Source organism: Ascaphus truei, chromosome 4 (assembly GCF_040206685.1).
Source record: "Ascaphus truei isolate aAscTru1 chromosome 4, aAscTru1.hap1, whole genome shotgun sequence".
NCBI classification, from domain to species: domain Eukaryota; kingdom Metazoa; phylum Chordata; class Amphibia; order Anura; family Ascaphidae; genus Ascaphus; species Ascaphus truei.
The window spans coordinates 104,972,453-105,023,935 of record NC_134486.1 but is presented as its reverse complement, the minus strand read 5'-3'; the positions used below and the strand labels follow the sequence as shown (position 1 = coordinate 105,023,935).

Here is a 51,483-nt window from a genome sequence, read left to right as displayed (position 1 = left end):
TGAATGTCTTTATCTTTGTTTTTTTCCACCTCTCTTTTATATCTCTATTATTTAACAGTTTATCTGTACACATGTCAAAATATTTGAAAAATAAGCAGTTGCTGTCATGTTATTCACTCTGAAGTAGGTGATTTGAATGGTGTATCGTGATTATATACACCACATACAGTATCTCTATCTCCCAGCTTCAACAGTCTGTAAACCATTAAAGTAATTTAAAAAGAACAGGTCAGCTTGTCTTGACCTCTTAAATTGTCATCGGCTGGGTGACGAGTTGCTTGGTTACAATGGTAGGAGCAAACTCCCGGTGTAAAAAAAAACTTTTATAAAGGCAGACCCCCCCCTTCGGACTCAGTTAAACCTTTTATGTTGTAATCAACATGGCATATAGGAACATACTGTGCCCAGCATGAATTCTTCAGCAGAGCCACTTGCTGTGGCAACAACTCCTCTACAATCCGGTAGTATTTACTATGGAGGCACCATTGACAAGGTCGCAGACCAGTGGCAGCCCATTGGTAATGTGGCTATCGTGCATTTAAATGGAATCTCGAGCCACCGGTGCCCCAGTGGGCAGGAGTCTGTGGAGCAACGTGTGGGACAAAATGGCGCAAAAGTAACCAGAGGAAATCTGAGCGGGACAATCCCACGCATGAACACTCCGCTGGCTGTCCTATGCCTGCTGTTAAACATCATTATCCCAGGACTAGGTGAGAGGTTCTTCCTGCTTTTCAATTATAAATAGTGTTGGGCTTGGATAAAACCTCTTTTGCTACCAGAGGGGTCTGCCACGAGTAGTATTACATTAATTTGCAAAGTAATTGGAGGTCTCACTCTTGGCAGTACATGAGGTTAAATATTTTTCAGATAATCATCAAGTCTCTGAAATATAGAAGTCATATAACCAGTGTTTGTTCCCAGAGACCCTAAAAGGAAATGGTCAAAGTCAGTAGAAAAGAGGTAGCGTCTTAAAAATAAAAAAAAAGACATGCGTTCCCAAATTATTATGATCCACTGAAAAGATCTGAATTATTTAATAACCTAAAAGGTAACAACCTACTCCATCTATAATCGAGGGATCTGCTTTGCCAAAATTGTTTAGACCTACCACTAAATTCAATTACATAAAATGGTGGAAGAGCTTAAAGCAGGACCTGGTGGATCCGAGAAGGTCACTTCTCAAACCATTAAAGTCTTGTTGAGAGAGGAAATATAAAATAAAGTGCAACTGCAAAGGACTGTTTCAAAGTGTAGTGTCCCTCCTCCTCTGCACTGTTCCAAATACAGCGCCCAGGAGTTGCAGACAGCACGGGGCAAAAAAAAACCCAATGCCAACTGAAGTGCTTTCCAGATTCCTCAGTGGAATACACATGCATATCAATTCTATTCTGCTTTTCCCAGTGCAGAACAAAGTGATGAAATGTGCAGGTATATTCTACTATACTACTAGAAGTAACTAAACAGCTATATTATATAGTACATTCTTCGAAGGATCAGGCAAACTTTGAAAAGTCCATATTGTTCCATATAATACACTTGTTAAGGGATGTAGTAGGGGGTAAAGAGATTTCGCCTTTAAATGTTGTTATACCGTAATTCCTCCAATTTGCCACCCAAAACCGTTCTTGCAAAATGACAGCACAGTATTAGATAGGGCCACTGTCCATGTGTAAGCATTCTTGCTAGTTCAGTGTTGTAATAGCTCTTCTGTCTTGGAAAAATCAATGCACATTTTTGGTTCAGAAGGTCTTCTTAGTATTTTCCCTCCGTGTGATCTGTACGCAGTGCTTCCTCCATTTTGTCCTCTATGATGCCATTTTCTTTTAATCTGTAATTTGACAGATGAAACCACAGCTATTATTTATAAAACCATAATATACTTGCTGTTTACGTTCCAATACATCGCTGGTTCCTCTGGCTGGGAAAGACAAAGATAAAAAGGTTGTGGTGAGTCAAAAGTTATAAAAACACTCCAATGTATCTGTATCTCTATGTCTTCCACAGGTACCCGACACTAGCTTCATTCATGTCACTGTCACATTCATACAGTGGTTAAATGGTCCCTGACCAAGCTCCGCTAGGGAGTGAAACGTATGTCGGACGTAATGAGGCCACAGACAGGACACAGAGCGCAATGATATTATAGGCGTGACCTAGTACAGGTAGAGAAGAGGAAGGAAGAGCGAAATGATACCGGACTGAGATAGCGAGGAATGGTTGTTAGTAGCCGCAACTATAATACACAAAAAAACAAATACAAACCGGCGCCTAAAAATGTCCAAAGATAGTCTTTTGGGGATCCAATTGGACCGGAACACACAGATCCACCTCCAGTCTTGTACTTCCAAAGTTGTGACCACGACCAGATGTGACATAAATATAATATTGCAAATGGGAAATGATTTTTGATAACTGTGATTATACAATTGAAGATAGACACCCTAGGAGGCATCACTTTAGTTATCAGTGAATCCTGATCTTAGACGGGGTTAACACAGATATTAACTATGAAGTGATCGTGTACTGTTGTCTCATGGGGATATGTTCTACAAACCTCGAGATTGCAAATACAGAGGGGGTTTTCTATCTGCCCCCCATTGTTTACATACATGTTCTTCCTTTTTCCCATCTGCTTCATTGTTTTTATACTATATTTTATTTTTTAGCTATATATTTTTTAGACCCAATAATTTTATTTTATATGTTCTATATTATAAGTTACATTTTACACTTATTAATCCACTAGAGTGCTCTCAAAGTGAAAGCTGTGGTCTCTGTCTCCATTTAATTACTAATTCAAATGTTGTTCACTGTGTTGCACCACCTATGTGATTTACATAGGTTTAACGTGGATATTACCAGACATACAAAGTTATTAAAAAGTCAAGCTTGAGCGGCACACTGTTTATACAACATGTGACCTCTCTAGAGAATTATCCACATATAAAATGGAGTAGGAAGTTAAAAGTTACATGCGCAGTAAGTTTTGCTTGTTGTCACGTACGGTGAACCTGTGAGCACGTGACCTGCATACAGGACAAATGTTAATACACAGGTTGCAAGCTGGCCCACTTGTCACCTTCGGAAAGGTCCCTCAAATGAACAATATATCCTATCTGTCCCCATATACCACCTGTCACAAACAGCACTCAAGTGAGCAAGTAACTTAGATATGTAACCAGGGTTAATACACACGGCTACTCTATCCTACTCACCTTTCTCCTGCGCAAGGAACTTTCAATGAGTTAATATTAACCCCTTACTCAATTGTAATCATATCTATACGCTTCCACCACCTGATGTAAAATATGTAAATCAATATATCTGCCAGGGTCTCAGGTCCCTGTTTATTAGAAAAAACTATGCACCTAATACACAAAAATCTGTTGTAGCAAAATGTGTCAGAGAATGTAAATACTCGCTCCAGAGCGTGCAACAGTTCACACAGAGTCCAAACGCTTTACTTATTAAAGAAACTGATGTTCATAATATCTTGCTAAGACATGTTCAGTACTATTTTTTCCCCATTGAAAAAAACATAAGCCCACCTTTGTCGTAAATCAGCTGCTAGGTTTATTGTTTTACGACATAGAAAAAACCTTGCTCTAAAAAGATGGTTAAAAGGTGCCTAGATATATAAACACACTCATAACGTCCTTTCTCTAATGCAGCGATGCGCAAACTGTGGGGAGTGGCCAGCAGGGGGGGTCGGGAGATTTGTCTGGGGGGCACGGGTGGTTGTAGAGGTCCCACGCTCTTCCCCCAGGCATTTCAATTAAATGCCGGGGGATCGCGTGAGGCCTCTGCAACAATAAAACTTACATTCAGATGCTGTGACGCATCTCCATGGCAACACAGCGTCAAATGACACTGTGGGGTCATGTGACATGACATCACAGGCGTCAAATGACGCCACGGGTCATGTGACCTGACGTAACGTGACCCCGGAGCGTCATTTGATGCAGCTGTCAGGTAGGGGGAGGTGGCGCGAGCTCCAGAGCAGGCAGACGGGGGCGCAACAGAAAAAGTTTGCGCTCCCCTGTTCTAACACACTTGACACATGTGAGTCATATCAATAAATTCAGATGATTATGATGGATGTAACGCAACTAATTATGACCGTCTTGCTCCAAAATTTGAGTGACAAATGGATATCTATCCTTGGCACCTCTTACTCATGTACTGTAGTGTGTGGTATGGTTAGATTTGTCTTTTTGCTATAATACTGAATATGTACCTCCTAGTATGCAGAGTAGATTACGTCACATGATAGTTTCTCGACTGTATTAAAAATTAGACTAAGTCATGACCTGTGTGTCATCTCTCTCTGGGGTGCACAAGTGATCATTCAAGAATGTTTTGTTTTCTTTGAGGCTGACAGAGTAGTTTCTGGCTATCGTTTATTACCATCTAAACAACATATATGTCACTTTTAGTGGGCCCTCAGTAATAGCCCCCCCCCCCCTCCCAATTAAGCCATCTTTGAAGATCAGCACAGACCCAGGAAAAGTCTTCACCTGTCATAAAATCAAAGTGTAGCTACATTAACCCCTGAAGCACCTGATTAAAACACTTAATATCTGATGCTATTATTATGACACAAGTCATTACCCAGAAATAATGAACAATAATTAAACCACTGGTGCAGTTTTAATCCATCTTGGATCCAAGAGTAATTCTGGATGACCTTGGACAAGTCACTTTATCTGAGTGTCAAGCATAAGAAAGTAGATTCTCACAGGCATGTGCTTGTAAAACACTATATAATGCATGAGCGGTTTAATACCAGTGCAAGGCGGCCAGCATTGCTCATCGGTTTGGCACTCAAGGTGTTATTGGGAAGTAATAATATTCGGTGGTACTTAGCCACTCTTTGATATGACGTGATTGCACCTGGATTTAAGTGTTTTTGCTCATTCTCGAAATAGCTGTCTGTGAGTAGGATTACTGGCTTTGCTCTTCTTTAACCCAGGCTGTGCTGAAAAGCTGGGTAATACAGCAGGCATAAGGTTATAGTGATCAAAGTTAAAATGCTTAAGAAGTACAGAGTGACTCACTGAGTGCTCATTTGCATGTCATTACCCAGGATTCCCTGGCTGCACTATTTTCTAGGAGATAATGGTGAAAAGAAGGGTTGCAGACCTGTCTGAGACTCGTGAATATGCTCACAAGTGATATTTTTATTTACTGCACACTGTACGGTGCAGGTTTTTTTTAATGTCTGGTGGGCTCATTCTGTAACTTTCCTCACTAGGTACAATGGTCTCTGGCTTGTCAGTTCTTTGCTGCGCTGAGTCCCACACAATGAGAGGCAACCAGTACAATGTCCTCCCTCTGGCTTGTGTCAACATCTTAGTTGGGGTTTCTCAGCTCTTCACGGTGACCTTTCTATGCATTGGATGGGTTTGGAGTATAACCTGGGGAATCATGATGGTGACCAGTGCATGTAAGTAACAAAAAAGTGTATTTTCTATCTTTTAAAAGCAATACTTAAGCATTATGTGCAACATGTGTTTAAAATGATGTATAGATACACTAGTACAGTTGAAATTGGGATTTTAAAAAAAAGAAGCAGAAATATGCATTCAATCTACAGCAACTGTCGACGTTTTAGATAATGTATTCAGACGCAGGTTCAGGCAGAGATCAAATTTGGAAAGAAAAGGCTGCTAATATCTTAAAATAAATAAAATCTGCAGATATGAGAAATTATATCAGCCTAGAAGGAAGTGAATGGGCTATAAATTGTCTTCTGGCAGAGCACTGCTTAGTAAACATGGGCCCTTTTCGACTCTTTTTACTCATCATAACCTTATTGTGTCTAATACAAATAAAATATACAGTACAAGATATGAAAGAACACATAGAAAAAAATGAAGCTTGTGCATGGTAAAAATATATAGAATCGTGCATGCATGAATAAATATCAGATGCTCGGTGGGCATATACCAAACTCTAATGATAACTTGTATCCAGGCACTTTTATTATTACGCTATTTGAGGATTCCTGCTAGAGGTAAACTCTTGAGAACAATCATTTTCTGAGGAAGACAAATTAGTTTGCTTCAATGGTCCTCTTCCCTCCAAATATGCTCCTAGGTTTAATCTGCCTCATTATGATAATATGAATTTACTGCCAAAGCATGCCGTACGTGTAGCTGGTCCTGTTGCATATGCCTACTGTAGCTAAACATCACACACAATGTAATCCAACAGCCAAATGCAGTTTAAACCCTAAATAGATTCAGTTTTAACCAATTGCTTCTAAGGCCAGGTCCCCAGTGGCTGCTGCGTGCTACACACCACAGCACAGCCCTCTATGGGGCAGACCCCAGTGGCCGCTATTGCGTGCCACACACCACTGCACAGCCCTCTATGGGGCAGGCCCCAGTGGCCGCTGCGGCGCACGCTATGGCATGCCACACACCACTGCACAGCCCTCTATGGGGCAGGCCCCAATGGCCGCTGCGGCGCACGCTATGGCATGCCACACACCACAGCACAGCCCACTATGGGGCCGGCCCCAGTGGAAATGTGTGTGTGGGCGCGCAAAGCGCTGTGACGCGTACACTGGCAGGGTAGACAAGAATTTTGTCTTCCCGTGCCTCGATGCGGTCACGTTGTCGGCGCGCACCAATGGAAGGGCAGATATGCCCCGTCATGGCTGCACCTCCCCCCTCCTCGAGCTCCCCTACCGACCGCCGATAGCGGCTGCAGTCTGTGCACGCGCCACCGTGCCGCCAGGCGCGCGTGCAGCAGGGAGGACTGCGGTCGTACCCTTAAGAGGCATACAGAGCATTGCATGCTTCTCTGGAAGCAAATATATTAGGGAAAGAGTTACTTGATTAGCATTGAAACAGGTTTCCTTTGAAGCGTCTGCCCTATATACTGTATTAATGTGTATATGTGGGACTGACCAATTAACAAGGCAATCCCTTGTAGGACCAGTGACATGTTTTATTTGTTATTTTTTTTATATATTTCTTTATTACAAGTGAACATAATATAAAAAAGATGTTGACAGTTATTCACAGTTATATCGCATGAATATTAAAGATAAACACCTAACAAGCAAAATAAAACCTATACATGGCCAATGCAAATTCCAAATGTGGAATAAATGTCACAGCAGCATTCCTTCTTTAATAGAAAATGAACTATATATCTTGGGCAGACATCTTGGTTTACTCATTTTTAAAATGTTTTTAAACCAACCTACTATTCTAACCAGATTGTATACAACTGTTTGATAGAAACACTTCAAGTCCACCTCCTCTCCATTTAAGGGAAACAAAGAACAAATTCATCAAATAAAAAGTGTGGAGTGTGAGAGCAACGGAAGACTACAATCTCTTTATGTCCATCGAGACCTGTCCAGTTACCAGCAAACCTCCATCTCAATCCCTATAACCAAGGCCGCCAACAGGGTGGGAGAGCTGGGGCAATTGTCCCGGGCCTGGAGGCTGCGGGCGGCCCGGCTGATGCTGCTAGTTGGGCTCAAGCTGCCCCCGGGGGCAGCAGCAGCTCCGCGTCCAGCAGCCAGCCCCCATCTTTCCCCCCCTGCAGCAGGCCTCTCTCCACTGCTATTGCGGCCTCCTGTGTGATGTGCAGGGGAGGGGGTAATGTGTGTGATGTGCAGAAGAGGGGTGATGTGTGTGTAACGTATTTTCTGACCTGCCTGACCCACCCAATCTCACATTGGCCCCTGTGGTCTAACCAGTCCCCATTACATGGTGGTGTCTGGTGGTGCACCTGCTGGCAACAGGACTCCTGAGTCTCCCGCATGATGTTGTGTGGGGAATGCCAACCCAGACAGGCAGCTGAGGTAGTGTACTTGAGTCCTACCTATATCCAGGGCAGCGCCTCCACCTCATCAGGATCCCTGCGTCCGCATGGGGATGATTCTGATGAGGAACTCCTCTGTGGTGCCATCATATGTAGAGTAAGTTCAGACTCACACATGAAGATGTCTTTGATCTAGGTTGCTTTATTGTGGCTTACGGTACGGGCCAACTGACCCTTACAGTGAGTTTCTCTTAGCCACACATCTTGCTGTGTTATCCTTTGAAAGGTACGCCCTCCCAATAGAGTGGGATCCCCTCTCCCCTCAGGGAGATCACCCCTGTGCCAGGACCCTGGACACAGTATGGCTTGGTCAGCTAGATGTTACTTAACATACCATAGGGCCACTAGTTAAAGCACTAGTGTGCCACCGATTCCCAAGTCTCAACGCAGACTTGCTCCTTACTCCAACACACTAACTTTTGAGCAGTGCTGTGCCTTATATCCCTCAGGGGGCAGGCACATCTCTGATGTCACTAACGGTGGACTCAGAGTATGTAGCCACTCCCATCCACACATAGGGCACCTCACCAGGGTGTGAGGGCAAACCTCCATGATTACTGCTGGCATCCCTGTAACTTACCAGGTTTACTGCCAGCAGGAGAGAAAACTGCAATCCATTTTACAGCATGGCAACATGTGTGATGTGCAGGGGTGTGATGTGTGTATAATGTGTGTGATGTGCTAGGGGTGTGTGTGATGTGCAGGGGGGGGGGTGATGTGTGGGATGTGCAGGGGGTGATGTGTGTGTGATGTGCTAGGGGTGTGTGTGATGTGGGGGGGGGGTGATGTGTGGGATGTGCAGGGGGTGATGTGTGTATGATGTGCTAGGGGTGAGTGTGATGTGCAGGGGGGGGGGTGTTGTGTGGGATGTGCAGGAGGTGATGTGTGTGTGATGTGCTGAGGGGGTAATGTGTGTGATGTGCTGAGGGGGTAATGTGTATGATGTGCAGAAGAGGGGTGATGTGTGTGATGTGCAGGGGTGTGATGTGTGTATAATGTGTGTGATTTGCTAGGGGTGTGTGTGATGTGCAGTGGGAGGTGATGTGTGGGATGTGCAGGGGGTGATGTGTGTGTGATGTGCTAGGGGTGTGTGTGATGTGCTAGGGGTGTGTGTGATGTGCAGGGGTGGGGTGATGTGTGGGATGTGCAGGGGGTGATGTGTGTGTGATGTGCTTGGGGTGTGTGATGTGCGGGGGGGTGATGTGTGGGATGTGCAGGAGGTGATGTGTGTGTGATGTGCTGAGGGGGTAATGTGTGTGATGTGCAGGGGTGTGATGTGTGTATAATGTGTGTGATGTGCTAGGGGTGTGTGTGATGTGCAGGGGGGGGGAGTGATGTGTGGGATGTGCAGGGGGTGATGTGTGTGTGATGTGCTAGGGGTGTGTGTGATGTGCAGGGGGGGGTGATGTGTGGGATGTGCAGGGGATGATGTGTGTGTGATGTGCTGAGGGGGTGATGGGTGTGATGTGCAGGGGGGGGTGTGATGTGCTGGGGGGGGGGGTGAGGTGGGGTGATGAGTGTGTTGTCCTATGTTCGATGGTAGTGGGGGCCCGGCGGCCAGACAAAGCAGACAGGCCCAACCTCTGTATTCAGCTTCCGGCACGCACCGGCCTCAGAGAGAGGCCCGGCGCATGCCAGTGTCAGAAGCTCGGTGTGTGACAGTGAAGGAGGCCCGCAGCTGAGGAGAGCTGGGCCCTGTGGCAAAGAGGGGACAGGCAGAGAAATTGGGGGAGAGTCGGGGCAGCAGACCATCCTCGAGGTAAGTAAGTCTGTATTTATTTGGTGGGGTTTTTTTTTTTTTAAATGTATTTGGGGCTGGGTGGAGTTTTTTAAATGTATTTGGGGGGGTATGGTTTTTTGTATGTATTTGGGGGGTGGGAGGGTTGGTATGTATTTGGAGGTGAGGTGGGTTTTGTTATGTATTTGGGGATTGGGGGGTTGGTATGTATCTGGGGGGTGTTGGTATGTATTTAGGGGATGGGGGAGTTTGGTATGTATTTTGAGGGTGGAAGGGTTTGGTATCTATTTGGGGGGTTTTATGTTTTGGGGTGTGGGTGGGTTGTATGTATTTGGGGGGGTTGTTTTTTTTAAATGTATCTGGGGAGTGGGGGGTTTGTATATATTTGGGAGGTGGGGATTTTTTAAATATGTTTTTGGGGGGTGGGAAAGTCTTTTGTATTGGGGGTGGTTTTTTTTGGTATCTATTTTGTGGGGTGATTGTGTATGTAAGGGGAGGGGGGAGGGAATTAGTGTGAAGAGGGGGGATTGAGTGCGAGTGGAGTAATTGATGGAGGGGGGGGAGAGGGAGAGGCGATAGGGGGTGAGTGAGGGAGTGAAATGGAGGGGAGAGAAATGCATGGAAAGAGGGGGGAATAGAGGGGGCTTTTGAGGTGTGAAATGGGCGGGGTTGCAAGATTGCCGACACAGGGGCGGGGGGCCCGGGTCATAACTCTAGTCCTTGGGGGGGTGATGTGAGTGATGTGCAGGGGGGGAATGACAGGGCCGCCAACAGGGGGGAGAGAGTCAGAACAAGTGTCTCGGGTCTGGTGGCTGCGGAGAGCCCTGCAGCCGGACAAAGCAGTTGGGCCCGACATCTGGCGGGATCCAACTTCTTTGCCCGGCTGCCGGTCATCTCATTGCCGCCAGCCCAGCTCTCCCCCAGCTTGGGGCTTCCCTCACTGAGTGTCCCACACCAATCTTCTCATGCTGGCACGTGCCGGGCCTCGCAGACGTTCGCGCATGCCGGAATCAAACTGGGCCCAACTTCCGGGGTGCAACGGCGTGAGAGGGAGGCCCGGTGTGCTCTGACGTCAGAGGCTCTGTGTGGGACACTCAGTGAGGGAGGCCCGCAGCTGGGGGAGAGCCGGTGGCAACGAGAGGACCAGCAGCCGGGCAAAGAAGATGGGGGAGAGCTGGGGCAACAGAGGCCTGAGATCATCCCCGAGGTAGGTAAGTCTGTATTTATTTTTTGGTGTTTTTATTTTTTTTATATATATATTTGGGGGGTGGGTTTTTTTTGTATGTATTTGGGGGTGGAGTTTTTTTCGTATGCATTTGGGGGTGAGGTTTTTTGTATGTATTTGGGGTGTGGGGTGGGGTTGTATGTATATCTGTGGGGGTTGGTATGTATTTTGTGTGTGTGTGTGTGTGGTGGGGAAGGGGGGGTTGTGTGTTGAGGTCTTGATCAGCCAACCACTGTGCAAATCTCGGGTATGATCCAGGACAGACCTTCTAAATGGTCAGGCTTTTCTGGACTGGAATTATTGGCGATCTAAACAAATACAAAAAAAAACTGAAAATAACTTGCCTATAAATACCACCCATGCATACGAATGATGTCAGCAAATTCTAAGTGTAATATGATGTAACGAACAGAAGCACATAACAGCTTCCTACATGTATAATTACATCTTGCTGAGTCTTAAACAGATTCCAGTTGGATAAGTTGTCCCTATTTTGAATTTGCTGAAGCAGGAGAAACGCCTCCAGAGACGTTTCTGAAATAGCGAGACGACACATTCAGGAGTAAAAATAGCATTTCTTCCCAACCTTCTTCAGGTTTTCAAGACAAGTTTTAGTGCTTGGCGTATCCAGGGAGACAAGTGCACAGCTACTGTAGCACAGAACATTCCAATCAGGGCTCCACCGTCAAACAGCATTAAAAGTTTATTTCTGCTCCAAGGACACGTTTCTGTGTGCCAGAAAGTAATGGTTGCCAATCACTTAAACGAGAGAAGGCTATTATGCATAATATCAGTGTGCACTGGGTAGGAAAAATCTCAAGAGGGTTTGTTTTATCAAGGATCCCGGCACAGGTTGATTGTAATGTATTTGCAGAAAACAAAGACCCATAGTATTCTTTTCATCTGGGTGTCAAAGGAAAGTTACAATTATAATTTGCCATACAGTTTCAATTACAATGCCCTTTGCATGGCATTTAAATGAGCAAGCCCCCATAGGACAAAAGTGATCTAATTTCAGTGACATGTTTAAGGCGTCTCATCAGGGTGATGGATCTTTTTTTTATTTACCTAAATCTGACACCTGTCAGTATTTGTTATGTATTTTGTAAAGTTAGACTTGGGAGCAGTTGGACTTCCTCTGGCTGCTCCCTATTCTGTGTGTCTGTGTGTTACTGTGTGTTCAGCAAGCGTTTGCACAGCCAGAGAACCTCCTCCCCACCTCCACTTATCTTTTTTGGTTCTCTAAGGCTAAGGTCCCGCTGCACGTGCGGCTGGCGTCCTGGCGGCGCGCGCACAGTGCTAAACCGCGATCTGCAGACTTCGTTCTGGGGGGTGAGGCCAAAATGGGCCAGGTGGGCGCGACCATGACGGGGCGGGTCCACGACGCCGGCTCAGCCAAATTTGATAGTCTCTTCTATTCCATATGTAACGGGTATTCCCCCACCCAATTGCATATAGAGTGCATGTGAGGGGGAACCTATATGTTACCAGGTGTGGTGCGTATACCTGCAGGTTCACAGGAGGCCTAAGCCTTCGCTGATGGGAACCTGGGGTGCTTCTCTGGAACGTTCTCTTGTCGGTCAGCGCCTCCACCTATGTAGGATTCTATAGGAATTTAGAATGGCCCAAGCATAGGAACCCACCCAGAAACCACATACACCAGGGTTATGGCTAAAAGGTTTACTGGACGAGCAACACAACACACAGTATCATATTATAACAGTGCAACAACATCAGCATACTGTACACAACAGTATATAGGCCACCTTCTGCCACTAGCTGGTGGCTATAACCTTGCCCCTACTAACTGGGCTGTAACCTTCTTAGTCCCTAACTGGGCTACCCTTACACCCCCTTCCCAACCCCGTGTCCAGAGAGTCCAAGCCCACCCAAGTGTGTGAACAGGCCTGTCACATGTGAGGAGCAAGGTAAAGTTGGTGCACGTGTGGAAGGGTGTAAATACCTGCCCAGGTGCCCCTGGGTTTCTTCACAAAGGGTCTAACGGATCCACTTGGTCCAGCGCTGATCTGTACCTCCACATGAGATGGGGTCCAGCTGGATGTCCCACCGTAAGGACAGTCTCTGGATTAGCAACACAGCATACAGGGACATGCAGCAGACACTATACTAGTTCCCTGCAGTAAAGAACTGAAGCAGGGTCTCTCTCTCTCCTTCCTTGCACTAAGGAACTGCAGCAGACACTATCACTAGGTCCCTACCTAGCACACCGCTGAAGGGGCACAGGTAGGGTGACCAGATTTTGAAAATTAAAAACCAGGACACATTTTTTTTTTTTTACATAACAGTTTATTTATTGTAGTACACTTATACTTTACTACCATTAGACCTTGTTACATAGTTACGTGTGTGTGTGTGTCGGATGACCTCACTAATCGAAGAAAAAAAAAGCCAGATCTGAATGATTCTGAACCCATTAACCAGTGTCAGGATGCCCCCTCTTCACAATTTCTAAAGCAGCAATCCCGCCGGGGATCTTACCTGATCCGCAGTCCCTCAAGGTACTATAAAAGGAGAGGAGGTGTTCCCTACCTGTCTTCCGATGTCTCCCGTGTGAAACTTGAGTCAGATCTGGAAGAAAGCAGGGTAGGTTACTTCGGTGTAGGTATACGGCAGTTAAGATAAGACATAGAGGGTGAGGGAGACGGGGAGGGTGAGGGAGACGGGGAGGGTGAGGGAAACGGGGAGGGTGAGGGAGACGGGGAGGGTGAGGGAGAGAGAGGGAGACCGAGAGGGTGAGGGAGAGAGAGGGAGACAGAGAGGGTGAGGGAGAGAGAGGGAGGGAGAGGGAGACAGGGAGGGAGAGAGAGTGTGACACACCCACTGATACATACACACACACACACACCCACTGATACACACAGCCACCCACCCATGATACACACACCCACCGATACACACACCCACCCACCCACTGATACACACACCCACCCACCCACTGACACCCACCCACCCACTGATACACACACCCACCCACTGATACACACACCCACCATCCTACTGACACACACCCACCCACTGACACACACACCCACCCACTGATACAAACACACACACACCCACTGATACACACACACCCACCCACCCACAGACACACACACACCCACCCACCCACAGACACACACACCCACCCACAGACACACACACCCACCCACCCACCCACAGACACACACACCCACCCACAGACACAGACACACACACACACACACACACACACAGACACACACACCCACAGACACACACACACACACACCCACAGACACACACACCCACACACTGATACACACACCCACTGATACACATACCCACTGATACACACACACACTGATACACACACACTGATACACACACACACACACACTGATACACACACACACACACACACTGATACACACACACACACACTGATACACACACACACACACACACACACACACACACTGATACACACACACACACACACACACACTGATACACACACACAGATACACACACATACACACACACACACACACATACACACACACATACTGATACACCCCGCCTCCCCCTTCACCGCCCGCCAGCGATGGAAGTCACTGCTCGCCGAGCCCGTGAACCGGATGGGGGGGAGAACCCGCCCGCCAGACCTGGCTCCGCTCTCTCCCACCTATTGGGGATAAGGCCGCGCCTGGGCAGAAGCAGGGAGTTCCCCAACAGCAACCCCGCAATGTCCCGATGCGCACGCGAGGGAGGGAAAGTACGCACGCCTCCAGCCATCCGCGCTCCCGCCAACCCTGCTCCCCCCCCACGCCTACCTCTCTACCTCGGGCAGCCACAGGGAACAGAGGCAGAGGGGGGGAAAGCACCAAACAGCCAACGGCTGTCACCGCTCCCACCTCCCTGCCCGCGGAGGCCGCGGGGATCGGGGGAGGAAGCGGAGAAAGCCCCACCCCCGGCATCCTCCAGCCAATCACCTGCAGCCCGGCATATTAAAAGTCCAACCCCCTGAAATTCAAAAAAATACTCACGGCCGGGCTGCCGCATCCTCGCTGCCACCGCGCACCGCCACCGCATCTACAGTACAAAACGGGACCAGGGAGAAAAAACGGGACATTGCCGCGACGGGCTGGCAGCCGGTACAGTACAGAATAAAACGGTACTGTCCCGGCAAAACCGGGACGCCTGGTCACCCTAGGCACAGGGTCCTTACCTAAGGGCCTGTCCCTATAAATACCCACCCTCACTAGTAGGGGAGCCAGGGCCTCAACTCTAGCCAGGGGTACTTCTGGCCTAGGACAGAAGCGCGCAGCTCTCTGCCCCCCTTCCTTCCCCCACTGTCTCCTCAGTCTGACTGACTTCCAGCACATTGCCCATACAATGTATCTACTCTCTGCAGGGGAAGCTGCAAACACTATTGGCTGCCTGCAATCATCTGACTCACCTGCCTCTAAGCCTGCTGGGAGTTGTAGTTCCCAGTGAGGCTTTTCCCTATGAGGATCGAATGGGCGCCTCTCTAATGGCCTCCTACCTGTCTCTATCTGCGCCTGCGCGAGACTAATGGCCACCCCGCCACTTTCCTGCACATGCGCAACATCTAGGGGGCCTTCCTGCCTCTCTACACTTTCCTGCGCTATGTGTATTGGCCGCCGCGACTGCAAACGCGCACCGCGCATGCGCGAACCTCGCACCAAATGCAACATGGCCGTTGGACACCTGCGCATGCGAGAACTCCCACACATGCGCGAACGCGCACAAGATGGCGGCGCCCTATCACTGATGTCGCCGGGAGCCCCCAGCAACGCACTCGCCCATGCAACTGCCCTCACGCTGTCGAAGGTAAGGGAGAGAGTAACAGATGTCTGGGGAGCCAGAGGGGACCTGGCAACACATATATCAATCTTTTGGTGTGGAGGGCAGGGGAACAAGAGCCATGAAAGGGCAGCTCAGCTAAACCTTGCAACCAGCAGTAAGAATGGTGTTAATGGAAAGCTGTTGTGTTGCCCTGCACACACCACCTGCAGTAGCAGTGTGTATCTATCAGAGGCTAGGGGCCCGCTGATCGGCACCCTGGCGCACCATGTGACACGTCGCCGCACGGGAACACAATCCAGTTGTATCCCCTGCTGGCTGACGAGTCACAGTATGCAGTGAGCCAGGAAGCAAGGAGTCACCGGGGACAGCTAGGGAGGAGGTAAGGGGCTACAGCAGGGGACCTAGCCTTATAAAGGACAGCGTGGGATAGGGGTAAATAAATCACTTGCATGATAACACTTCCCTATTCGGTGGCCACTAAGAAATTGAACTGGCACCTATGTGGGATTGCACCTTAAAGGCATTTAGACTTGAAGTGTAATTTGTGTAGAAAGAGAAACCACCTTTAATTGTTAAATACATTTATCTGATAGGGGCTGTAACATTCTTCAGTCATCTAAGGACTACATTCAGGGATCCCCATGGGAAAACAAATGATGTTGTGGTTTTAGTATATTGGTGATTTAAAATACTAGAATAGGAATATACATTGAGACTTTGAAGCACTGGCATTCTGTTTGTTTTATAGAAGCTTTAATGAATAAATCAGCAGCTTTCAACCACTTAAATCAGCAGTCCAAGATGCTGTTTTTTTTAATTATTATTCATTTCCCTGTGCATCAATACAATCCACACAATGATAAGTAGTTAGCTAAGTTTCCGATCAATCCGTTCTCCTGTGATCGATCAGTGAAGATTTGGCTCGGTGGTTCACTAACTGGCTGTCAGTAAAGCAGAAGAGGACCAAAGATGCAAAGTACTGTGGGGAAGATCATGTGACCAGGCGACTTTTACAATACAGTAGATACAATTGGTGCACTGCTAGAGAGAGGGCAGGGCCCAAAAATGGGTGCTTTTTGGCCTGTGGCCTGTTCCAGAAGAGGAAGGGGGTGGACTTTGTAAATGGTTGCTATAGAAACAAAAAATGATTGTTACATTATAATACATAAAAAATGTCATTCAGAGTTGTTGTTTTTTTTTAATGCTACAAGTATTTTCTCATAGGACAGAACTGATTTATTAAAAATAAAAAAAAATAAAAACCCACACATGTAAGATATTGCTTGTTCTGCAGCTTTAAAAACAGCAGAACCGTTTATATATGTATTTTGACTTCACTGAACCACTTAAAAACATACTATGACTTTGTGGATCCCAGGATTACATATCCTATGTAATATAACAATACTATTGCCATGATGAGACATTATCATTTTTAAATGATCTACCAACTTTCTATATTACAGTACATGTCACCATAAAAACATTCAATAATCATTTTTGAATGATCAAATTAAAAGTATAAAACAAATAAAACAAGTGGGTCTTGAAAAATGTCTGCTATTACCAATTAATTTTTTCAGGGGACCCTTGGTACACTCACATGGAAACCCCAGGGTTGATAAACTAATGAAGTGACTCAACCAGAGAAGATTGAGAAACCCTGCAGTAAAATGTGTACACACCTAGTCCTCGTTTTAACCCCTTCAGTGCCAGAAGCAATGCGTTGCTGGCCCCTCTGACGCTGAAGGGGGTACAAATCTTAAAGGAGCAATCCAAGAGTGCAATTTTTTGGTGTGAATTGTTTATCTTCGTGAGATTGAAGCATTCATTTCAGCACTGGGGACCTCATGCTTCAAACCAACCTCAAAAATACACAGAGAAAGTGTCGCCAGGAGTGCCTCTTTAAGTGAAAGTTAGAGGACAATCACATTCAGGGTCATATAATGTCCTGTCTTGCACAATGCAAAAATGGCGCATACACTGCTTGATTTCACCAGTGCTGTATCCTTATATTAAATGAACCCTTATATTCTTCCATCCAACAGCAGATGCAGCTGAAGTTAAAGTCAGATAGAGGCCATGGATGTACAAACAGCACACTGTTTGAAATCCTTTCCATCCTTCGCTCTCTCATTCACATGCCAGTGAGGCTTTCAGGGAACTAAGAGAAACTGAGGTCAATGTTATTGCTAGAGAGGATCTGCACGGGACAATATTGCATAGTGCCCAAAATAGATTGAATTGTTTCAGAGGTACACAAAGGAGTTATAGGGAGTAAAAAAAGTGCCAACAAATCTCCACTGTATGTAGTACAGTGATGATAAAGAACACTTATGAGCATATACACAGGTCTCAGGCAGGTCCCCTAACCCAGTGGTGTGCAAACGGGGGAGCGCAAGATTTTTCAGGGGGGGGAGGGGGAGAGATTGCGCACCCCTGCCCTAACCTGCCTAACCCCATAATCAACCAGCATACAGGGATTTCCCTAGAGCCAGGGATTCTGGGTAATGACATGCAAATGAGCACTTCACTTTTTGCTCCATATCTACTTTAACATGGATCCCTATAAGGTTATGCCCGTTTCGCACAGCAGTAGATTGAAATTATATTGCCAGCGTATTGACAACAACAGTATTTAGTTAAAGTCATTTAGTAAGATTATTGCAGGTGTATTACTGTTCTGCATTTATTTCTAAAATGTAATATGTGCTTTTTGTTCTTGTTTTAGATGCAAAACCCAACGTACAAAAGAAGTGACAGCACGTCTGTTGAAGATATGTTAAGAAGAAGAAGGTGTCCCATAAGGTGTTATGTCTGGCTTGTTAAGCAGTGTTAGCATATTAAGAGCGTCTGCCACCTCAAAGGTAGAACGTATCAAAACAATCTTGGAGCAGAGGATGGACCTCCATGTTGTAAGCTCTCCCGAGCAGGACACCCATTACCTTTGTACCATGTCTGTTTGTGCCTTGTTTGTCCTTATTTGGTATGTCATTCTGTTTATGTCCTTTATATCATTCTCTACCCCCATTGTACCGCACTGCGGCATATGTTGGCACTTTATAAATAAACAATAATAATAAATGCACAAGAAATATAGGCCTTCAAGTTCTATAGGTTAGCGAATAAAAATGGATCACTAAATGTTTCAACAAAACAATTTGCAATGGATCATAAGAAAATAACATATTTATTAGGTTGCTTCCTAGCAGGGCACCTGCCTCTCTGCCAAAAAAACAGCGCTCAGAAAAAGAGAGATTAGTTATAAATATATGCTTTACAGAAACAGCAAAACAGTAAAAACATCCTAATGTGTTTCACACCCAGTGACTTGAAGTTATTATTGGTGACCAAACGCCTGCTTGTAAACCTGCTAACCGTAAGAAGGAAACCAATTATATGAAGGGAAAACCTAATTTAGGGATATTTATTTAAAGCAACAAAGCTTTATCTGTTCGATTTATTTAGGCTATTGTAACCACCCTTTAGTTTGTAATATATTATACCACCTGTATTTGCCCTGTGCTTATCTGTATAGATATCTATATATAGTATCTATACGTTTTTCAATGTTTTAATAAAGCATGATGTTATAAGCTAATCTGTGTGTATTAGATACTTAAATCCACAGAAAGTGCACTTTCCCTGAACTATTTCCAATATGTCCTCAAGTCATTTTGATGGTGCTGTGTGGTCTTCTTGCAGACAGGATCCCCAGAAAACTGTCACAAGCACTATATCTCACAAACCAGTGGAGGTCATTGTAACACGGACTTATCAATGTTTAAGAAAAACTGTCTCTAAATCCAGCAAGGAGCTGGCTAATTGCAGCCAGGCAATTAACCGGACTCCACCTGGCTAATTAGAACTCTGAAAAAATGCCTCATGTGAGAAACAGAGGGGATATTTCCCTTAGCACACCACAGTGCTGACATGAGGAGAGAGTCTTGAAGCACACAGGAGGACTGTGTGCTGACAGCAAGACACAAGGGGACCAGACCTCTATGCCTGGACACAGAGATTTCCTTAGCACACAAGGGTGCTGACAGAGGAGAAAGAGGTCTGAGCAGAGAGATACTCCATATCACACAAGGAGAGCAGAGAGGCCTTCCCATACAACAACAGAAACAGATAAGAGACTTTCTTGTTGGGCTGTTATATACTTAATATACATGTTTGGGGTGGTAACCAGCTTAGCTAGCCACCCAGTTAGAAAGGGCTGGAGTTAATGTTTAGTTATTCTTCAAAGGAGAGTAGGCCTGTATTTTGTTTCTTTTTGTATGATTTGCCATGTTAAAGGAACAGGCTCAATAAAGCCAGGATTTCATTTCACCCTAATCGTTCTCCATTAAATTTACCTCTGCACACATCTCTTACAGTCATTTTTTATTATATATAAACAATACATGGGAGTGCACAATGTTTCGGGACGAAAAACAAAATACCTATCCCAGGTGCAATCTCAGGTACCAGATACCTGACAGAGATGCTGGTCCACCCTTGCATTCAGATTGTTGCACAGCTATGGCAGTCATGGGGTTATTTTACCGGAGGTGTGTTTTGTAATGTTGTGACAGGGCTAAGAGCCTAGGGACATAGAAAGTGATTGATATTTGTCACGTTAGACCAGACTTGTGCAGGGATCGCAAACACCAGTCAGAACAAGAGAGCTAAATAAATGAAGGTTTATTCTGGCTGGAGCCAACACGGAGCAACACAGGGCAACTACTCTCCAGAAACACGCGGTACCGGAAGCTCCTAGCTCACTAGGCGCTGGACACTGCTGGAGCTAGTTTACCAAGTATGCCACCTTGATCTATCCTTTCAAAATCCCAGTAACTAGGGATAACCGCCCCTGGTCTACAGTTCACTTTCTAGTCGGCCTCTAGTCACCAAGACGAATCATGAACAACTCTGGAGCCCTGATCGGCATCGGCTTGTATAGTTTCCTGGCTTCATTCTGAAATCATGGAGAACCGTGCTGACCAATTATGGGAGACCTGTCCTCCGACGGGGTGGACCAATGGGGGCCATAGGCGGTGACAACGCCGAAGGACAGCCCCTAGGGCGTGGCTTCGGGAGCATGGGAACTTGGAACTAACCAATGGAAATCAAGCCGAAGGGGCTAGGAACCAGGCCTGGGTTCCAATTACAGGTTCATATCTCCCGCATGGGTAGATGCCTGGCTGCCATGGAGTGAACAATGCTCCGCTTTTAGAGTATGTACCTCCTCAGCAGGAGGGATCGCCTTTCCCCACCTCACCATTCTCCAGAGAAACTCCACTTGGTCCCACACAAAGGCTAGTCCCTGACTCGTATGCTAGCCACTTGACTATGGTTAGTGATCCAAGCATACAGAAATACACAGAAACACAAATATACATATTAAAGACTACACACAGATAGCTAACCAGGGATAATGCATTTACAGGAAGGGCAGCCATATTGTAGCTCTTGGATAACTCATCTGTCCTTGTACCTGGGTCGCTACCTTGACTGGTAATGACAAAGATCGGGCATAGCCTTTAATATACTGTGCCCAGCTGCTCTTACCGTGATTGGCTTTTAGCCGATTATTGGCTATCCTGTCAAGCACTCTGCTAACTAAGGGACAATAAGAGAACTGTAGAGAAAAAGGAGAGGATAGCAGAAAAGAGGTGGGAAACAGCATATGTTATTCACAGGGCCAAAACAGTGACCCTCACATTCCACCAACAGTCTGAAAAGTTCCTTTATCTAAGTTACAAGAAAACACTTTATATTTGAGCTCCATTTTAATAGAATAGCTGTAAAACGTTGTCAATAGTGTGACCTTCACATTTGAATACAAAATAAACAGCAACAGTGCTGAAAGGGTCCACCAGTAAAGGGCTTAACTATTTTTATATAACCTAAATATGGCAATGAGCTGCCAGCCTGATGAAGTTCTGAGGCAGAGTCTCACTATAGGTGTGGAAGTATCTGTGTTTATATATGTGTATAATACAAAGTCCTCAATAGTCCTTCATCAGAATTATTTTACAAACACCATTCACCAAGGTAGCAGGCATGTTAGGCCGACATTGGGCTCTGACTGCCGTTTTCAACCAAATAAACAGATATTTATCAAATATTATAGGCTAAAGCAGTAAAATTCAGGGCATTATTGAAAACCCTGCTCTCTGATTGGTTAAAATTCCGGGCATTATCCAATCAGTAATGCCCGGAATTTAAGCAGTAGAATGTGTAGTTTTCAATGTGTTTATTTCCAGCCAATCAGCTTTCATAATAGCTGAGACAGGGCAGGGGATTCGTCTGATTGAAGTAACAGCTCTGAGACAGGGCAGGGGATTGGTCAGGACGTATCAGCCATGGGTTGACTCCTCCCCGCCCGAGCTGACTAAGATTTTTTGAGCAGATTTAGTTGAATTGGGGGAGGGGGGGAGTCTGCAAAGCAAATAAGTAAGTGGCTGTCTGCAGTTTGTGTGTGTGTGTCAGTAGCAGTGTGTGTGTGCTGTGCTGTTGTATATCTGTGTAGAGGTGCTGTGTGTGTGTATGTGTCAGTGTCAGCAGCAGTGTTTATGGGTGTAGCATGTGTGTGTAGCAGCAGAGTTTGTGTGTGTAGAGCTGCTTTGTTGTTTGTGTGTGTGTGTGTAGAGCTGCTGTGTGGTGTATGTAGAGCTGCTGTGTTGTGTGTGTAGGGCTGCTGTGTTGTGTGTGTGTAGAGCTGCTGTGTTGTGTGTGTGTAGAGCTGCTGTGTTGTGTGTGTAGAGCTGCTGTGTTGTGAGTGTAGAGGAAGTGCTGTGTTGTGTGTCTAGAGCTCCAGTGTGTGTGTGTGTGTGTGTAGAGCTGCTGTGTGTGTAGAGCTGTGTGTGTGTGTGTGTGTGTGTGTGTGTGTGTGTGTGTGTGTGTGTGTGTGTGTGTGTGTGTGTGTGTGTGTGTGTGTGTGTGTGTAGCAGCAGTTTGTGTGTATTGAGCTGGTGTGTGTGTGTGTGTGTGTGTGTGTGTGTGTGTGTGTGTGTGTGTACACAGAGGGGCCGCAGTGTGTGATATAGATATCTGCAGTGTAAGCGTATATAGTGGTGGTTTCATGTATTTACCATTTTATTTTAATAAAAAAATCTATTTAACTATACAAAAGTGTCTATTATTTATGAAAAAAAGTCTACATTTAGCCTATAATAGTAATAATCCCCTCAGAACAGGGCATTACTGGCCAATAATGCACTGGCTGGGTTAAAGTCCCTCGGCTTCGCCTCGGGCCTTCAACTCTTCCAGGCCAGTAATGGCCTGTTCTGAGGGGATTATTACTTAAATATGTGTGTTTGATAATCATGTTTTGTATATTTGTTTGGCACAGATTTTTAGACCAAGAATCCTACTTCACGTCACTCCTCGTGGGTTCTTTTATGGTCAGAATCATGACAGGTCACGGCAAAGAACTTAATACATTCATTTGTACATTTTTTCTAATTCATCCTATTGCTAGTCGACACATTGCAAGTGGAAAAAACAAGCGTCGGTGCTAAGAAGCGTGTTCAAAATGCATCTTGGTATCAGGTTAAAATGCCAACGTTTGAATCTTAAAGTTGCAGTTCAAGCTGTCGTTTAAAATTTTTTTCCCATTCAATACAGGTATGTGCATCAATACAATCTACACACTGACAAGTGATTAGCTAAGTTACTGATCGATCCGTTCTCCTGTAATCGATCGCTGAATATTCGGCTTGCGGTTCACTAAATGCATCTTGGGTCCTCTTCTGCTGCACTGACAGACAAAGTTCTGTGAGGAAGATCATGTGACCAGGCAGGCACTAGATTCAATTGGTTTACTGCTAGAGAGGGCAGGGTTCAAAAAGGTGATGCTGTTTCAGAAGGGGAAGGGGATGTGACGTTGTATATGGCTGCTATAGGAACAAAAATGCTTGCTACATTAGAATACATTAAAAATGTCTTTAAAGTATTTTTTTTATTTTTTTTTGTATGTATGTATGTCTTTATTTATATAGCTCCATTAATGTGCATAGCGCTTCACAGTAGTAATACACGTGACAATCATATATATGTAGCCCTCTTTCCTGCTTATCTAGAGCGACTACTCGTGCTGCATGTACCTGTTGGCGCAGCGAGGTCTCCGCTAACTGGGAGCCTGGGGTAATATTAGAGTCTTCGCAGCGCCTCCACTTACCCAGGATCCCCAATAAGTGAGATTCCCCTAGGCAAGAATAAGAATAACACACTTCAACATGGTAACCGTTTACTGATACGTAATGGCAGAACCTTATCTTATATCTATTAAAGATAACACACATAATGATGCATATAAATGGCCGACAGGCAATACATATATCTGTGGCTCGGCCACTCTCCTATAGAGTAATGTCACTTCCCACCACCGCGTGCACCCCACACCGTGTCCAGTATATATATATATATATGTTTATATACGCGCAGCCTTTTGGTCACTCAACCCAGTGTCCCCAAAAAGTCCTCCCCCAAGGCGGGATCAGCGCCTGATGGTACCGGTGTTGGTGCACTTATTAAATACCTTCCGGCTACTCCTGTAGCCGGTAACTGACTTCGAAAAGGATCCGCCGATCCAGCGCAGTCTCTCCCGAGTTGGTGATGTCCAGCTGCTTGAGCCCAAACCACTGTTCACACACACCGCAGCTCCGCGACACTGTGTCCCTATCTGTTGCTACAGTAAGGGAATAGGTGCCTCTCTCTCTATAGGGCGTCCCTGCAGCACCACAAGCTTATGGTGACTCAGGGTATACACTTGGGCCTGAGGGGACATCTGGCCTACGCAGGTGGGTCACTGACCCCATGCACACACAACCTCTCCCCTTGCTCCTCCGGTGCCCTGTGCTAGCTTGGTCTATCCCCCTCGCTTCCCTTTCCTGCCTGTCAGCAATTCCTGCACTCCTATTGGTTTCCTGGTGTCAGGTGGCTCTGCTGAGGCTCCTGGGAGTTGCAGTTTACTGCGGTGCCTCCTGGCGATTGGCCAGCCGTTCTCGCGCTTTGCACTGCGCATGCGCGACTCTCTCCGCTTCTAACAGTCGCACCTGACTATTGCGCAACAACATGGCGGCGCCCTGTGCTACCGGGCTGCCGCGGAACCTCCGAACGCTCCCTCAAGAGGCACCCTGCAGCGGAGGTAGAGAGTCAAACCAGGACACCCCTACATTCTCCCCCTCGTGGAATCCAATGGCCCCGCTTGGGAACATACCAATACACATATTTACACAATAAAAATGCATACATGAGACATACAACTTATCACTGTACACTCTACATGAGGTTATACATTTCATTGAACATTCCAATCACAGATCTCACTCTATTGCGAGCCCACTGCTGAGCCTCATAATGGGGTGCCCCGAATTGATCAAAGGGAGGTTGACCAGCTCTTTGGCTTCTGCGCAGGTGCTCTTCCGTTACTCCCTCTGGAGAGTAACAAATCTCACTTGGCAATTCAGTCTCTTCCCTTGAGGGGATCAATGTTTCTACACAGTCTCTTTGAGGCACAAAGCAGGGGCTCTGTGGGTCTAAAGGCTGGCTCATTGGAGTCAGCGTATCTGTTGTTGGACCAAGGGGCCCTTTACCCGTGGCTCCTTTGGGAGATGCCCCCGACGTCGGAAGGCCCCTTTGAGAGGTTCTCTCCATAGGATCCTCAGAGGTGGCATTTACTACAGTCTCTGAAATGGAAGTGGTGAAGAGGCGGTCACAGCGAAAAGTCAAGTTCAGGAACGGTTATGGTTAAAACAGCTTTATTGGTACATGCTGTACATCTCAGAAGGGGGCACTCTGACGCGTTTCGTCCTTCGTCGGGACTTTTTGAGATGTACAGCATGTACCAATAAAGCTGTTTTAACCATAACCGTTCCTGAACTTGACTTTTCGCTGTGACCGCCTCTTCACCACTTCCATTTCTACTACTACAAGGCTGGTGCACGCAGGCACATCACCGTGAGATTCGCCCGTCTAGAGGTCTGACGTCATCATTCCCTTCCCACCCACGTGGACACGCCGGAGTGCAGTGTTTGCAGTGTCGCAGAGCCGCACTAGGATCAGCACTCCTCCATTAACAGGAGACAGCGTGAGCGCGACCACCCAGCGGGATCCCACAATTATTTTGTGAAGCCGCCACGGAGAGAGGATACCCAGACTGCACGCGCAGGGATAGATCCGACGCCACCGACGGCACTCCAGCGGGTCACCCAGAGTTAATCACACGGAGATACCAGTGACACCAGGCGGGTAAGGGCAGCAGCTGTTGCACTAAGAGGTCTGCGAGTGGAGTGTCCCTGGATGCTTCATCCTTCGCACCCAGCCAGAGTCTGCACAACGGGCCCCCCGCCCAGGGTGAGTTCCTATACTGCATTTTATTTTTATTAAATGATGCTCACGGTGATCTGCCATATATACTCTTTAGTGGACTGTCGGTTTAATCCCATTTAAGTCATATCAGACTCTAGTAGCATCAGGTCCACTGGGCTCATTCCCCAAATACCCTATACTACAGTCTCTGGACCACCCTCTGGAATATCTGACTCTCCATCTAACGAAACAGTGGACACTTCCAATTCGTTATCCCACACTTGAGGTATGGGGAGAAGATGATTTCTATGCCATACCTTTACCCGGGCTTCTGAGTCTTTGATGCGGTATACCGGGAGGCCAGGCATCTGCGACTCCACCTCATACACGCCAACTCTCCAACGGTCGGCCAGTTTGTGCTTCCTGGGGACACCCAAATTGCGAAGGAGGACCGCATCCCCTGGGCGGATTTCCTTATGGTGCACTTTGTGATCATAGCGCCTCTTATTACTCGCATTTGGTTGCGCAGCCGCCTTCTCTGCCAGTTTATATGCCTGACGCAAGCTGTCTTGTAATCTTTGCACATACCGAAAATGCATCCTGTTGGATACCCCATCGGTAGATATCCGCAGACGCACATCCACTGGTAGCCGAGCTTCTCGTCCAAACATTAGGAAGTAAGGTGTATACCCTGTGGGCTCGTGGTGAGTACAATTATAAGCATGCACTAAAGTCTACGTGCTTACTCCATTCAGTCTTCTGTGAGCCCTTCAGGGTGCCCAGCATGTCGAGCAGCGTTCGATTGAAACATTCGGGCATAGCGTCCCCTTCCGGATGGTCAGTGTAGTTCGTGACTTAGTGATACTCAGTAGCTTAAGCAATTCTCATATGAGGTTACTTTCAAAGTTCCGGCCTTGGTCCGAATGCAATCGATTGGGCAGTCCATAATGAAGGAAGTATTTCTCCCACAGTACTTTAGCCACAGTCACAGCCCGTTGGTCTTTGGTAGGAAAAGCTTGAGCATATCTAGTATAGTGATCTGTGATCACCAGTACATTTCCGATACCCCGGGTGTCAGGTTCGATGCATAGAAAATCCATACACACCAGATCCATGGGTCCTGAACTCTTCAAATGGGCCATGGGTGCCGCCCGGGTGGGGAGTGTTTTCCTTTGTATACAACGGGTGTACTGTCTACAATGTATCTCCACAGATTCTCTCATTTTGGGCCAATAGAATCGATCACGAAGTAGGCCGAACGTTTTGTCAACGCCAAGATGACCATGATCATCATGTAATGCCCGGAGTACCATGGTTTGCAGAATCTTGGGCGGAAATAGCGGTCGCCTGTCGGGATGATTGTGATAGGGTATGATCCTGTACAATAGACAGTTGTCCAGTTCAAATTTTCCCATCTCCTTCATTAGTAGGGCCACCAGTTCTTTAGGAGCCTGTTTGAGTATGGAGGGGTTATCTTGTTGCAATGCTTGACGAACTAGTCCAACTACTGGGTCCTGAATTTGATATTGCACCAATTCCTTCCATGCAATAATCTTATCAGCAGTGATCTTCTGGATGTCGGTATGCCCTAGGAATCGCTCTTGACTGGCATCCTAATGAATCTGCTATCCTTAACTCAGAAAAGGCTACTCGATCATAGACCACTGCGGCTATGGAGCACAATGCCCGTATGCCAGGCCCCGGAATTTCCTCCCATACTTCCTCATCTGTAGTAGGGTTGAGCCCAGGTCTTCCAGACAGAGCGCCTGCCCCAATGTTGGTAGGCCCTGGTTTGTATTTAAGGTTGAATCGATAGTTTGACAGTGCCGCTAGCCAACAGTGGGCTGTTGCATCCAGCTTAGCAGAAGTATTGATGTACGTCATATGGTTGTTATCAGTCCTGACCTCAAATTGAATACCATACAAGTAATCATGCAACTTATCCACTATAGCCCACTTGAGAGCTAGAAACTCTAGTTTGTGGACTGGGTAGTTTTGTTCATTTGGGGTCAGACTGCGACCACCAGCCGGAGCCCAGTGTCATATTTCTGGTGTAACACTGCTCCCAAGCCGTTGAAGCTAGCATCCACATGCAGGACATACTCTCGATCAGGATCTGCATATGCCAACACCAGAGCCTGGGTTAGATTTGTCTTCAACCTTAGAAATGCCTGTTCACGGAGACTTCCGGTGACGTCATCCAAGATGGTGGGTTAGACAGGGAGCTCTAAGAACCCTCGTGGATAAAATCGATAAAAAGCTTTTTTCCCCCATAAAATATAACCGGAGTTCCGCCTACAAAGGTGCCTAAACCACACGGCATGTCACACAAGGCAAAAGCGCCGGCTCCCAAGGGAGTCACAAAGTATTTTCAACCGCAGCAGAAGCGCGGCTCAGAAACCATGCAGGGAACCCAAGATGGCGTCGAACACCACGCGGCCGCATCCCCACAGAGGGACAGAGATCAGCCCGCTGAAGGAGCGACACTGGAAAGGGAGATCACACGCACCTACCTAGAGGAACTACTAACGAACATGCACGATAGGCTCCACAAGACCCTCCAGCAAGATTTAAAAGAGATGGTGTCTGGCTTAAGAGAGGAGCTAGGAAGCCTCACACAGAGAACGGAGGACCTGGAAAACAGGCTGGAAGAATCCCTACAGGCCCAAGCAGCCGCAGATGAAGAAATTATACGCCTGGGGGACGAAATCAGATACCTGAAGGATAGAATGGAGGATCAAGAGAACCGGGACCGGAGACAGAATGTACGGATTCGCAATGTCCCGGAAACGGTTCTCCCTGACCTAATAAAACCTTACCTGGTGGATCTTTTCAGCACACTGGGCCTGACGCTGCCGCCCGCACGAGACAACGAGCAGATGGATACACGAGGAACAAGTCGCGACCGGAGACCCATCAGAGCTTCGGAGAGGCTGGCTGGCCAACATGTGCAGAAAACCTGATCACAGGCCTGGATGGAAGAGATCTGGAAATCGACCGCGCACACCGCGCGCTAGGACCTAGGTCGAACGGACCCAAGAGAAGAAGAGACATCATAGTGCGTCTACATAGTTACTCCACGAAGGAAATAGTAATGACGACGAGCAGAGAAACTAACAACCTAATGTTTCAAAACGAACCTGTACAAATATTCAGTGACCTAGCAAGGATCACGGTCGAGAGACGACGGGAGCTCAAACCCCTAACCCAACTGCTGCGGGAAAACAACATAACCTACAGGTGGGGGTTCCCGTTCCGACTTGTGGTGACCAGAGGAGGGAAGCAACGATCGATCAGACTGCCGGAGGAGATGCCAGGATTCGCTAGGGAGCTGGGCCTGACGCTGCCGCCCGCACGAGACAACGAGCAGATGGAGACACGAGGAACAAGTCGCGACCGGAGACCCATCAGAGCTTCGGAGAGGCTGGCTGGCCAGCATGTGCAGAAAACCTGATCGCTCAACATTGGAGCCCGACGACCCAGGGCTTTTGATTCCCGCCGAGAGGTTACGCAAGAGGGTGGGGGGTTTCTTTCTTTGTTGGCCTACTGAACCGGGAGGCCCCCGCGTCCCTCAGGTTGGATTGCGGGAACCAACGCATACCCCCTCGGAGGCAGAGGAGGCGAGTTGAGATGCAGGAGAGGGGAGACCCGATTGCCACAGCAGCACAAACTGCTAAGCCCCGCTGGGAACTCCTCGACCCACCTGCAGACGGGGAACTACACCACCCAGACCAGGTTTGAGATACACCCGCCTAGATAAAACACTATATCCAGGTCCAATGGGACAAAGCTTATTTCCTACCAAGTCTGGTATCGGAAGGCCCTCTGCCTCCGTTGAGGCTGTTGAACTACCCCCCCAAGTTCTACCCCCCCACCACCTCCGTTTGTTGGTTAACTTCTCGTTAAAATATGTTTCGTCATAGTTTCGTCAAAACGTACATCACTGCTGACCGCTCCGACAAATTTAAAAGCGGCTCAATATTCCCCTTTACCCCCCCTTCCCCCCCTCCTGTACACTCAACAAGAGATATTATTCTCAAAAAAAAAAGAGAGATAGATATACCTTACCATCAGTGGTAAATACTAGCTCTTATCAAAAAAAGGTACCGTATAGAACTCCCTTCATACATCTCCCCTGTGTACCCTTCCCCTCCCTTCCCTTGTTCTCCTAAGTGTTTCAAAATGGACGCGAGCGGCAAAGTAAACCTACATGACCGCACAGCTTGGGGATATTACTGTGTTAATAGCTGCAAACAGTTTAATGTGCATGCCAACTTGTCACCATCAATTGACCTACAGAAACCCCTCCCTGGACTTCCCCCCCCCCCCCCCATCACGCCCTCCCCCTTCCCACCCCCCCTCCCTCCTCCCCCTTCCCCACCCCCCCTTCCCTCCTCCCCCTCCTCCTCACCCCTCCCTCTCCCCACCCCCCCCCCCAACCTCCCCCCCCACGTCCCTTCCCCTCCCCTCCCTCCTCCCCACCCCTCTCCACCTGAAATCACGCCTCCACCGACCCAACAATAAATAAGAACTACAAGAACACGTTAGTAAATGTTAAAATCTGAGCATCTACTTTCTCAATACCTAGATATAGGTACGGGGGACCCCACTCCCTTCTTTGCTACAATTGTTAAGAATGATACCATGCAACTAGCTGTCTGATTGCTCAATGCAAATACCTCATTACCTGCTATTTCAATAATGCAATGTACAGTGTTCTCCTGGGTGTCTCAAAATAAGAAACGTGCGGAACAGTGAATCTATATGACCGCACTGCTTGGAGATGTTACTGTATTGAAAGCTGTAAACAACTTAATGTGTATATTCATCTATGACCATCTTTGGACCTACAGAAACCTTCCCCTGGACTTACCCCCCTCTCCCCACCCCCACCTCCCCCCCACCCACCACCCCCCCAAGGCCCCCCTCCCCCCTCTTCCCCACCCACCCCCCCCCCCTCCCCACCCACCCCCTCTACCCTCCCCACTCCCCCCTTCTCCTCCCTGCTCCCCACCCCCCTTCCCCCCCCCCTCCTTCCCTCCCCCCCTCCCTCCTTCCCTCTCCCCCCCTCCTCCCCCCCCCTCCTCCCCACCCCCTCTCCTCCCCACCCCCCCCTCCTCCCCACCCTCCCCCCATCTCCCCCCCAATTCCCCTCCCCCTCCTTCCCACCCTCTTTCCCTTCCCCCTCCTCCCCACCCTCTTTCCCCTCCCCCACCCCCCCACCCTTTTTCCCTGGAAGCCACGCCTCCACAGGCCCAACAATAAATAGAAACGACAAGGTCTAAAAATAGAAATTGTTAATGGATATAAAACCTTTCGCACCTACTTCCCCAATAACTGGATATATATGCGAGCGACCCCACTCCTTTCTCTACGACCAGTGTTAAGAAAGATATTATGCAACTGTCTGTACATCTGTTACTCAATGTAAATACCTCATTACTTACTATACCAATAATTCAATGTACAGTGTTAAAATATACTCTGCGATTCTCCCCCCCCCTCATCACCCCCCTCCCCCCCCCACCACCCCCTCCCCCTTCACCACCTCCCTCCTATCCCCCCCACCATGTCCCTCCCCCCCCCCCACCACTCCCCCTCCTATCTCCCCCCCTCCCTCCACTCCATATACACCCCAGCACGGAAGAGCTCCCAGCCCCCCCACCCAAGGAGGACAACCCAAGCCCTAGAATAGCAACCCAAATTCTATGAATCCACCTCCTCCAACACTGTAACCCCCTAAGAACACACAGAAGCGACATCATAGATCCAAACAGAGATAGAGCTGAAACATCTCTAACGCAGATCCCCCCCCTTTTGCCCAACGGTTGGCCCCCCCTCCCCCCCCCCAGTCACAACCCACTCCCAAATCAGCAGAAAAGTCTCAGGGTGTATACAAAGCACCACCGAGAACAGAGGGAACGAGAGAGAGCTCACAAAAGAACCAGAGGGTTCGGCCCCCCTACTGCCCACCGGCTGCCGACACCGGAACTACCCCCGATGGGCACGCCTGCCCAAATGCCGGTCGCCCATGGACCAGGCAACTTTTTGTTGGGTTCTAACACGAACCTAATCTTCTTTCTCTACCATCTGCAGACCCTGTCCCAGCAGATCTCTACCCCACCCCCCCCACCCTTCCCACCCCCCCGCCTCCTCAGTACATCCAGTCAGTTCTCCACGAAGAGCAAACTAACCCTAAGTGTTTGCTAGGGCGTAGAATATACCTACACCACAGAGTCACGACCCCCCCCCCCCAAGTGGGAAAGGAGGGGTCCATTCAATCATATCAAAACAACGGTGGATCCAGAGGGTAGATTTCTGGTGGTATATGGTCCTTAGCGGGCTCGGCAATCGCTCTGATCAATGTTTATGCCCCAAACGAAAACCAAACAGAATTCCTAAAAACAGTTCTTGAGGGCATTGACCCGGGATATCTGTCATCGATGATAGTGGACGGAGACCTAAACATGGTCTCTAACCCTACCGAGGACAGATCTACCGCAATGGGTCACCCCCGTACAACCCACTCCCAAATCACGGGGAAAAGGTTTAGGGGAATAATGGACGAGTTCTCATTGGTGGACATATGGAGATCCCAGCATCAGGGCCAGAGAGGCTACACCTTCTACTCAGCACCTCATCAGACCTATTCGTGCATAGATTATTTTCTGCTAACCAAAAATGTCTTAGAGGTGTCCACGGAATCCGACATCGGCCCAATCACGTGGTCAGATCATGCCCCGATCACCTTGACCCTATCTACACCCTATCTACACCGTTCGAAAAGACTACATCTTACTCGTGGAGATTAAATGACTCCCTATTGAACCATCCTGAGATAGAGAAGGAGATCAGAACCTCACTTAAGGACTACTTTTTCTTTAACTCAGGATCAGTCTCGTCCCCAGCGATCCTATGGGAGGCCCATAAGGCAGCAATCAGAGGTAAATTTATCTCTATTGCGTCCCATAGGAAAAAAGTTATACAGAAATTGATCAAGGAACTCACCAATAACATTCTAAAGCTAGAGCAAGCCCATAAAGCCAACCCCATGAAAAAAATCTATAAGACCCTAACCACAGCCAGGCAAAAACTCAAACAAGTCAAACTAGAAGATGTAGAAAAAGCCCAGCCCTCAAATGGACTAATCAACACTACTACGACAAGGGCAACAAGGCCGACAGACTGCTGGCTAGCAGACTGAGAGGAATCCAAAAGAGATCCCAAATAACGGCGATTAAGAATAGTTCTGGTGAGACACAATATAGTGACAATAAGATAGCAGCGGAGTTTACTAAATACTATACAGAACTTTATAATCTAAGATCTAAAAATGGTCGACCCGAACCAAAAGCATCCGAAGCAATAAAAAAATACCTAGATAACTGTCAACTCCCTACCCTAACAGAGGAGGAAAACCCGGTCCTTAACGCTGAGATTACAAAAGAAGAATTGGAAGAGGCGGTAAAAGTACTAAAACTCTCCAAGTAACCTGGCCCTGACGGTTTCACCAATGTCTACTACAAGAGATATTTGCCCATATTATCCACGCATCTATTAAAAATATACAACCATTTTTTAGAGGGAAATCCAATCCCCACCTCTATGTCTCTCGCCAACCTAGCCATCATTCATAAGGAGGGCAGAGACCCGATGCAATGTGGTAGCTATCGTCCAATCTCCCTTCTTAACAATGACCTCAAACTATATAGCAAAATCCTGGCTAATAGATTAAACCCTATCTTACCGAGACTGATAAATATAAACAAAGTTGGATTTGTGGCGGGCCGACAAGCCTCAGATAATACTCGTAAGATAATCAATATTATTGATCACGTCCACCTCACAGGGACCAAAGCAATACTACTCAGTTTGGATGCATTGAAGGCGTTCCACAGAATCAATTGGCTATTCCTAGACCATACTATGCGTAAATTTGGCTTCAAAGACGCATACTTAGAAGGGGTCCGCAGACTCTACCAAGACCCATCAGCAATGGTAAAATTACCAGGGGGCAGTATCCAGAGCTTTAATATCAAAAAATGGCACAAGACAGGGATGCCCCTTGTCCCCTCTCCTCTTTGCACTAACTATAGAACCCCTGGCGGCCACAATTCGAAATAATGTAGATATCCAAGGAATAGAAATTGGACATACGCAATACAAAATATCCCTGTTCGCAGACGATATAATATTAACGCTTTCAAAACCCCAAATTTCCCTCCCAAACCTACAAAAAGAACTCTTAGACTTCGGAAGTATATCAGGATATAAAATCAATAATGATAAATCCGAAGCACTAAATTTAAACCTGCCAGAGCCAGAGGTGAAACTCCTAAAGCTAAATTTTAACTATCGATGGAGCTCCTCCTATATCAAATACTTGGGAGTAAAGATATCGGGGAACTACCAATCCTTATACCACTATAATTATCCAGCCCTATTTCGGAAAATCAAACTAGATCTAGACAAATGGGGAGCATACCAAATATCATGGATCGGGAGAATGATCTCGGTGAAAATGAATATACTCCCCAGATTACTATACTACTTCCAGACGCTCCCGATCCGCATCCCTGGCTCAGAATTGAAGAACATCCAGAAACAAATTTTCCATTTCATCTGGCAGGGGAAAAAACCTAGAATCGCAAGGGCAGTTCTACTTGCTTCAAGGGGGAGAGGGGGCCTGGGAGTCCCAGATATTACAAGATACTATCAAGCCACCCAGCTGCGACAGGTAGTAGTTTGGAACGCGGAGCCAGGCCAATATTGCTGGCTGGACATAGAAATGCAATATGCTGGCACGCCTTCTCTGCCAGCATGCCTTTGGTCCTTGAGCAGGGAGGACTTGCAGAAAAGCAAATTCAAATTAGGACCAATGAGGCATACATGGGAGACCTGGACGACATGTAAACTTAAATTCAAGCTCACGACCACCAAATCTCAACTCACACCAATTATCCAAAACCCCAAATTCCCACCTGGCTGTGAGCCCAGACAATTTGAGCAGTTCACGACTAAAAAAATAAGGGCGATTGGCGACTTCCTGAGCATAGGAGAGTTCCTGAGTTATCAAAGACTACAAAACAAATACGAAATAGTGGGACTGAATGTCTTTAAATACCTCCAAATTCTGCACTTTATTCAAACAATATCACCAACATTGGAATTTCCCCCTCTCACGAGCTTTGAAAGGCTGTGCAAGGAAACGGCGCACCAAAAAGGTCTCATAACGCAAATATACGCAGAGCTGGAAAGGGCAACAGAAGCCCCAGTTCATGATTACATGCTCCATTGGGCAGCAGAATTGGATATAGTTATAGTCCGAGAGGACTGGGAAAGTATTTGGGAATCAGCCTCAGGAACTTCCATATGTACCACAATCAAAGAATATATATACAAAATACTGTTTCGCTGGTATCTTACCCCAGTTAGAATAAATCAAATCTACCCTCTGGCCTCCGACCTATGTTGGAGACGCTGCGGACAAAAGGGTGACATGGCCCACATATGGTGGTCATGTCCAGAAATTCAGAAATACTGGGAAACCATACAGTCTCTAATTAAAGAGGTCACAGACCTCACTATACCCATTGATCCGCTAACCTACTTATTGGCCATGCCAATTGAGAATATTGACCGCCCAACAAGAAAATTGATCTCCTTCATTCTCACAGCGGCTAGATGTGCGGTGGCGGCCTCATGGAAAAAGGTGTCTCCCCCCCTAGGCAAACAGTTAAAGAAAGAATTCAAGAAGTAATGTTGATGGAGAAACTCTAAGGCTTCCTAAAGAGGAAGACGGAACCCTTCAATAACACATGGGAACCATGGCTGACCCGAATGGTACACTAAAGACGGCTACCCGCAGTAAGCGATGGTCGTGACATAGGAGGAATCCCCCATGGTGAACTGAGGAGGAAGGGACCTCCCTTCCTCAGACCCCCCCCCCCACTGCTTCTTTCCCTCTCTTCTTCCCCCCCTCTCACTCTCTGTTTCTATTCTCACGCCAACCCTGCCGACCCATGTTGTAAGGTCGGGGGCGCGCTGAGACTTTCACTGTTACAAAATCAGAAAAACCTTGTATTAGGCCACAAAATGTTTATTTGTTATTTGCAAAATGTGTACCAAATAATGCCTAATAAAAAAAATTGAAACAAAAGAAATGCCTGTTCACATGCAGGGGTCCACTTGTCGCCAAATGGTGCTTGGGCTGAAGTGGCTTTCCTTCCCGTGTCTTCGGGGTAGATTTTTAGGAGGTTGTTGAGGATTTTGGCTTTACCCGAGTAGCCTTCCACGAATCTTCGGTAGTACCCGCAGAACCCCAGAAATGACCGTAGTTCTTGGACGTTAGTGGGCCTCGGCCAATTCACCACTGCTTCTATTTTCCCAGGGTCGGTAGCTATTCCGTCGGCCGACACAATGTGGCCCACATAAGTCATTGACGTGTGGCAGAACCAACACTTATCCATGGACAGCTTAAGCCCTTCATTACTGAGTCGGTCCATCACTTTCAACAATCGTTCCTCATGCTCCTCCAGTGTCTTCCCGAACACTATGATGTCGTCCAGGTACACCAAGCATTCCCTAGGATTCATATCCCCGATGGTTCTTTCCATCAGATGCTGAAAGGTGGCGGGAGCGCCACATATCCCTTGAGGCATACGCGTGAACTGATAAAATCCCAAGGGGCAGATAAAATCTGTTTTTTCTTGGTCTTCAGAGTCCATTGGCACCTGATAGTAGCCCGACCTCAAGTCCAGCACGCTGAACCACTTATTCTCAGATAGGGCGTTCAGGAGGTCTTCAATTCGAGGAAGGGTGTACTGATCGGGTACAGTACGGTTGTTCAAGGTTCTATAGTCCACACATAGGTGTACCGTCCTATTCTTTTTGCGCACTACCACGATAGGGGAGGCATACGGACTACGTGATCCTCGGACAATGCCGGCCTCCTTCATTTTGGTTAGCAGTTTCCTCACATCTTCCACATCCCTTGGCGCTATGAGGCGCGACCGTTCTTGGAAGGGCGTAGTATCGTTAAGTCGGATGGTATGCTGGCACTGCGGCTGCACCCCACATCCATATCGCCCGTGGAAAATACTTCCCGTCAGTTTTCCAGCTTAGTCTGCAACCTTTTTCTCCAATCCTCAGTCAAGGGTGAATCTCCAAAATCAAACGCCAACTTAGGAGACGCATGGTATACGGTAGCGGCCGGCGGCTTAGCTTCTGTCTTTCCTTCTGGAGTCGCAGGATATATTCGGCCCAGCGGCTGTCCGTGATCAAGGGCCACAGGGAAGGTAGAAAGGTTCCTCACGTAGACTTGTGTTCTACGTGGAATTCTAAACGGCCACTCTTTCACTGAGGCCAACACCCGGTAGCCAAATTGCTGGTCATTATCTGCCGGGCTCTCCAATGAGAATAGTCGGTCCTCCTTGCGTCTCTCAGGGTAGTGACACGCGACTGTCATTGTTCTGCCTTCTCCTGGGAGAATCTCGGTCAATCCCCGCTCTTTGTTGTACAACACCCTGTGCTCTTCCTCAGCTGCGATCCTACAGCATGCCTCTTGTAACACCGGACACGCGGCTAGAGCCAGTAACGGTAGTTCACCCGCATCCTGCAAATACATACGGATCACGGCTTGTACTATGTCAGTATTAGTCCCCATGATTATAGGGGCACTGGGATGGTCTTGGGGTTCCGGGCACACTAATGCTTCCACTTCCATAGGGTGATGCTTGCCTGTATTCAACTGGGGAATGTCCAGATGTACTTTCACCACTCCATCGATAGGGTAGTCTTCATGGCTTAGCCCTCTCAATCTCATGGATTCGGCGGACAATGGGGGCAACCGATGAAGGTGCTGATCGTAGAAAGGTCGATATACAATGGTTACTTGGGAACCAGTATCCAGTAGGGCTGAGGCATAGATACCTTCAATAACGACCTTGACAATCGCCGGCGTCCCGATGCGGCTACTCATCGGGGCCGGGCCCGACGCTTCACTGGCCTCCTGAGCAGCGCCCTCGTGGGATACCAGGCCGGTTTCCGCGGTCTGGGGAGTACACAGCATGGATTTGGCCGGCCGGGGCGCCATTCTTCGTTTTGCAAGACATTGGGAAGAGATATGCCCCATCTTGCCACAGCTGTAGCACTGGATATTACCTCGTAGGGGGCTATTCCGGAATGCAGGGGAAGATCTTCCCGAGGTGGAGCCTCCTCGAGCAGCCTCAGGTTCCTCAAGCTCCTCCTTGTCTTGAACCACATCCCCTTTAGCCTGGGGTTTCTTCGCTTCCTTGGGGGGAACCCCCGTCTTCTTGCCCGGGTTCAAATCCCGACCCATAAGCACGGCCTCATGGGCCTGTACTCGGTCCATCAGTTCGTCAAAAGACAAGGCTTGTCCCGGCACGAGGCATCCGCTGACTCTTACAGACACCGGATGTAACGGGAGAAGTCCCCTCAGCAGTTGTGTGGTCCGCAGCCCATCAGTCACAGCCTTCTGTACTACTTTCCTCCTCACCAGGGTCCAGAGATCCAAATATAGACGCCTAAGAAAATCAGACACCATTTCTCCTTCTTTCAGGGTTAGGGCGTGGAACTTGGCATCAATGACAAACGCGTCCACCGGAATTCCATAGGCTTTGGTGAGTGCATGAAGTATACCGTGCGTGTCTGCATCCGGGTGATCGTCTCGGTACCAGTGCGCCATATGGGAGGTGGGCGGTCGCAGGCATTCAATAATGCGCTGCCTCCTCATGGCGTCAGTGCAGGACCACTCAGGGAGTATTTGCTCAGCATGATACAGCCATTCCTCAAATCCAACTTCCCCCAGAGGAGTCGGTTTGTCTCCGGAGAACGCCTTCAGCTTCCGGTACTGATGCGACTGCGTGGATTGATGTATGACCTCCACTAGCACAGGTATAGTCAGATCGTTAGGCATGATATTTCCTGCAGAAGGGACATTTGTATAAAGTCTGGACATACTGCTCCTACTTAGAGAGGGCCGGATGGTGGAGGGGGTGAAGGATACACCTAGGCCCATGGCTGCTGGCCACATGGGGTTCAGTCTACTCTCAGGGGTACGGGATGGCGTGAATGGTACAGCACTTGACGGACCAGGGTACTCCCCCTGTAGCGTGAACATGGCCAGTGGTTCCGCCACGCCCACCTGTACCAGCGAGCAATGGATGCCCGGGGCTCCAGGCAGAATTAATATAGAGGGTACTGCTTCTGGGCATATGTCCCGTTCCGTGGCAAATAATGCTTTACGCCAGGTATGATCTGCATCATACTTATGGTCTTCAACTCGGGCCGTGGCCAGGAACGGAGGTTTCCTCACTTGATCCCCTATGGTGCCCAAGGAGGTGGCGGCAAGGACATTTCCAATGGCAATGGCATAGGTCAGTGGGATATGGTGCTGTTGTGCCCACTTGTGCGCCTCGGTCTGTGAGGGCACGAACATGGCTAAACTGGGTAGCACAATTTAATCTCTGAATGGGGCACCCCAGGTCTGAGATCTCAGCAGCGCCTCCAAATGTAGCCCTCTTTCCTGCTTATCTAGAGCGACTACTAGTGCTGCATGTACCTGTTGGCTCAGCGAGATCTGGGCCTCCGCTAACTGGGAGCCTGGGGTAATATTAGAGTCTTGGCAGCGCCTCCACTTACCCAGGATCCCCAATAAGTGAGATTCCCCTAGGCAAGAATAATAATAACACACTTCAACTTGGTAACCAATTACTGATACGTAATGGCAGAACCTTATCTTATATCTATTAAAGATAACACACATATAATGATCATATAAATGGCCGACAGGCAATACATATATCTGTGGCTCGGCCACTCTCATATAGAGTAATGTCACTTCCCACCACCGCGTGCACCCCACACCGTGTCCAGTATATATATATATATATGTTTATATATGCGCAGCCTTTTACCTTCTAGCCATACCCGGGTGTAGGAGTACCTGGGCAGGTACAACAAATGCACCAATTATACACCATCAGTTCTTGTGGACAGTACTGTCTCACACATTTGGGTGGGTTGTTACTTGTGGACACCAGGGTGGTTGGTGCCCAAGGGCCCCTCAGCATGTTGGGGGTATAACCCATAAGGTGGGGACATTGGTTTGAGGACATTGTGGGGTTACGGCCCTGCGAGGCCTAGTTGGTGTGGTCGTGGTGTTATTGTTATTAGTTTTATGCATATAGTAAACTGTTATTTTATTCAGTGTGTGTATTATTGTATTGGGTCCTTTCACGGGGTTATCCAACATAGTCGGATATCGTGCAGGTGGAGGCGCTGTCACCAGATGGATCATACACACCCCAGGCTCCCAGCAGCGGAGGCTCAGCACTCCTGTGAGCCACAGGTAACGCACCACACACACAACATAGCCGCCATATCTCCCAGGGGGTGAGGGGAAAGTGCGCTACATATAAATAACAAATAACAAATCATGGGAATAAGTGTTTCAGACATTAAAGTAACATTTAGGAAAAGGAGTCCCTACTCTGAAGAGCTTACAATCTAATTGGTAGGTAGGAAGAACATACACAGACAGTAGGAGGGCATTCTGGTAAGTGCGTATACAGGGGGCCAAGCTTTATGTGTCATGTGTACAGTATTAGCCACGGTGCTACTCATATGCTTCTTTAAGCAAGTGTGTCTTAAGGTGGATAGAGAGGGTGCTAGTCGGGTATTGAGGGGAAGGGCATTCCAGAGGTGTGGGGCAGTCAGTGAGAAAGGATTAAGGCGAGAGAGGGCTTTAGATACAAAGGGGGTAGAGAGAAGACATCCTTGAGCAGAACTCAAGAGTCGGGATGGTGTATAGCGAGAAATTAGGGCTGAGATGTAAGGAGGGGCAGACGAGTGTAAAGCTTTAAAAGTGAGGAGGATAATTGAGTGCGTGTTGTGGGATTTGATAGGAAGCCAGGAGACTGATTTCAGCAGGGGAGACTCTGAGACAGATTTAGGAAAGAGTAGAGTGATTCTGCCAGCAGTGTTTAGGATAGATTGTAGGGGAGACAGGTGAGAGGCAGGAAGGCCGGACAGCAGGATGTTACAGTTATCGAGACGGGAGAGAATGAGGACCTGAGTCAGAGTTTTAGCAGTCATCTTAAATGATACAAGTATTTTCTCATAGTACAGAACTGATTTTTTTTTTCTTAAACATACGTAGGATATTGCTTGAACTGCAGCTTCAAAACACAGATTCCACTTTTTTATCTTTATAAACAACCAATCCATTCTTATTCAGCCACTGTTTTTTTATAAAGCAATCTCTGTGGAAAATACATGACAACTGGATATAGAACAAGCGACTACAAGAATCTTGAGGCAATCCTGTCATCTTTACCCTGTATCTGTCAGGTTTTTGAAATATATACTTTGTATTTATTTAATGCTCCATTGTCACTCGGAAACAGTTTGAACAACCTAATTTCCAGTGATCTGTGTCATGGCGTAAACTGGACATTTAAAGGAGACAACACAGCAGGTCAAAATATATATTTTTACATTTCTTAGCAATTTAATTTGTTTCCTTAGAAAGATGCAACCACCCTTCAAGGTTATCCTCTAAGGTAATGATGTTGCCTGTAAGTGCATTTTTCATGCATCTGCTTCTTGCTGGGGGCCTCCGGTGCTGGTATTAATGTGTATCAGCTCCTGAGACCCCCGGCATCAATCCATGCAGGAAAAATGCATTTTTTTTCTTCTAATTCCCTCTCTCGCTGCCGTCTCAGAAGCTTCTCACCAGCTTCACGCCAACGTTTTCTGGCGAGAGGAATTTTGTGAGGAAATTCTAGAGCTTAAGCTAATCGAGGCTACTAGAATTGAACGAGTTTCAAAACCTGCCGATAAGTGGCTTATCGCGGCTCACTTGGCGATGTGTTTTGGACGAGATAAAAAATGGCGAAGAAATTGATTCGCCGCCCACTTATCGAGGCTTTCTGAATCGCTGTAGGCATTTTTGGCCGATAACAGCTAAAAAGCCTCGATACGTGGGTTATGAAGGCTACTAGCATAAGCCCCTAAGTCTTTATGAGCAAGGAGAAGACGGCTGTCATCTTCCACATTCTCTATCTCTCATTCGATAATTACAACATTACAGACGTTCCATTGAAAGTGATAGGGTTTTAGTTTAGGCTTCCTCAGTTCCTATTTTGACAGCAAAAATATTGTTACATTTCTTTATAAAATGCAGGTCAACGAGCTATGACCTAAGGTTTAATAAACTGAAGGGAATGCCACTGCGGCATCTTCCGGCAGCAGGGATTACCACCGCGGGAGGTCCAGTAAGGAAGTTTAGATCCCTCCAGGTCGCCGCAGATTTTATGTACTCCGGAACCGCAGGATTTTGCTTCTCGTCATCATTCCTGAGCTACTCCCAGGAGATACTCCACTACCGAAGGGCTGCTACCAACCAACGTGGGGAATTCCGCTCCACATTCGACTTTCCGGCAATGACAGAGGCGGTGGCCATTTTTATTTTCCTTTTGATAGTGAAATCGATTCCAAATGTAAAATTTGTACCGTAAGGTTTTCAGATGCCACAATTCAGAGGTTTTGCTCTGGGGATGCTCTGGCTTATGTAATATAACAAATACAGAAAATCTCTCTGATGTAGGATTGCTTGATGCTTTAATGTTTACCCTTGAAAAATAATCTCTTGGTAATCAGCTTTAAAAGTGTGACAGGCGAAGTGAAAAGGGAGAGTAAAAAGAATGAGGCGTCTGCAGGGTGACTGGCATTCATACTTACGCAGCAGACTTCCAGACAGATTAGCATAGTGAGAGTACCAAGACTAAGTTTAGAACATTGATCTATGTTACATGATATCTTCCTGCAGAGGAACTATCACTGAGTGTGTGTGATCATGTTATCAGTATCCCATTACTATTACAGATCCTATGATGTGAAGTTCTAATCTATGATCTGACATTATCAACACCAAACAGAGTTCTACTTTAACCTAATGGTTCTGTAAGCTCTTCAGAGCAGGGACTCCTCTTCCTAAATGTTAATTTTTATGCCTGAAGCACTTATTCTCATGATCTGTTATTTATATGATTGTCACGTGTATTACTACTGTGAAGCGCTATGCATATTAATGGCGCTATATAAAGACAGACAGAACAGACAGACAGACAGAACAGACAGACAGAACGAACAGACAGACAGAACAGACAGACAGACAGAACGAACAGACAGACAGAACGAACAGACAGAACGAACAGACAGCCAGAACAGACAGACAGAACAGACAGACAGAACAGACAGACAGAACAGACAGACAGAACAGACAGACAGAACAGACAGACAGAACTGACAGACAGAACTGACAGACAGAACAGACAGACAGAACAGACAGACAGAACAGACAGACAGAACAGACAGACAGAACAGACAGACAGACAGACAGAACAGACAGACAGAACAGACGAACAGACAGACAGAACAGACGAACAGACAGAACAGACAGACAGACAGAACAGACAGAACAGACAGACAGAACAGACAGACAGACAGAACAGAAAGACAGAACAGACAGACAGACAGAACAGACAGACAGAACGAACAGACAGAACGAACAGACAGACAGAGCAGACAGACAGAACAGACAGATAGAACAGACAGAACAGACAGACAGAACAGACAGACAGAACAGACGAACAGACAAACAGATCAGACAGACAGAACAAACAGACAGAACAGACAGACAGACAGGACAGAACAGACAGACAGAACAAACAGACAGAACAGACAGAACAGACAGACAGAACAGACAGACAGAACAGACAGAATAGACAAGACAGACAAGACAGACAGACATACTGCTGGAAAGCACAATCCTGTAACATTCAGATTTTTTACAGGTTCATCAGATATGTTATAAAAACACAAAGAGATAAGCCCTTTAAAAATATGTCATATTGATAGGAAAATAGGAAGCTGAGGTCCCTAAATAAAACAAAATTGTGACCACTAACTTCCTAGGTTATGCCAGGGCATAAGCAAACTAAGCAACTGCGTAATGCCACAACAAGGGGCCCCCGATTTACAGACACATTGAAATTATTATAATAAGATCTAATAAGGTATGTGGCCCACGGCCCTCAGTCCTCAAAAAGCCAAACCCTCAAAGATACGTCTTGTTATCACAGTATTCTGTTGACGTGTGTTGACATTGGTAATAAAAAGGGGTTTGTAAGTGAGGTGATTGGTGCATTCACGTCCAGCCCAGTCTGTTCTTCCGAAGGGCCTCCAATATGCCAGCACTGCCCCTGACTGGAATTACCCTCCTTGTGGCCAGATGTATCCAGCTTCTAAGGCAACAGCGAGCCCTCCTCCCTGTTTCACAGCTCGCCCTTCCCACTTTTTAAGTAGCAGGTTTCTTCATGCACCTGTGGTAAAAATGGTCTTTTAAGACATTTCTCCCTCCATTACAGAGGTACAGTAAATGAGAATTTCCACAGTGTTTGGACCTGCATAGTGTTCATGCCGTGATGTGGCTGCAAGCTTAAATGGCCCTTACTCGTGAGAAGACAAACATGAGTATTTAACGATATACTTTGTCATCTGGATGTTGCATTGGGGCTTTTTGTTTTGTGTTGTATACAGTACATTTGGTCACACCCAATAGCATTCCTTTTGACACAAATATATGTATGTGTTGGGTGTTGGGTTCTGTGCTAATAAACTGCAACACATATTTCAGCAGGCAGCCAAACTTACATACCCTGACTGTGTTCTGAAGGTGACCTTTTTATAGTAAAATTCCTGAGGATACAAACAAGAACTTCTTAATGCTTTAATGCAGTAGCCAGAAGCCATTCTCAGTTTCATGGATGTCACAAGATGTATTTTTGTACCATCTCCCAGATGCATCACATGAGGACTAGCAGCATTCACATGTGGTTTAATGTTTTAAAACGATGTTTTAGTTGAAGGAAATGTATAAAGCGAGGATTGATGGGAGACTTTCCACTACAGTATATGAATATCAAGTGACAAATAATATAGAAATTGCATAGTTACCTTAAGGTAAAAAGCCATCCACTGACCTACATGTACAGTATATATGTAAAAACAAAAAGGAGGGATAAGCACACAATGTAGAATAGTAAACTCACTGTTTATGGTATGTGTGCCTACCCCTCTTTTTTGTTGGTCTCCTGTAGATCATGTATGTTCCTTTTAGGCACAACACCCCTGCTTACTGCATATACTCACTCGGTATATATACGAATGTGTGTGTGTGTAGCCTTGACAAGGGTCACGAGGTGTGGCTATTGGTCAGACTAGGTATCAAGGTAGCCTCTGTGGAGTGCTGAGTGCGGTCCCTAGCTACATTATCTGTACCTTTCTCTATGAGTTGGACCAGGTGATGCAAGGAAAAAAATGCAAAACAATGTTCACATTATATGAAAAGGGGTTTATTGAACAAAGTCCAAACAACTTCAAATGTCTCCTGGCAAGTCCAGTCCAGGTGCTGGCAAACCAGAGCCACAGTTCTAGAGGGTGTTGGGAGGCACCAGATAGAGAATAGCTGGGTCAGGGCAGTTCCCTTAAGGCGAGGCAGAGGTCTATCTTTCTCAGGTCCCCTCTTCTCCAATCCTTGCAGTGGGCAGTCCTTGGGCCTTTCAATTTTACTGTCTGATGGAGGCACAGAGCCAATGAATTACATTTCCTTCTTATTCGCTCGCTTGCAGCAGTACCACTTAGGCTTTAGAACATGTTCTCTCCCCAAAGTGCTGAGGCCAATGAAGTTAAATATTTCCTTGTAGAAATGCCAGGATGGTTGTGGTCTTGGAAACCCAGTGGTAAAAAAAAAATTAAATTAGGGAGTGGGATTGCTTAAGTACTTTATTAAACATGAAATCAGTGGTTGAGATTGGAAAATTATTGGACAAACTCAAATTCCAGAATGATTGAACTGGGTGTCATTATTGATCCAGCGTTAAATCCTACGTGTAATGGCATCTGATGAGCGATGAGCTCCCATCACTACCTTCATCTTAAGACTGAACAGTCTTGTAAGCTCACCCAACACATATAATTCCAAACTTTCATACTCATACTTCCATAGTCATACTTTCCATACGAGTGTTGTTATGGTGTGACTTATACGTACATGCAAAAGAGGCAGTGCACATCCCTTTAAGTACCTCTCTTAATTCCATGATTAAAATGTGCAACAAACGCATTTGAAATACGGATGTTAACAAATTGTGTAGAATGTTAAGTAGAATTTAGAAATAAATTAATTACAAATATTACTTGTGTGCAGATTCACATGTCTCAGACAGGTCTGCAATCCTGCTTTTCACCATTATCTCTTAGCATACAGTGCTCCCACTGTAACTAGAGATTCTGGGAAATGACACACAGATGAGCACACAATGGCATCTTTTACATCAAATCCATTTTAACATGGACCCCTATAAGCCCAATAATACCTGCTGTATTACACAGCTTTTCAGCGCAGCCTGGGTTAAATAAGTAATTCGATTGTGAGCTCTTCGGGGCAGGGATTCCTTTTCCTAAGTGTCACTTTTATGTCTGAAGCACTTCTTCCCATCATGGGACCTATGCTACAGGTCACTTATCGAGCCCTTTTCGCCAAAAAGGCCTACTGCTATTCAGTAATCCCCGATAAGTCGCGATAAAAGTACTTTGACATATTTTGTTGGCGAGAAAATAAAATCGCCAAACGAGCGTCGAGAGGCCACTTATCGCCAGTTTTTCCTATTTGTGCAATTCTAGTAGCCTCGAATAGGTTATCGGTGGCCTATCGGGGCTCTAGAATGGCGATTTCCTCTCAAAATTCTCCCGCCAGGAAAAGTTGTCATGTGTCAGGGTTCTGCTCGCCACAAACCAGGACCGGACCGCGAGGCTGAGGTGGGGTTGTAAAAGCACCGACCTGAGACCGCGCAGGCTGATCCGGATTGCGCAGTTCGTAGTCATATGTCGCAGGATCAGGATTGGAGAAGACAGCGTCGTCGTTGTAGAAGCCAGGGTCAGGACAGGAGACAACAGGATAAACGTTGTATAGGCAAGAGTTCGGCAACAGGTAGTCAGGAGAGTCCCGCTTCAGCTTAGGAGCGCGGGGTTGGCCTTTGCGCGAGCGACGACCATGGCCCATGGTGCTGGTCACAGGAGATGGTAGGCAGACCAGAATAGCACACCGTCTTGCTGCACGGGTGCACCAGTGCTACAACGCAAAAGTCCTGAGCGGGCAAGGGAATCCACTGTTTCAGCGCAGGAACCAGGACACGGCCTCTCTATATTAGGGAAAGAGTAGGCCCCAGGAACCAGGAAGCTGTAGATACAGGGAAACCTCCGCTTCAGTGCAGGAATCCAGGAGACTGCAGAACGCAGGGACGAACCTCTACTTTAGTGCAGGAATCCAGGAGGCTGAAGGACGCAGGGACGAAACCTCTGCTTCAGCACAGGGGAACAGAAGCTGAAGGACGCAGGGAATACCTCCGTATCAGCACAAGGAAACAAGCGGCTTGAAGGGAGCTGAAGGATGCAGGACGTAACCTGGAATCAGCATGGGAGAACAAGCGGCTTGAAGGAAGCTGAAGGACGCAGGGCGTGACCTGGTATCAGCAAAGGGGAACAAGCGAGAGCTTGTGGCAAAACAGTTGACATCCAGTTAGGACTATGCTCGGCAAGGAGCATTATGGGAAAGCAATACTTAAAGGCCAGCGGGCCAATCCCCGGCGGGGGTGTGAAGGTACTGCTCCAAATGAGTGAATACAAGTCTATGTTGCAGTGATAGGCTGCACAGCTGCAATAGATACCAGAGGGAGTGTGTATTGCTTTGGTGAGTGAATCCAGGCTGCAGCAAACATCAGGAGAGGTGCTCCAGGACTGCACAAGTCTGCAAGGTAAGGCAACCAGTAAACCGCGGAGCGGATTCCTTACAGTACCCCCCCCTTCACGCGAGACCTCCGGGCGAACATGAGCACACCTAGAGTTGGGGGACCGGGAATTGTTGCTGAACCGTCTAGGATTGGGGGTAGAGTCGTGGTCCAGAGACTCGTGGTTACTCCTTAGTGTACCCCCACCCCACGGTGAAAACTGCGGCCAGACAGGGCCATCCATGGGTCTCGGAGACATCGAGTTGTTCCTAAAGTTCTTTAGGTGGAAAGGGGATCCGTAAACGAGCAGTTCCTTGGTGAGTACAGTTCTAGGATATGAGATTGATGGAAGAAACATCCTTGGTACATGGCTCGCCTCGCAAAATGTCTTGGAAATCCAGGGCTGTGAAGAACCAGAGAGTTCCAGAGCAGAAACGGTAGAAGAACCCCCACTGAAAGCCCAGTCTTTAATAAAGAAACCTGAATCTAGGATCAGCGGCCCTGATAGTTGATCGAATACACCAGGAGAAACTTTGTAACAGAAAAAGTCTTGGCTGACCACTGCATGTTGGAATTTGCGAGGAATTTTTCCTCTAGAAGGCTCCCAAGTAATGGTTAGTAAGGGTATAGGCTGGTTAGAAGCATCTCCCGGTATTGGTATGGAAGGTGACAAGGCAAGCAGTAAACCAGGCATAGGGACCGAAATCTTGGGATACGTACAGAGTATTTCCAACTGAGAGGAAATAACAGGGGCAACCGAAAATTCCGAGGGACAAAACCATGGTTTAGCAGGAGCAGAGAAGCAAACAACAGTAGAGCTCTCCAATACTGGGAAATCTTCATTGGGAGATAATATTGTCAGTGAATCAGGAATAGTCCTTGGGATCTTCAAATCAGTAGCTTGAGAAAAAGGCAGAGCCAGGGTAGTGGTGGGAGGGAAGCTAACATCAGAAGCTGAAGTCTGTACCTCAGTGACAGGGCCCTGAGAATCAACAAGCAGCAAGTATGAACTATGAAAACTCTTAATGACAGGCACCTTAGGAGTACAAGGAATCTTTTCCGAAACTGTAATGGCCCTAACCACAGGGGTACCTAACCTGACAAAAACATGAATTGGTGTGTTTTCTAGTGCAAAATCTCTGATCACAGGACTCCTAACCGATAGTGAGGGTGTCTGGGTTTGATTAGAGAAAAAATCAGATGTATTGATAAGTGACTTAGAAACAATTACTTAGGTTCTAGATTTGCTGGACATGTGAGAAAAAATACCCTTTAAGACAGGAGTTTTAATTTCTTCCCAGAGTAACCCCATGTTTGCTGGGGCATATTTAGACACAGTACTGAGGGACTGGGTTTCAGCAAAGGCAGGACAGCTAAACAGCTCAGAGTTAAACCCCAGGACTTGTAATATATGCATGGTGACCTCAGACAGTACTAAGGGAGTGACCACAGATATGCTGATCCCTGGAGAATTAGCCTGGAGAGAGAAATCAGGGGGACCCCCAGACAGGATACTCCTTGTAGGAAGAGCTTCAGAATCAGAAGGAGAATCATTACCTCTCAGAGTCTCAAAACTAGAAAGACACAATTCAGCGAAAAGGGAAAGAGTGTGCAAGCTTTTTACTAATCTATATGGAAAAGCGTCACTTTTGGGAGAAAACCGTGCGTCAGCAAACATTCCTGGGAACATAATATGAACCCCAGGAGAGACATACAGACTACTGTATGCCTTTAACCCTAAGCTTAAAGAGGAGGAGAACTCAGACAGTACATGGGGGTTAATCATAACTGCACTGGTCTCTGAAGTAGGTATTTGGTAAGGAATGTCTGGGAAACCAGAACTTACTGCAGACTCCATAATGTGGGAACTATGCGCTGAAGCAGGGATCACCGCTATGTGGGCGACAGGCTGGTTCAGTGAAATACCCGGGAGAAGGAACTCTGCGACTAAGCTTAGGGAAAAACCTGACTCCTGAATACATTTAACAGGAACCAGAACTTTAGCCGAAGTCTCCGGAGACGAAACTGCGGAAACTTGAGCTGAAGCAGGGGATTTATAGCAAAGAATATCTAGAGACTCCGTACGGTTATGGGAATCCCTCAATGCAACCTCTGCTGTCTGACTTGTGGACTCATTCTCTGAGGCTACAACGAAGGCATTAACTTGGAGGCAGCAAGAATTTACAGGGGTTAATGCAGACAATGCCTGAGAGTAATACATAGGAAATTTTTTCTCTGTATTAGGAGAGACAAGGGATCTCTCCTCTGGAGCTAGGGGCGTGACCGTGGCTGGCAGAGAACAGGGAATTATCAAAGGAGACTCAGAGAGCTGCCCCACAGAGGTTAATACAGAAATAACCCTGGGAACAGAACTTAGGGATTCTTTCTCTGACGGGGAAAGCGCGCAGGACTGTCTAGCAGAGTTTAAAGCTGGAAAACCCTCAAGACCTAGAGAGAGGGATTCAAAGCTAGAAATAGGAGAACCAAGGGACTTATTCTCTGATACAAGAACCTTAGTGTTAGTTAGTGACACATATGTGTTCTCCAAGGGGACCTCACAGGACTGATCGGCAGGGGTTAATGTAGACATATCATTAGTGTCAGGGAACCCAGGCATACAATCAGAGCTTGGGACTGTGGCAGTTACTACGTTGGGAGATATTGGTAATAGTTCTGTTTGGTCATCTCCTGGAGAGAGAGATACGTTCCCCGGTTTAGCAACAGGACTGGTAGCCGAGGGATACCGCCAAACGACGGCGTGAGCGGCTAAGAGACGATCCTGTTTTAACAAGCAATCATCCAATGCACGGGAAAGTAAATGCAGCGTCTCGTGAGCGAGAGCCATCATGACGGAAGGTTCCGGGAATACTATAGGAATGTCCAAGGATAAAGTCAGGGCATTGAGTGTACTACAGGCGTTGACCAGTTCCACAGGACACAGCTCCTCCCCAGTTAAAGGGGAATCAGGGGAGCAAGCAATGTTAGCAATGGCCAAAAGACGGGCCAGGTACTGTTTTAAGTCTCTGAGGCAGTAAGCCTTATAAACCAGATTATTACGGCATTTCTTTTGCAAGGGAGTCAAGCCCTCCAACATAAACGGATCTTCCATCAGAGGTATTATATCGCACAAATAATTATTCTCAAACTGGGACTGGTCTACAGGCTGGGACAGGTTTTTAGGAAAAAACTTACCAACCCACACCTCAGCGGGGTCCGAGTTTGTAGGGCCGAGCATACTGTCAGGGTTCTGCTCGCCACAAACCAGGACCGGACCGCGAGGCTGAGGTGGGGTTGTAAAAGCACCGACCTGAGACCGCGCAGGCTGATCCGGATTGCGCAGTTCGTAGTCATATGTCGCAGGATCAGGATTGGAGAAGACAGCGTCGTCGTTGTAGAAGCCAGGGTCAGGACAGGAGACAACAGGATAAACGTTGTATAGGCAAGAGTTCGGCAACAGGTAGTCAGGAGAGTCCCGCTTCAGCTTAGGAGCGCGGGGTTGGCCTTTGCGCGAGCGACGACCATGGCCCATGGTGCTGGTCACAGGAGATGGTAGGCAGACCAGAATAGCACACCGTCTTGCTGCACGGGTGCACCAGTGCTACAACGCAAAAGTCCTGAGCGGGCAAGGGAATCCACTGTTTCAGCGCAGGAACCAGGACACGGCCTCTCTATATTAGGGAAAGAGTAGGCCC

General features: G+C 47.1%; 1 protein-coding gene across 1 annotated transcript; it reads left to right on the top strand.

Annotated features, from left to right (window-relative positions):
- The first annotated feature begins 396 nt into the window (after window positions 1-396).
- Window positions 397-19,947, top strand: LOC142491982 (protein stum homolog). The gene is made up of 3 exons (XM_075594757.1): window positions 397-710; window positions 5,255-5,446; window positions 18,352-19,947. Exons 1-3 carry the CDS (start codon window positions 410-412, stop codon window positions 18,378-18,380), a joined length of 522 nt encoding a protein of 173 aa, XP_075450872.1. The 5' UTR covers window positions 397-409; the 3' UTR covers window positions 18,381-19,947.
- The last annotated feature ends 31,536 nt before the right edge of the window (window positions 19,948-51,483 follow it).

Bases quoted from the DNA above. Each gene is read 5' to 3' on its own strand.
- LOC142491982 (XM_075594757.1), top strand. From the start codon at position 410: ATGAATTCTTCAGCAGAGCCACTTGCTGTGGCAACAACTCCTCTACAA. The intron at 711-5,254 runs GTGAGAGGTTCT...TTTCCTCACTAG, and splicing joins CATCATTATCCCAGGACTAG to GTACAATGGTCTCTGGCTTG. The intron at 5,447-18,351 runs GTAAGTAACAAA...TTCTTGTTTTAG, and splicing joins CATGATGGTGACCAGTGCAT to ATGCAAAACCCAACGTACAA.